Raw genomic sequence first — 72,089 nt, 5'->3', positions numbered from 1 at the left:
AGATTATGGCCCAGCAGTCATTTTTGTAAATAAAGCTTTACTGGAAAACATTCATACTCATTCATTTATGTGTTGCCCCTGGACCCTTTTGCACTAAATCAGCAGAGCTAAAGCTTGTGATTTAATTGGCATGTCACTCTGAGTAAGTTTAAGGGGTACAATGTGTTCATTTGGTACACTTCACATATCTAATGATGAAGGTAGGGTTAGGTAAACTCTGCATACATCACATAATGACTGCACGCGCATGTATGTGTAATGAGAACATTTAATATCTACTCTCTTGGCAATTGTTCAAGTATGTAATATACTGTGGTTGACTCTGACCACCGTGCAACTGTGCATTCCCTCAACTTATCTTTTCACTGGTCGTTTGTACACTTGGACCCATGTTCATAGCACCATTATTCATAAAAGCTAAAAGTTGGGAACAACCCAGATGGCCATCCCTGGGTGAATAAAGACAATGTGGTCCATCCATACAGTGGAGTTCTATTCCGCAGTTGAAAGGAACAAATGTCTGATGCAGTAGAGCACGAGAAAGAGCCTTAAAAACCAGAAGCCAGTCACAAAAGACTACATACTCTATGACTCCTTGACCTGAAGTTTCTGCAGAAGCCACAGTTTTCTTGATAAGTAGATGAGAGATGCCTGGCTGGCTCCATCCGTAGCTCATGCGACACTTGATCTTGGGGTTGGACGTTCAAGCCCCACGTCGGGTGTAGACAATTACTTAAACATAAAAAATAAAAAAAATAAAATATAAATAAATATAAAAAATAAAGAGGAAAGATGAGTACTTACCTGGGCTCGATGTTGTCCTCACTACACATGGGCACAGGCACCTGTTGGAACTAATGCAAATGTTCTGAAATGTGTTTCTAGTGAAGATTGCACAGCTGTATAGATTTGCTAAAAATCACTGAATTGTACCTTGCAACGGGTGAAAATGTGGTATGTAAATCACACCTTAATGAATTGCTAAAAATGTTCTAAAAAATTGGCGGCAGAGACTGCCTGAGCCACCATGCCTAAAATACCTACTATCTGACCCTTTATAGAAATAGTTTGCCGATCTCTGGCATAGAGATTTATGATTGCTTAAATATTTTCATAAGGTCAACAGCCAGTGTCTATGAGGACATGAACTTTCAGCAGCAGACTCTACAATTAAGTGTGAGAGAAATCCTTGGATATATTTGGGGGAAGAGGTTTTCCCACTGAGGAAAAAAAAATACATGGTTTGTTTAAAAATGTAACATCTCTGGGGAGTGTGTATAAACTTTATTTCTTATTCATATAAACTTTAGAATCAGTTTCTTGAAATGCATAAAAGAACTTGCTGGGGTTTTAACTGGGATTGCATTGAATCTCTAGATCAAGTCAGGAAGCATTAGCCATCTTGACAATATTCAGTGTTCCTTATCCATGAACATGGAATGTCTCTCCATGCATTACATTCTTCTAATTGTGTTTTCATCAGAGTGTAGTAGTTTTCCTCATATAGATCTTGTAGTACAAGTTTTGTGCGATGTATGCCTAAGTATTTCATTTTTTGAGCTAATGTAAATAGAGTTTTTTAAAAAAATTTCAATTCTACCTGTTCACTGCTGGTATACAGGAAAGTGCCTTTTATTTATTCATATCCTGGAATATTGCTATAATTGCTTTTCAGTTCCAGGAGACGTTGTTAAACCTCCATGTGGGTATGCCTGGTGAGGGTCGGAAAAAACACTGAGTAAAGTGGTAACTGGTACACAAGTTGCAGGAACCCAATTTCAATGACCTCATAAGGAGAGAACATGTCTTGAATATTGCTTAAGAATAATAGTAGCAAATATCTATTTAAATATAGTCATTCAAGTTCTAAAGCAAGATTCTTCTATTTATCTTTTAAATTATTATTTGGGACCACTTGTTAAGCTTTGTGGGAAAAAAAATGATATGATATAGGAGTAAAACCCAAATTCTTTTCACCAGAAGAAAAGAAAATAGCAAACATTTAATGTGAGGGGTTAAACAATGAGCTGATATTTAATGATGGAAAGTTTGAGAACATTTAACAATTGCATCCCAAATGCACCCATTTACGGCATCTGTATTTTGCGTACAATATAACCTCAAAAACAGGTATTTTTTAAACAAAGGGATATTGTAAATCCGGAAGCATCTGAATACTTCATGTTATGCATCATCTTGTTTTCATTGCAAATATATCATTTACATGGAATATATCCTTTTTCCTCTTTCAAATAACAGCACATAAAAACCTTCACCCACCCTCCCCACGTACACACTTTCCAACTATTCTTGTGTTTCTTCCAGGAAGTTTAAGATCTATGATTTTAGACAACAGTGTGCACAAATGAGCTCTATTTCATTTCCTCTGTAACGTAGCTCCAAGGTATGATGTATTCTTGGAATTCCAAATGCTGAGAATGAGTTTATATGAAGGATACTGTTTGCCCACATAATGAAATGTTTATCACAAGGAAGGATTCTGCTTCCTTTTTAAAAAGCTTTTATTTAAAGTACAGTTAGTTAGCATACAGTGTAATATTAGTTTCAGGTGTACAATTTAGTGATTCAACACTTCCATACCCTGTGCTCATCACAGCAAGTGCACTCCTTAATCTGCATCAACTGTTTTACCCATACCCCACCCACCTCCCCTCTGGTGACCATCAGTGTGTTGTCTGTAGTTAAGAGTCTGTATCTTGGGTTACCTTTCTCTCTTTCTCTCTCTCTCCCTCCCTCCCTCCCTCCCTCCCTCCCTCCCTCTCCCTCTCCCTCTCCCTCCCTCCCTCCCTCCCTCCCTCCTGTATCTTGGGTTACCTTTCTCTCTCTCTCTCTCTCTCCCTCCCTCCCTCCGCTCTCCCTCTCTCTACCCCCTCACTCCCCCTCTCTCACTTTTTCCCCTTTACTCATCTGTTTTGTAACTTAAATTCCAAATATGAGTGAAATCGTATAGTATTTGTCTTTCTTTGACTAACTTCTTTCATTTAGCCTTATACACTCCCTAGCTCCATCCATGTTGCAAATGGCAAGATTTCATTCTTTTTTTATTGTTGAGTAATATTCTAGTGTGTGTGTTTTGTGTAAATACCGAACAGTGTGATTGCTGGATCATAGGGTAGGTCTATTGTTAACTTTTTGAGGAGCCTCCCTACAGTTTTCCACAGGGGCTGCACCAGTTTGCGTTCCCACCAACAATGTGAGAGGGTTCCCTTTCTGCGTAGTCTCGCCAACATCTGTTGTTGCCTGAGTTGTTAATGTTAGCCATTCTGACAGGTGTGAGGTGGTATCTCATTGTGGTTTTGATCTGTATTTCCCTGATGATGAGTGATGTGGAGCATTTTTTTCATGTGTCAGTTGGCCATCTGGATGTCTTCTTTGGAGAAGTGTCTATTCATGTCTTTTGCCCATTTCTTCACTGGATGATTTGTGTTTTGGGTGTTGAGTTTGATAAGTTCTTTATAGATTTTGGATACTAACCCTTTATCTGATATGTCATTTGCAAATATCTTCTCCCATCCCGTCAGTTGCCTTTTAGTTTTGCTGATTGTTTCCTTCGCTGTGCAGAAGCTTTTTATTTTGATGAGGTCCCAGTAATCTATTTTTGCTTTTGTTTCCCTTGTGTCAGGAGACATTTTGAGTAAGAAGTTGCTAGGGCTGATGTCAGAGAAATTACTACCTGTGCTCTCTTCTAGGCTTTTTATGGTTTCATATCTCACATTTAGGTCTCTCATCCATTTTGAATTTATTTTGGTGTATGGTGTAAGAAAGTGGTCTAGGTTCATTCTTTTGCGTGTAGCTCTCCAGTTTTCCCAACACCATTTGTTGAAGAGACTCTCTTTTTCTTGTTTAATATTCTTTCCTACTTTGTTACAGATTAATTGATTGTGTGGTTGTGGGTCTATTTCTGGGTTTTCTGTTGTGTTCCATTGATCTATGTGACTATTTTTGTGCCATTGCCATACTATTATGATCACTATGGTTTCGTAATATAACTTGAGGTCTGGAATTGTGATGCCTTCAGCTTCGTTTTTCTTTTTCAAGGTGGCTTTGTTTATTTGGAGGTCTTTTGTGGTTCCATACAAATTTTAGGATTGTTTGCTCTAGCTCTGAAAAACACTGTTGGTATTTTGATCGGGATTGCATTAAGTGTGTGGATTGCTTTGGGTAGTGTAGACATTTTAAAAACATTATTTTCTTCTGATCTGTGACCATAGAATGTCTTTCCATTTTTTTGTGTCATATGCAATTTCTCTTATCAGTGGTTTGTAGTTTTCAGAGGGCAGGTCCACCTTGGTTAGGTTTATTCCGAGGTGTCTTACTGTTTTTGGTGCAGTCGTAAATGGGATTGATTTTCCGATCTCTTTCTGGTTTTTCATTACAGGTGTATAGAAATGCAACAGATTTCTGTACATTGATTTTGTATTCTGCTACATTACTGAATTTGTCTATCACTGGTAGCAATTTTTTTTGGTGATGTCTTTCGGGTTTTCTACATAGAGTGTCACGTCATCTGCAAATAGTGAAAGTTTTAATTCTTCTTTGCCAATATGGATGCCTTTTATTTCTTTCTGTAGTCTGATTGCTGTGGCTGGGACTTCCAATATACTGTTGAATAAAATTGGGGAGAGTAGACATCCTTGTCTTATTCCTGACCATAGAGAAAAATCTCTCAGTTTTTCTCCATTGAGGATGATATCCATTGTGAGTTTTTTGTATATGGCCTTTATTATGTCATGGTATGTTCCTCAACCCTGCTTTGTTGAGGGTTTATTCTCATGAATGGATGTTGTACTTTGTCAAATGCTTTTTCTGCATCTATTGAAAGGATCATGTGGCTCTTATCCTTTCTTTTATTAAAGTGATGCATCACATTGATTGATTTGTGAATATTGAACCACCCCTGCAGCCCAGGAATAAATTCCACTTGATCAGGGATGTTAAATGTGCGGTTTTCTTTTTTAATGGAGTCTTTTACTGGTTTTGGTATCAGGTTAATGATAGCCTCATAGAATGAACTGGGAAGTTTTTCTACCTTTTCTTTTGGAATAGTCTGAGAAAAATAGGTATTAATTCTTCTTTAAATGTTTGGTGGAATTCGCCTGTGAAGGCATCTGACCCGGGGCTTTTGTTTGTTGGGAGATTTTTGATTGCTGATTCAATTTCATTGCTAGTTATCAGTCTGTTCAAGTTTCTTATTTTTTCCTGTTTCAGTTTTGGTAATTTATATGTCTAGGAATTTATCCATTTCTTCCAGGTTGTCCAATTTATTGGCATATCGTTTTTCATAATATTCTCTTATAATTGTATTTCTGTAGTGTTGGTTGTTATTTCTCCTTTCTCATTTGTGATTTTATTTATTTGAATCCTTTCTCTTTTTTCGTGAGAAGTCTGCTAGAGGTTTATCATTTTTATTGATTTTTTTCAAAGAGCCAGCTCCTGGTTTCATTGATCTGTTCTATTGTTTTTTAGCTTCTTTTTTTAAATGTTTATTTATTTTGAGATAGAGAAAGAGGGGGAGGGAGGGTCAGAGAGAGAGAGAGAGAGAGAGAGAGAGAGAGAGAATCCCAAGCAGGCTCTGCACTGTCAGCGCAGAGCCTGATGCAGGACTCAATCTCTCAAGCTGTGAGATCGTGACCTGAGCCAAAATCAAGAGTCGGATGCTTAACCAACCGAGCCACCCAGGCACCCCTGTTGTTTTTTTTTTTTTTTAGTTTCTGTATTATTTATTTATGTTTGTTATTTCCTTTCTTCAGCTGACTTTATGCTTTGTTGTTCTTTTTCTATCTGGTTTAAGTGTAATGTTAGGTTGTTTGTGATGTGACATAGGTCTGTATTTCTATCTGCTTCCCTCTTAGGACTGTGTTTGCTGCATACCAAAAGTTTGGGACCGTCTTGTTTTTATTTTCATTGGTTTCCATATATTTTTTAAATTTCTTCTTTGATTTCATGGTTGTTACACTCATTCTTTAGTAGCATGTTGTTTAATCTCCATGTATTTGTGGTATTTCCAAATATTTTCCTGTGGTTGACTTCAAGTTTCATAGTATTGTGATTAGAAAAGGTGAGTAGTATGACTTCAGTCCTTTTGTATTTATTGAGGCCTGTTTTATGACCTAAGATGTGATCTGTTCTGGAGAATGTTCCACGTATTTTTGAAAAGAATGCATATTCTGCTGTTTTAGGATGAAATGTTCTGAATATATCTGTTATGTCCATCTGGCCCCATGTGTCATCCAAAGCCATTGTTTCCTTGTTTGCTTTCTCTTTAGATTGTATGTCCGTTGATTGTGTTTTAAGTCCCTTACTATTATTGTTTTAGTATCAATTGCTTCCTTTATGTTTATTATTGTTTTGTGTATTTGGGTGCTTCCATTTTGGGTGCATAAATATTTACAATTGTTATATCTTCTGTTGGAGTGTCCCCTTTATGATTATACAGTGTCCTTCTTTGTCTCTTGTTCTAGTCTTTGTTTTAAAGTCCATTTTGTGCTCGTTAGGTATGGCTACTCCAGCTCTGTTTTGACATCCATTTGCATGGTACATGTTTCTCCATACTTTCACTTTCAATCTGCAGGTGTGTTTGGGTCTCTAAGCAGCCTCTTGTAGAAAACAGATAGATGGGTGTTGGTTTTTATCCACTCCGACACTGTGTATCTTTTCATTGGAGCATTTAGTCCATTTCCATTCAAAGTAATTGCTAATAAATATGTATGTATTCTCATTTTATTACTTTGTGATGTTTCTGGAGAGTTTCTTTTATCTTTTCCTGTCTTTCATGTTTTGGTGACTTTCTTTAGTGATGTATTTGGAATTCTTTTTCTTTAATCTTTGTTTGCATGTTTATTAGTGGTTTTTGATATATGGTTTCCATTAGCTTTGAATATAGTCTCTTCTGCAAACAACAGTCTATATTAAGTTGGTGGTCATCGAAATTTGAACCCATTCTTCTCTCCTCTCCACATTTTACGCATGTTACTGGATTTTATATGCTTTTGCCTGTGTGAGTTCCTTGACTGGTGTTTTTACGGAAATATTCATTTTTACTGTTTCTGTGTTTCCTACCTTCAAATTGTCAATTTTGGGCTGTTTTTCCACTCAAAGCGACCCCTTTAGTATTTCTTGCAGGGATGGTTTTGTGGTCATTAACTCCTTTAGTTTTTGTTTGTCGAGGAAACTCTTGGTCTCTCCTTTCTGAATGCTAGCCCTATTGGATAGCGTATTCTTGGCTGCAGGTTTTTCTTATTCAGCAGTTTGAATATACATGCCACGCACTTCTGGCTTTGCCAAGTTTCTGTTGAAAAACATCCAGCTAGGCTTATGGATATTCTCTTGTATATTGCTGAGTTCTTTTGTCTTGCTTCTTTTAAGAATTTTTCTTCAGCCCTATATTTTGCAAAATTAATTATAATACATCTTGGTGTGCCCTTGCTTTTCTTGATTTTGATGGGAGTTCTCTGTGCCTCCTAGATCTTGATGTCTGTTTCCTTCGCAGACAAGGGAAGTCTTCAGCTGTGATTTCCTCAAATAAATCTGATGTCCTCCTCTCTCTGTCTTCTTCCTCTGAGACTCCTGTGAAACGGATGTCACTACGTTTGATGAAGTCCACGGAGTTCACTCGGTTTATTTTCGTGTTGCGTAATTATTCTTTCGTTCTCTTCTTCAGCTTCGTTGCTTTCTGTTACGTTGTGAGCTAGGTCATTAGTTGTTCCTCTTCTTTTTCCAGCATTCTGTTCATTGCTTCAGTCTGTTAGCAATCTCGTGTATTGCATTCTGCATCTCAAATTCTTAACTGTTTTACCTCTGTGGTAAGGCCCTCCCCGAACTTCTCTCAAGCCCAGTGAGTGTCTCTGTGATCATTGCTTCAAGTTCTCCATCGGGCATGTTACTTATACCTCTTTAAATTATTTTGTTCTTTCATTTGGGATAAATTCTTCTGTCCTCACATTTTTTGAAGTTTCTGCCTTCTTCTGTGTGGTTAGAAACACCCGTTATGCTTCCTGCTCCTGAAAGTCACGTTCTTATGAAGAAGACATCATGTAGCGTCCAGGGCCTGGCACACTCTACTGTTGTGTTTCGACAGCTCTGTCCCTTCTGGCAGTCATCTGCAGAGGCTCTTGTCGCCCACTGTGGGCGTGTTCGGTGGGTCCCTGAGTGTGGTGAGGGTTAACTAGCTATGCTCTGGTCTGCTTGTGAAATGATACTGGACACCACCTCCACCAGAACTGAGGCCCTGCAGAACATTCTGGTTGGGAGATGTGGTGTGGGCAGGGGTTTGTGCAGGTCTTCAGGGGAAAGGAGTTTTCGGGGCTGGGGCTGATCCTGCTGCCCCTTTTTGTGTGTGCATTTTCACACTTCCTTAGTTTACTTTTAACTGACTGATTTTTCAAGTCTTATCTTTAAGTGGCTGATTTTTTTCATTGCATTTCTTTACCACATACCATGTACTTGTTTATGGACACATTTTACATGTATGTGAAATCTGAGAATTGTTCTTTCCACCAATTTTTTTTTAATTTTTTTTAACGTTTATTTATTTTTGAGATAGAGACAGAGCATGAATGAAGGAGGGTCAGAGAGAGAAGGAGACACAGAATCTGAAACAGGCTCCAGACTCTGAGCTCTCAGCACAGAGCCCAACGCGGGGCTTGAACCCACAAACTGCGAGATCATGACCTGAGCCAAAGTCAGGCGCTCAACCGACTGAGCCACCCAGGCGCCCCTCTTTCCACCAATTTGATCATTATGTGTGTGTATATATATATTTCTTTAGAATATTTTTTATAGTTTTTTTCTTATTTTGCTTAAATCAATTTCATAACTCATGCTTTAGCTTCATTGTAATAATCGTCAGTTTTAGTTTTCACTGTACATCTTATAGTTCCCTATACTAAATTTTTTAAAGATTTATTTATTTACTTATTTACTTATTTATTTAGAGAGAGGGAGAGAGAGAATCCTCACTTGAGTGGGAGAGGAACAGAGTGACAGAGGGAGACCCAGAATCCCAAGCAGGGTCCACACTGTCAGCGTAGAGCCTGATGCAGGATTTGAACCCACCAACACTGAGATCATGACCTTAACTGACTTTGGATGCTTAACCTGACTGAGCCACCCAGGCACCCCTCCCAATGCTAAATTTTTAAAGTAGGATATTTGATTAATGAGTCTTAGCTCAGAGATATACTTTACTTTTCTCTTTTTGCCTGGTGGCCAGCAATAGAACCTTAATGAATAAACCACCTTTTTTACAGTTAAACTTTAATCTGAATGTCTCTGGATGTCCCCAGATCCTTTACAAATGAATAAAAGGTGACTGATTTGTAAATAAACATGTATGACTCTCTCTCTGTCTCTGTCTATCTCCCTCTCTGTTTCCAACATGCTCACATAGACACTCACATGCTTGAAGCACTAAGGAATACCATGCATCAAAAGCCTTCTTTGCCACCTTCATGAACTTCCAGAACAATTAGTGGGGTCGTAGACCTTCAGCAAAGTGACCTGCCTGCTCTCGTGGGTTTGTGGGTGATTCTGTTCTGATATCTAAGAGGGCATGCCATTTGCACAGGAGGACATGTTAAGGGATCACAGTCTGCTCTATTGTCTGTCCCACCTAAGGTAGAGAGCCCCTGTCCCGGTTAAAATTTCCATGACTTTTAGCTCCTTCAAAATGGTGCTTTAAACTAGAGCTTGAGGATTGGCCTAATAATGACTGTTTGGCAAAATTTGTTCATTAAGTTTCTTAGATCACAAACATCCAGATGAAATTTGAAATGATCTTAGGATAAAATATGACCAGATATTTCAGTGCTAACATGAATGCTTGTACATATAGTGCACAAGCTAAATATTTGCTAAATTCCTTGGCATTTAGGCTAATGAACTGTTTAACATATAATGCTTGTTTTATCAATAACAGGAAAGTTAAATTTATTATAACAATTAAAGACACTGAACTTTTTAAAATGTTCAATTTTAATTATTAGCGTTTTTCTGTGAAGCAACAACATTTTCTAGGATAAAGGACATTCCTCTTTTATTGATCAGAAGAACACGTAGTTTTCTCCTTTTTCTGCATAGCAATGTTATTAACTAGGGATAAGGATATTATGATTGGCCAGATATGTATAAGATTGCCACAACTGTAGATTTACTTGAAGGTGATTAGTAGGATTCTTTTAATGGTTGATAAATGATATTGCTGACTTCATAGATTAGAACCCTGATGTGCACAAGTTGAAAATTAGAGTTGATTACAAAATTTTCATGATCTGTCATTACGTAGCATAGTGCCCACGTTGGGCAATAGCATTGTGAAGGCAGGGAGATAATTAAGACTTTGTTAAACAGAAAACAGCTTGGGAAGGTGACAAGATAACTGTCACACCCACACCTCTCAACTGGCATGGTTTCAGGATATTTAGTGGCCTTGGGGAGTCCTCAGAATCTCTGGAGTATATCGTATGTTCCAAATCTCTCTTGATTGATTGGGCAGGTCTGCTTGGTCTAATGATTCAGTCGTGTTTGGTATCTTTTTACCAATCCTCGGTTCTGGTCTAGCCCTCCAGAGATTTAATTATCTTGGAAGCAGACACCAAACCTTTCATTAATTTACTGAAACACGAGAGCATACAGGGTTTAAGACCAGAACTGAAGCCCTAGGAATATAAATGGGGAAACACAGCTCTGAGCATTACTGGTTTCTATGTCTGTCACACAGATTTTGAGTTTGGAAGTCATCAGAGATGCATCTTATATGGTGGGATGCATACACACACACACACACACACACACATACACACACACACATATATATATATAAAATACTGTGCCTGGAAATACTATGAAATGTTTGTGTACTCACAATGGGTACTCTACATGCATGCATACAATGTCCTATGGATGTAAAAACAAGATTTAAATGATGTTAACCAGATTTTATAGCCAAATATGATTTATTGCTAAAATCAAGTAGATCAAGCATGAAAATGGGAACTCAGAAATAACATGAAATATCACTAGCGTATTCTGTGGAACCCACAGGGACAGTCTAGGATGAAAATCTTGATCTGTCGTACATCAAAGGAGAATGGACCATGTGAACAGAATCAAACTGAAGATAGAAATGCACAGCTAGTAGTTCAGAGTTGAATTGAAACTGGAACTTTGATTTTAGATGTCTGATCCATTCCATAGAGATCAGATAGCTAGCGAATGGAATAAGGAAGGAAGCATGTACTGAATAACTTTTTTCTGCATAAAATATGCCAGGTGGTGTTATCCAAGTTTAAAATAGGTAAAGGTATGATGACTGAAGTTGAAATAAAGGAGAATGGTGCAGGAGGCTTGCATATAATTCATGGAGGAACTCTACCCTCAAGGAAGTGGGATATAATTCCTCAATCTTTAGGGAAGGGGGTGTGCACGAGGTGACTTCCTTCCAAAAAGTGCATCAAACCTGACATATTCATCAAATTCTAGCCATTTGCCAAGTCTGTTTAGTAAACCTCAGAAGCCAGTAGTCCCGTGGGGCACCTGAGAGGCTCAGCTGGTTGAGCATCCAACATCAGCTTAGGTCATGATCTCACGGTTTGTGGGTTCAAGCCCCGTGTCGGGCTCTGTGCTGAGACCCTGGATCCTGCTTTGGATCCCGTGTCTCCCTCTCTCTCTTTGCCCCATTCCACCTTGTTCTCTCTCTCTCTCTCTCTCTCTCTCTCTCTCTCTCTCTCTCTCTCTCTCTCTCAAAAATAAACATTAAAAAAAGGAAGCCAGTAGTCCCTAACTAAACAACTCTGTGCTGTATACTGGAAAGTCTGAAGAAAATGGCAACAACAACAACAAAAAAATCCACCCACAATGAAGAAGTTCACACATTTGTTCAGATGTTGTGGAGTCCAAGCATGGAGAGAATCCCTCGGATCTTTACCTTCAAGAATACAGTTGCTTTCCCACAGAGACACGTTCCGTTATAAAATGGGCTGGATTCTGGGGCTGAATGTCAGTGCTGGTCGTTGCTCTAGTGTTTAATGGCCCGGGGTGAAACATCATCTATTGCGGGAATTGTTTCCAACACAAAACTGTGCATGGTTCCTTCACTGTTGATTTCAAAATTGAGATTTTCAATCTCACTGCTCTGAAGGAAGGATTTATTTAGACTCCATTTGCAAATGCTAGTGCAGGATACAAGATTTCTCCTTAGGAACTGATTAGAAATCTCACTTCCTCTAAGGAGTGTGTTAAATTTGTCAAATACTGACAACCCTGACATCCGTGAGCCATGGGTGTTTACTCACAGACAAGAGTTCATGCCCTCCAGGGTGGAGAGAGGCTAAATATTTCTCTAAAAATCTGGTGGACCTCTCAGTACTGTTTTCCGTGAGAAGTGACAGGTTTTATCAACAACCCCGTGTAGGCGTTATTTCCACAAAGTTCCTCTTGAGGAAGCAAAACCCCATCATCTCAAGATTCTCGTCTGTACATCTTTGAAGAGTCTGCAATTACCATCAGTATAATTTGCTTTATTCATTTTATTTCATTATCTGCCTCCAAAGTCCCCTGCTGTCCTACATTCTCTTTTGCATAAGGGATTCTTTTAAAGAACCCTAATGTTGGGGCGTCTGGGTGGCTCGGTCGGTTAAGCGTCCGACTTCGGCTCAGGTCATGATCTCACGGTCCGTGAGTTCGAGCCCCGCGTCGGGCTCTGGGCTGACAGCTCAGAGCCTGGAGCCTGTTTCAGATTCTGTGTCTCCCTCTCTCTCTGACCCTCCCCCGTTCATGCTCTGTCTCTCTCTGTCTCAAAAATAAATAAACATTAAAAAAAAATAATAAAATAAAGAACCCTAATGTTGAGGATGCCCTATTAAGAATTAAAACACTGAAACCGATGAAAGCAGAGAAAATAATGTTAAAAAAATGATAAAATAGACAGTCTAGGTGATGCACACAAACCAGCCGACAGTATCCACTCGGTGAGCTGCCACGTGGGATACGAGGCAGGAAACTGTTATGGGATCAAGAATGAAGAACAGCAAGAGACCAAGAGAGAAACTCAGATTGGCTTCAGGCTGTATGGTCACCCTTGGTGTGTGGAGACTGGCCGTGCCAACAGCCTGGCTGGCTGGTCCCACGGAGCATGTACAGGGACACGGAAGCCAGCTCAGTTTTGTGATGTGGAACCCGGTGAGAGTGTTGAGGACAATGTCATCTCAACAACCAGAAGGTGATGATATTTTTACTTTTTTTTCATGTGTACCATCAACATTTTTTCTTTATCCCTCATGATATTTTAAACCTATTAGGATATCTTGACAAGAACACTTGACTAGGTAACATTGGAGGTTTTTTGGGGCACCTGGGTCGCTCAGTCGCTTAGGCATCTGACTTCAGCTCAGGTCATGATCTCGCGGTTCATGAGTTCGAGCCCCGCATCGGGTTCTGTGCTGACAGCTCGGAGCCTGGAACCTGCTTCGGATTCTGTCTCTCCCTCTCTCTCTGCCCCTCCCCTGCTTGCAGTCTGTCTCTGTCTCAAAATTATCAGATAAACATTTAAAAATGTGTAATGAAATATTTCGGGGAGCCTGGGTGGCTCAGTTGGTTAAGCATCCGACTTGGGCTTGGGTCGTGGTTTTGCGGTTTGTGAGTTCGAGCCCCACATCGGGCTCTGTGCTGACAGCTCAGAGCCTGGAGCCTGCTTCGGATTCTGTGTGTCCCCCCACCCCACCCCTCCCCTGCTCGCGCTCTGTGTCTCTCAGTCTCTCAATAATAAATAAATGTTAAAAAATTTTGTTTAAATGTATAATAATATATTTAGAGATGGAAAGCCTCCACTAAGAACCAGTAATTTCAAATTTAATGTCACTTTACCTATTTTTTGCAAAACACTTTTTTCTTATTGCTAAGTTAGTATCCTTGTATAATTTACGAATGATTGTTTGACATTGGACAAAAGGTGTATGTTACTCAATTTAAGACATATTAAAGCACTTCATCCATAGTAATGTCCTTTTTTGAAATATCTGATCAGTTTTATTTTTAAGTAAGTTCAAAGTTACCAGTTCAAACCTTCCCTGGTCTTTGTGTTAAGCCGTTTATGTGAAAGCTAAACTGTTGGAGGAGACCTGTTGACCCTACTGTACTCTCTTATTTTTCTGAGACCAGCACTGTGCAATAGAACTTTCTGGAGTGATGGAGAGATTCTAACCTTGTCCTGTCCTATATTGTAATCCACATGTGGCCACTGAGCCTTGAAACGTGGCAAGTGTGACTCACATATGCAACTGTTAATTGTTTGTTTTAATTAACTGAAGTTTAAACACCCATATAGAGCTAATGGCTGCCATATTGGATAGCCCCGATCTTATCAGAACTTCTTCCATTTCTTCACTGGTTCTTTTTCCCTCTCATCAAGAAAAGAGTTCACGGCTTGCATGTATCTACATAGAGAAGATTCTTACAGATTTACCAGGAAGAATCACCTGTGCTTTGTTTGTATTTTTTCCTTTATGATCCCAAACTTTGTTTCCTCCCACTATTGGACCTTCCTGGATACTCAGTCTACAGTTACTTTTCTTGCTGTCTTTCTTACGGGTCTTTCTTCCGTAAATTGGTTTAGGTCCGAATGATTATTATGTATTCAGTGACTTGGAAAAATTATATAATTATTTATATATAATTAAACCCTATTGATTAGAAGCACAGGATTTTTGGTGAGACTTTCTGCCTTGAGATACTATTGACTGGCTAGATGAAAATATGGCTAGAACCGTCATTGACTAGCTGGCCAAAAATTGGAATTTGTGAACTCCGTTCCCTCGTCTAAGTATTGGGATGGAATTGTAGTAGCATGATAATTGATGGGTACTTACAAGTGAACTGAAGGAACAACTTATGACTGTTAGGTTTATCGGTGTATGAAGAGAGAACAATTTTTGACATCAATTTTAGTATAAATAAAGATTTACTTGAATCTATTAAACTGTATTTAGGAATAAATGAAGCCGTAATAATTCATGCCGTAACATCATGTGCGCCCTGCCTCCCATTACACATTCCAAGTTGTTTTACCTTAGGAACAACATCTTTGCATTTTTTTTTTGTTTGTTTTTTTGCATTTGATTGTAAGTGACAAGCCCCCGATTTTTGCACAATTGACAGAACTTCTAATGTGGTGAATATCAGTTCAGGTATAGCGAGCCAGCAGGTGACCATAGCGCACTTGAGGTTTTCAGCTTTCCAATTTCACCTTGAACTCCTACATTTAGTAATAAACACATGCTAAACGTTATAAAGTGACCCTTTCTTCTCCGAACAGCTAATTTGTTGAGTATCTGAAGCACTCTAAGGAGATCCTATAATTAAACATATTAGACCCAAAATGGGTAATGTCACTGCATTTCAGAGATTGTTTTGGAACACAGTCTCCATTCCCTTGTTAGCTGGAACAGTGGATTTGATTTTAACTGCCAGGATGCTGCCTGCAGAATTGAGCAATCATTGTGGAAGTGTGCATAAGCGTCTCCCAAACTAAAAGCATGGTGCATTGTTACTGGGTTATATTATGCGGGCAAAATAGCTTTTTAGAATCATATTTGTTGGTTATAGCTTTGAGCTACGGTGCGATTATGCAGCTGGATAGCTTCTCTCTGGTTGTATTTCAGTTCCCTTTGCCTTTGGAGTGGAAATATTAAGAAAATATAATAAAGAGGCAACTACGCTATGAGAACTCCAGTATTATATGAAACAATGCACAATTAACAAGCAGAGATGATGCTATTCTTTTTAGGTTGTTTGAAGCCAACGTCTAAGCTTATTGAATTGAGGCGTGTAAGCCTTTATGTCTTAAGACGAGCGCGTTTCGTTTTGGCCAGCAGTGAAGATGTACCACCAGCAAACCACAGATGAACCAGGGAAGAGAATTTGTCTGAATTAGTAAAGGCAATTTGCTGAATGTATGCTCCTCTGTTTATAGAATGACCTAATGTCCTTGCAGTATTTATCAAAGACAGAAGAAGAAGAAGAAGAAGAAGAAGAAGAAGAAGAAGAAGAAGAAAGAAAACTTCCTGAATGAAAACAAGTTAATGAATTGAATCGGTTCATTTCAAACTCAAATATTGTCTATGGAGAATAATTCTAATCTTACCACCTCCCATTTTATAAGATTCTCTATAAGAGAGACAGAGAATCCCAAGCAGGCTCCGCACTGTCGGCACAGAGCCCCATGTGGCTCCAACTCATGAACCGTTGAGATCATGACCAGAGCCGAAATCAAGAGTCAGACGCTTAACCGACCAAGCCACCCAGATGCCCCAGTTCTCTCTTTCTTTTCCTGACCCGCGCGTTAACACTGAGACTCTAAACAAACAAACAAAAACAGTCAGGCATGCACGTGTATAGCAAATGATCCCTTTGAAGACAGCCCACAGGATTGCATTAAAGCAGTCAAATCAACCTGTGTACTAATTCTGGGAATTAGGAATCCAAGTGCCAGAAAGACGCATCGTGTGCCCAATACTGAAAGATGCGAGTTCCTTTTGCCTTTAGCGTCGTCTTTCTGCAATACTGCATCATCTCCTCTTTAATGTCGTTAGTATTTTAAATAATGACTCAAAAGTACTCCCAATGTCAGATGTGCAAGCGGTGGAATGAACAGCTTGTCTCTCGTCTCTTCTGTCTTCCCGGTCTTGTTAGGCTGTGCGTCTTTCCCCCACAGCCCTGCAAGACCACTGAGAGAACCCTCTGGAATTGAGGAGCTTTTTTTTCTTCTTCTTTTAATACATAGTGTTGACTTGAAGAGTAGGCATGGCTTGGGGTAGAGTCACGTTGAGCCTGGTGTTGTGTGCGGTTGTCTCTGTTCTCGCTCTGTGGTTTTTTTTTTAGGAAATATCGGGCATTGTACTGTGTGTGTTTCAGTTGCTAAGCATTTTCTTAATTAAGTTTTATTTGGATGCCATGTTATTTTTATTGACGTATGAAGACAGATGTTGCCCTGAAAATTATCCAGCTGTTGATTTTTATGCAAGTTCCATTGCTGTATTAACCAGTAGCTTCTCTTCTTCAGGGCTGCAGCACCCCTCCCCAAGGATTTGGGTGTGGACATAAAAGCAACTGGGTGATGTGATGATTCATTTTCTCTTTATGTTTATTTTGTACTAAATCTGCCAAACCCGAATGAGGTTTATTGCACGCTTTAAAATTGCGTTTTTATCATCTTCTGATTATTTTTTACTTATATGGTTACCGTCATGTTGATAATACATACAGCTTTATGACACAGGATCAGAAATTCCATGGTTGCTCATTGTCGTGATTCTGGTTACCATGCTTAACCGAAAACTCCACATCCGTGACAGTCAAATGACCTCAGTTACCTTCTTTTATTTGCATTTAGCTGGTACCTTTTTGCCCAGCACTTAATATTCAACCTTATTTTGTATCTATGTTTCAAGTATTTTCCACTGAATAATCTAAAAAATCTGATTAATTTTAAAATTGCAAAGTTGCTCTTTTCAGTTTAACAGGAAATATAATCCATTGTGCCAACCAGTACATTTTATTTCATTTTGTTTTATTTTGCTCTATTCCACTCTATTCATTTTTTTAAGTAGGCTTCACGCTCAGTGTAGAGCCCAACACGGGGCTTGAACTCATGACCCTGATATCATGACCTGAGCCGAAACCAAAAGTCGGAGGCTTAACCAACTGAGCCATCCAGGCACTACCATTTTATTTTGTTTCATTGCTTTCAACTTTCTTTATAGTTATTGTTTCTAAGTTATTTTTAGTTTATTGTAGTAAGAACACTTAACATGGGATCTACTCTTAACAAAGTGCATAATACAATGTTCTCTTTTCTTTCTGTATTCCTGATTGCTTAATTTAGGTAATAGGAATTTCCTTCATCCTATTCATTATGTGGGATGTTCAAACAGTGTATTTCTTCCTTTAATTATTCTTAAATATAACACTGGACTTTTTGAAACATATCTAGTGTTTATGCAATAAGTCAGAAAGCACATATGAAAGTTAACTCTTGTGGTATCCATCTAAATATCTATCTGCCTATTTCTTAAGTTGTATGTTTTCAGTTTTTTTTTCCCATTCAGAACTGTAATCCATTTGGAGTCTATTTTGTGCATGGTGTGAGGTAGGGAATCTATTTTATTCTAATTTACCCCAAAGTCCCCACTGATTAGTGATACCATCACTGTATTGACTTCATTTTCTTGTGTGCTTGCATCGATTTCCGGACTTTATCTTCTACTCAACTTGTCTATGAAATGTGCAACAATATGGTAGTATTTTACTGAGAAAAGATTGTTCATATGTTTTAATGTGGTAGAACTGGTGCCCTCAATTAAGATTGCTTTTTGGTTTTTCCATGGTTCTGCTTACCTGCAGCACTCCAGAGCTCTACGGGCACTGATGAGCACCTCTTCTCCCTTAGCCCCTTCACACCTCTGGACTGGTTAGAGCTTAGTCATTTTGCATGTGCAAATCCAGAGTACAGATTGTTGAGGGCAGTCTTCTCCACACCTTATTAAAAACAAGTCTTTTTTAAATAAGTTTATTTATTTATTTGGAGAAGCAGGGAGGGACAGAGAGAACAGCAGAGAGAGAGAGAGAGAGAGAGAGAGAGAGAGAGAGAGAGAGAATCCCAAACAGGCTCTATGCTGTCGGTGCAGAGCCCAATACGAGGCTCGAACTCATGAACCGTGAGATCATGACCTGAGCCAAAATCGAGCATTGGATGCTTAACCGACTGAGCCACCCAGGCACCCCTGTTAATAGTCTTTTCATTGAGCTTTCTTCTGTACAACCTGTGAGGAGCTCTATTTCCCAATGCTCTACCATTCCCTGGGGACTTGGCCATCACTGTACCCTTCCCTATGTTGGGAAACCATTTCTTAGGGTCCATAAGTATGCCCAGTGCCTCATTTCCTACTTCTCTTGAGCCTTCACTTAGAGCAGCATGTTCTGTCAATGTCACTCATGAGGCTGTTTGCTTTATTTTTCCTTTCTGTGTTAGGTCATTTCTTTACAAAGACTCTAAAGTTCCAGGGTTGATCACTTTAGCTGACTTTGCTGAACTTCATCCAGAATGTGCCTCCCTACTGAGGAAAGCTCTCTTACTTATGTGTGTAAAAGGAGGTACCCAACAACAAGTTTACATCAATCACTGTAGCTTAGTTCTTCCCAAGGTTCTCCCCACCCCCCCCCCCCCCATAATATCAACTTTATTCTTCCCTCTTGGGCTCCATTAAAGGAAATTTAATAGCGCAATGCCAAATTCAGGCTCCATGGAATATAGAAATTCACATCCATCCTTATGCATCTGTTCTCAGGTATCATGCCATGATTGGTAACCAGCAAGCTTGACCTGTAGTTGAAGAAAAATAAAAACCCTACGGGAGCTTCAATGCAAAGCATTTCTTGCTTCACTGGACAGATGGCACAAATGTCATCTGGGTGAAAAACAACACATCAGTTATAGGCTGTGACTTAATAATGGCTTCTTAGAGAATAGCACCCCTTTGTTTTGCTTTGTAGGCAGATCTTTCTAAAGTCTGTGGTCGCATCATTAGCTGTCCGCTTGGCGATGAGAGAGGACACCTGATCTTCTTCTGTGCCACCCTTCGCAGTTGACCTTTGTCACCTGACTGTGCTTAGTAACTGTGCTGACTCTGCCCCCTTTGTTTACTTTTACAAGAATGAAAGAAATCCAGGCAGTTAGAGGGGGAGGAAAGACTCCGTAATAAACTGCCTTCTTATGGAATTTGGAAATGCCCTTTTTCTGAACACCTCCTATACCTGACTGCAAGGATTGTGCCACGGTTTCCTGGTTTCCTAATTTCTCAAGATTTTTGGGTTGGGGGAGGAAAAAGAACTGCCCTATACTATACGTAAGGAAAATTATAAGGCATTTGTTCAGAGCATCACTAATATTTTACAACATTATTGATAATGATTAGGTTCTCATTTTATTCCTATGATGGAAAGCCAGAAATTATGAAAAGTAGAGTAGAAGCCCATTGAATTCACTCTTGACTCTATAGAACCAAATAATCTCACATGATATCCTCTGCCCTGGAAACACTTGTTCAGAGCAAGGATCAGCAAACACATTCCCAAAGACTTTCTAGAAAGGGACAGTGTTAAATATTTTAGGCTTTGCAGACCTTGTCAAAACTACTCAACTGTACTTGGTAGCAAAAGGGAGCCATAGAAAACATGCTGGTAAATGGGTGTGGCTGTGTTTCAGTAATTTCGTTTGGATACTGAAAGTTTAATTGCTTATAAGTTTTGCATGCCATAAAGTAACATTCTTCTTCTGAGTTACTTGTTTCTAATCATTTGAAAACGTAAAAGGAGTCTCCGTGTTTAACTCACACAAAAATAACCAGTGGGCTAGAGTTGTCTTGTTGGCTGGAGAGTCTGTGGACTTTGTTTTAGAGTAACAATATATCCGACCCACAGGGAGAATGGCTGTCTTCTGAGCCCTGCCATTGATCAGTCCACTTCATTCTTTCTTGGATCCATAGGAGACAAAAAGGAAAATGGTAGAAGGAACCAAGAGTGATGTGATTTGCTTTGAGTTTTCCCTTGAGCTGTCTTCACTCATAGAGTCCTGTGAGCATTTCTGAGTCCTGTTCCCCAGTTTGTGTTTCCCACAGACATCCTTCCCCGGGATCAGAGTGGGTGGTTCTCTACAGTCCCTATGAAGTCGTGTTTTGGTTTGGGTAGTCATTTTTATTTTTATTTTTATTTTTTTTAATATGTTATTCTTTTTTTTTTCAATATATGAAGTTTATTGTCAAATTGGTTTCCATACAACACCCAGTGCTCATCCCAAAAGGTGCCCTCCTCAATACCCATCACCCACCCTCCCCTCCCTCCCACCCCCATCAACCCTCAGTTTGTTCTCAGTTTTTAACAGTCTCTTATGCTTTGGCTTTCTCCCACTCTAACCTCCTTTTTTTCCCCTTCCCCTCCCCCATGGGTTTCTGTTAAGTTTCTAGGATCCACATAAGAGTGAAACCATATGGTATCTGTCTTTCTCTGTATGGCTTATTTCACTTTGCATAACACTCTCCAGTTCCATCCACGTTGCTACAAAGGGCCATATTTCATTCTTTCTCATTGGCACGTAGTACTCCATTGTGTATATAAACCACAATTTCTTTATCCATTCGTCAGTTGATGGACATTTAGGCTCTTTCCATAATTTGGCTATTGTTGAGAGTGCCGCTATAAACATTGGGGTACAGGTGCCCCTATGCATCAGCCCTCCTGTATCCCTTGGGTAAATTCCTAGCAGTGCTATTCCTGGGTCATAGGGTAGGTCTATTCTTAATTTTTTGAGGAACTCCACACTGCTTTCCAGAGTGGCTGCACCAATCTGGGTAGTCATTTCTAAAAGGCTTCGTGTTTGATCATTTACCATGCTCTGGGTGCACTGCCACAGGCCTGATGTCCATAATTTCATAAATTGCTCACACCAGCTCGGTGCATTCTGAGTGAGTCTTTCCTTAGCTTACAGTTGAGGAAATTGAAGGTGTGCAGTGAGGCACATCGTCTGAAGTCACAGAGTTTTAATGAGGAGGGACCCGTCCTCCATGAAATGATGCCAAGTCCCACAGGCTAAAAATTATAAGGCAATACTGTCAAATGGCTTTCCTCATTACAGAGTTGTGGCTTTGAATAAGAAAGGAAGGGACGAAAGGAGGAAGGAAGGGAAGAAGATAGAAAGATAGAGTTGCATCTACTATTTCATTAAGGTTTATTTATTTTGAGAGAGAGGGAGACAGAGAGAGAATCCCAAGCAGTGTCTGCACCATCAGCACAGAGCCCTATGCGGGGCTCAAACTCATGAACTGTGAGGTCATGACCTGAGCCAAAACCAAGAGTTGGACATTTCACTGAAGGAGCCACCCAGGTGCCCCTTACATCTACTGTTAATGAAAAGACACGGGGACCGTTCCATTGATTCTTTCCCTTGGCATGCACTAAATTTATTCACACCTGCATTCATACCTGTGGGTCCATCCCCAGAATTTTATATGGAGACCTCCTTTCACAAGAAAAACAAAGACAAATGATATCTCTGCCCCAAATCGTTTGTGTACAAGTGAAGCTACCCATCATGTGCCCATCCTCTTGTGCAGCCGGGCTTCTGCTCCTTGCTTAGATGCTTCTGTTTACCTTTAGAATAAACCTTCCATTCTCCAGGTCAGTTTCCCTTTTTAATCTGATAATATGCCTTTGAAGGAGCTTCTAGCCCTAGAGATAGCATATGTGCGTTAGAACACTTTAGACTCTAAGTGTAATTTACACAAGCCCAGACTCCCACCTTGAGTAAGAGTGCCCAGCCTGGTCTAGGAATGGACTCAGGTTGAAAAACAACACCCCTGGATGGTCTTTAGCCGTATAGGTGGGGTGGCCATGGTCTTGTGGGTCGCATCTGTGTTGGCTGAAAGAACTGTGGGCTGTATAGCTCTCTTTCCTACTGTATTACTTGAGTTGGTTACACATGATCTCCAGTCATGTAAAAAGTTAAGAAATAACAACACGAAATAATACAATAAAGTAGACCTGTCACGTGCATGCAGAGACAGAGGTAAGTGTCCGTAGACATCCAAATGGCTTCATTTCCGCCACTGGCCACTGGGAGGCTGATGCCTGCGTCACGGGGACATTGCCCACCTTCGCATAGATGTAGCTGGTGGTGATTGTTGTCCTACTGGTGGCGATGCCCAGACCAGGACTTGACCCCATGGTGTCCTGGCCTTACAGATCCTCCGATCTGTCCAACAAAGGTCGGCCAGGAACCGCAATCCCATCAGGAGCCTGGGTCTTCAGTTCCTTGGGGACATTTGTGTTTTCTCCCGGTGCCCTGTCCATTTCACACAAGATCTGTGGATCCCCAAGTGTGTGTAAGAACCGACATCTTCCTCACTGACCTGTTTACTCAGAGTCCCGATGTGCACTGAGCGTCTGTGCCTCCCCTGTCACACGTGGCAAATAGCCTCACTTTGGAAATGTCTACAGGGAGCTGATGGGCCCACAAGACCGTTGTCTCTAGCCAAGAGCTGATTTTATCACCATTCCATACGTCCTTGGGTAAAACCCTTGCCCCCTCCCTGCCATTTCTACTCACCCATCCTCATTCCTCCTGCCGAATGCACACATCCCTCTAACAGGTGTCCACCCCTCCAATATTCAGTAGTGAAAAGTATCTTCCCTGCTGCACGCTTTGTCTGACTCCCACGATCTGGAATCCTTCAGCCAAAAAAATGTCACAATCCGAAGGACCATCAGGTAGCAGCTTTCTAGAATTGTGAGCTGGTAAACAAACAGCTCCCTCCTGACTTCATGCCTCTGTTAAATGGATTGACTGGGAGTTTCGAATCCTGCCTTTCTTAGAAAGGGCGATGCAAGCGTTTACCCTTTCTCTGTTAAATTCCATGTCTTTTGGTGTGCCCTTTTTAAAATTTTTTAAAAATATTTATTCATTTTTGAGAGAGAGCCGTCAGCACAGAGCCCGGGGCTCGAACCCACAAACTGGGAGATCACGACCTGAGCTGCGGAGTCTATCGGATTTTCCATGTATAATATCATGTCATCTGCAAAAAGCGAAAGCTTGACTTCATCTTTGCCAATTTGGATGCCTTTGATTTCCTTTTGTTGTCTGATTGCTGATGCTAGAACTTCCAGCACTATATTAAACAACAGCGGTGAGAGTGGGCAAGCTGTCCGTCTGTGGAATGAGCGTACCTTTCGTGCCTTCCTGCAGGCTCTGGAGAATCTTGTGAGAGAGGAAAGACTCAGGGAAAGTGTCCTTTTTGTGTGTGGCCCTGAGGAACTCCCTTCAGAGACACGTACTTCTGGGCCCTTTCTGAGGATCCTAACTCAACCAACTGCAACATAATTTGATTGTTCTGTGATCAAGCTGAAAATCCTCTCTATTCTGTGTAAGAAACCACCAGAAACTTAGCCAGACATTTTCCAATCAAAAGTTGGAATATCCATTATTTTAAAGATTTTTTTTCATGCTCTTTTATCAAGTTCAAATAGCGTTTTTTCCCCCTTCCTCTGCTTTTTTGTTTTAATCAAGTATTTTCTTGTGTTCCGTGTAATTACTGATCACAGTGGGATCAAATTAGAACTTGATGAACACTGCGTATGTAGGAAATCTGCAAATATTTAGGAATTAAAGAACACAAGGAAAAATCAACGCATACGTTTCTGAATCACCATTGGTCAAAAGAAGTTGTCCCTGAGGAGATTTTTTAAATACTTTGTACCGACAGACAATAAAATAAAAATCTATCTAAATCTCTTGCTAGCAGACAAAGCAGAACATGGTGGAAAATTTGTATCTTTCTATGCTTATACACAAGTATAAAAATATATAACCTCAGCTAAGTTTCACCGAGCTCGCAAATAAAGAAAAGAACAAGTCTAATGGAAAACAGCTAGAAGGAATGACAAATTTAATATTACATCATTGAAATTGAAAACCGATTCATTAACAAAATCCAAAGCTGATTCTTTTTTTAAAGTTTATTTATTCTTGAGAGACAGAGAGACAGAGCGTGAGTAGGGGAGGGGCAGAGAGAGAGAGGGAGACACAGAATCCAAAGCAGTCTCCAGGCTCTGAGCCATCAGCACAGAGCCTGATGCGGGGCTTGAACCCACAAACTGCAAGATCATGGCCTGAGCTGAAGTCGGACCCTCAACCAACTGAGCCACCTGGGTGCCCTAGAAGTTGGTTCTTTTACACACACCTACACACACAGACACACACACACACAACACACACACACACGGTGTGCATGTAAAATGTGTTGAAATCTGAATCAGGTCTGTGGTTCACTTAACAGAAGCGTTGCATCAATTTCAAAGTCCTGGCATTGATATCATACTATAGTTATGAGATTTTTGTGTAAGCTGGGTAGGATACAGGTGACTGTCTTTTCCCCAGCTTATTGGGAATCTCACATCATATTTTGAAAAACCTAATTCTTTATAAAGTCAGTTAAGCTTGGTATGTAATGAGACATTATAACAGAGAAAGTTTTAAAAACTATCAATATCACTAATAAATTCCCAACACCATTCCAACTATACCCACATGGAAAAGGAAATACTGAAGCATGAATGAGAACCCTGTGGCAATAAAATAGACCACCTTTTTGAAATGGACAAATTCTTGAAAAACACAAATTATGTGAAGTGACCTACAAGAACAAGAAAACCCGAATGGCTGTAAATACATCTGAAAAATTGAATTTTAATAAACTTTAATAAGTGAAACTCCAGGCCCACGTGACTTTTCTGATACCCTGTATAAGATATTTATGAGAAAACACGTTTTTCTTAGAATCTGATACAGAAGCTTTAAAAATAAAAACAGTAGATAAGCATAATCACTATGCTTTTGATATGCTTTTTGAATGCTGCTTTAACAACTGAGTACACAAAAGGGGAAAAAATGATCAGCCTCAAATTTTCCTCATAGCATGCAGAAACGGGAATACTAATGGTATTTAAAAGTGTGGAAGGTGGGGAGCCTGGCTGGCTCTGTCAGTGGAGCCTGCGAATCTTGATCTTGGGGGTTGTGAGTTCCAGCCCCACGTGGGAAGAGATTACTTAAACATAAACTATTTTAAAAATAATAATAAAAGTATAGAATGTTAAATTTAAGAGAGAGATTTTTGTGTCACTGAAGGAGGAAAAAACATATTGTTTTTAAAGTTTATTTTTAGAGAGAGAGAAAGGGAGTAGGAGGGGGAAGAGAGAGAGAGAGGGAGGGAGGGAATCCCAAGCAGGCTCCACTCTGTCAGCACAGAACTGTGAGATCGTGACCTGAGCCAAAACCAAGAGTCAGATGCTTAACTGTCTGAGCCACCCGAGTGCCCCAAGATCTTTTAATTGTACATGCACAGAGAAAATTAATGTATTGTCTTTATTAAAATGAAAACATTTGATCTTCAAAAGGAAAATAAAATTCACAGAGTGGGAGAGTATATTTGCAACATCTGTAGCTGACAAAGAGATTATATACAGAATTGATTTTTAGAATCTTTTAACTTGATAAGAAGAGAAATCACACTTTAAAAACAATTTAATGGGCTACAGAACAAGCACATCAACAAAAAATTCAATTACAAGTACGTAAATGATAAGTTCACTTCAAAACATATATAAATGATAAATTCAATTCAAAACCTACATAAAGGTCAAGTGCATTCACTGATATTTGACATCACTTCTTAGTGAAATCCAAATGAAATCCCAAATGAAATATTAATGCACACTGAACAAAAGGGATACAATACAGTTGGATACGCCCACATTGGTAGCTCACTCACACAGTCCTGTTGGCGATGTAAATGGTTAAATGACTGTGGAGAAAGTTAGGGCGTAGGCTTGTACAACGAAATAGAAACTTTCCACATGACACGGACATTTCACCCCTAGGTATCTACCCAGGAGAGATCAAAACGTGCTTTTGCCCACGATGTGTGCGTGAATGTGTGTGGTGGCTACAGTAATAATGATCATGAGACACTAGGTACAGTCTGACTTCCCATCAGCAGCTGAATGGAAGGCAGAAGTGTAGCCTTTCATGTGATCGATCCTACAGACCCCTTTCTAGGTGAATATCCATAGGAAATGTCCAGTCTCCAGCCTTACTCATGGTCACCAAGGCTTGGAAAGCATCTCAGGGTCCGTCGGTGACCGGATGGATAAAGAACATGTGATTATCTAAGAGTATTCTTAATTGTGATGAGCACCGAGTCATATATATATATATATATATATATATATAGTGTGTGTGTGTATATATATATATCAGGCACGTTATGGTAATTATAGTTGAATAAAAAATTAGAAAATCATAAAAGAACATGTTGTTATGGGTACACATACATGCACAATAGGATATTATTCAGCCGTTAAAAAGAAAGATTCTGCCATTTACTGCCACAGGGGCGACCCTGGAGGACTTTATGCGATGCGACACAATCCAGACACACAAGGACAAATACTGCATGATCTCACTGATCTATGGACTCTGAGAGAGTCAGCTCATAAAAGCTGAGAGTTGAACGGCTGTTGCCAGGGGCTAGGGAGTGGGTGGTGGGAGACCTTGGGGAAATGTTGGTCAGAGAGTACAGACTTCCACTGATAAGTAAGTGCCGGGATCCAGTGCGTACCATGGTGACTGTAGGATTGTGTGTTTGAAAATTACCAAGAAAGTGGACCTCGTGTGCGATGATAGATATGTTCATTTGCTTGATCATGGTAATCATTCCACAGCATACATGTGTTCTAAATCATGATATTATACACCATAGGGATGTACATTTTTTGTCAATTGTGTGTCAATAAAGCTCAGGATTAAAGAAAAAGAAAGCCTAAGAACCATCTGTTGCCTACATCCCCATGCAGGAATAGGAGAAACGCAGCATTGAGTGACTAAGCTGGGCACAAATGAGCATTTACCATATGTTTCCACTGATAAGAAGATCTAGGCAAAGCAGAACTGGTATGTGCTGATATTGATCAGTCGGGGTCAAGGATGGAGGGGAATGGACTCCCATTGAGAGGAGGCATCTGTCCCAGGTGACGGAAATGTGCTTTATCCTGAGTGTGATGACCTTGGTGGGGGATAATTCGCAGGTGCTAACACTTCGATTTTCTGTGAGAAACCACTTTTTGGTTTTGTGGACTGTCTTTATTGCTATATTTAGTAGATTATCATTCTCTTTATTATTCCCTTATTGTGATTTAGTTTGATCTCCTTTCATTACATGAATATTCCATTTTTTTTTTCTCCTCTCTCTGGGTTTAATTGGCTCGTCATTATGTAGGTTCTTAGATTAGAAAATTAGATCCCTGATACATCATATTTCTTCTCTTCTAACTGTATAGATAACATGATGCAAATTTAAGTGTCATTGCATTAGGTACTTGCCCCAAACTACTAGATACTGTGTTTTATTTATCCTGCACAGATTAGGAGAAGATGTCCATAGTGCATCAGTTGATAAAATGAGCTTTGTCAGGATGACTTTGGGAGCAGATAAATAAATGCTACGTAGAGATACATAAATATTCACTTAAGTTCATGATGTGCTTAAATAAATTATCACACACAGAGCATAGATTATTTATATTAATGTACATTGGTATCATGTATGTATACTTAAATTTATAATTTAAATATTTTAACAAACACAAATTCTTTTTAAAAGGATTTGAGCAGATGTGTCACAACAGATAATATACAAATGGCAAAGAAAAAAAAAGCCATAGAAGAATGGTCAGGAGGAGCAGACAATTTTGTAGTTCTTATCAAACTATCCCCACATATTCCCTGACCACATCATATAACTCCTAGGCATTTACACAAGAAAAATGAAAGTATATGCTCCCCAGTAGACTCATCCATGAATTTGGTAGCATCTTTATTCTTTTATTTGTAAATGTTTATTATATTTTTATTTTTTGAGATAGTGTGCATATGTGTGCATGAGAAAGAGAGAGAGACAGAGACAGAGAGAGGGAGAGAATCCCAAGCAAGCTCCATGCTGTATGTCCAGATCCTATGACTCGAGATCATGACCCGAGCCGAAATCAAGAGTTGGATGCGTAACCAACTGAGCCACCCAGGTGCCCCTGCCCCAATAGCATCTTTGTTCTCAATGGCACCACACTAGAAGAAGCCAGATGTCCTTCTCTAGGAGAATGGACACCCAAGTTGTACTATCTTTCATATAATAGGAAGCTGTTCTGTAGCCAACATGAAAGCAAATGGCGGACCAACACAACAAAATGGGTCAATCGCAAAACACAAGTGAAGTCAAAGAGGGTAGAGGAAAAAAGAATGTGCAGTGTATGGTTCCATTTACATCCAACTTTGAAGACGAGACACAACTAATCCAGGGTATTGAATTACTGAACTGTGGTCACTTCGGAGGAATAGTGAGGGTTGACCAGAATGTGGTTTTTGTTTTAAAAATTTTTTTTAACGTTTATTCATTTTTGAAAGAGCATGACTGGGGAAGGGGCAGAGAGAGGGAGACACAGAACCTGAAACAGGCTCCAGGCTCCGAGCTGTCAGCACAGAGCCCGACGCGGGGCTCAAACTCACAGACTGTGAGACCATGACCTGAGCTGAAGTCGGACGCTCAACCGACTGAGCCACCCAGGCGCCCCCAGAATGTGGTTTTTGTTTTGTTTTGTTTTTTAATATTTTTTTAACGTTTATTCATTTTTGAGAGACAGAGACAGAGCATGAGCGGGGAAGGGGCAGAGAGAGGGAGACACAGAATCTGAAACAGGCTCCAGGCTCTGAGCTGTCTGCACAGAGCCCAATGCCGGGCTTGAAGTCATGGACCGCGAGACCATGACCTGAGCTGAAGTCGGACGCTCAACCGACTGAGCCACCCAGGTGCCCCCAGAATGTGGTTTCTGTGCGGTGGTAAGAATACACTTCTTCTTGCTGTGGATGATGTATACTTGTATGGATGATGTCTGTATGATGTATTCATACATATTTGATAATACTGATTGAACTATAGATTAAAATCTATGACTTTCACTTATGTATATCTATTTAAAAAAGTAAGTTCTGTAGTCCCACAGGGCATAAATCAATGAATACACACATTAGTTCGATAATACAGGAACATGGCAACCCAATCACAGTTTACCCCGAGAGGTAAACTGAGAACCCAGATACACAGAAGGTATTTGAGGTATTGAAAACCCAAATACACAGAACTTAACGAGTTTATTCTGGGGTCAGGATGCAGAGTGTCTCTAGTTTCATGCTTAGGAATCGTAAAGCTTCGCTTAATTTGTATAGGATACCTCTGAGTTCATCCTCTTTTCTCCTCAGCAATACAACTCACAGAAGTGCTCTGACTTAGAAGCTTTTTCTCTCCTTTACTAATAGAGAGTAGTCCTGCTTCAAGTTAGGACTCTAACTAAGTTTACATCTATTTCCTTTTCCAGGAGGAGTCTTTTTTTTCTACCAGGCTTGTCTATGTTTCTGTGCCTACAGCTCTGCTGGGGTATCTTCCATTGGACCCAGATGCTTCTCTCGACCCTTTGCTATGAAAAGAAACAGATTGCTTTTATCAAGCTCGATCAATACCACTCATTTCTTATCCATCTAAATGCTACTGAATTTCTCTCCAAAATGAAGCATGATAACTTTACCGTGTCCTATTTCTGGTACAATTTGATTGAAATATGTATCGAGTTCTTATGTGACCTTCTTTCTGTATTCTGGCTTATGAAAGCAAACATGGCAGTTATTTCTGTTTCTAGGTTATTAAATGACGATGCCTTGTTTTTACTTTGGGCCTCATGGGATTCTTACTGTGATCAGCAGTCAGCTATCCAAAATCATCTTTTTTTTCCCGGAGATAAGTAACAGTTATTTCTGTTGCAATTTACATTTACAGTTTTTCATAATGGTATGCATTTTTAAGTAAGTGTTTCTTTTTCTGGAACCCGGTATTACATTATTTATCTGTTGTATTAAATTTTCAAAAATAGATAAACAGCGAAAGAATCATGTATTCAATACCCATCATTTTGTTTTAAGGAAAGTTAACATTCCACCAGAGTTGCTACATAAATACACAGGTATTTGTGTATGCGGGTAGGTAGGTAGGTAGGAAGGTAGGTAGGTAGGTGGATGGATAGATAGATAAGATAGATAGATATGATGGATGGATAGATGATAGGTAGACAGATAGATAGATAGATACAGGGATGCATGGACATAGTTAGGACTGATGACAGAGAGATAGATAGACAGATACATACATACATACATACATACATACATACATACATATGATGGATGGTTGGATGGATGGATAGATAAGACCAATGATAGATACATAGATAAGACCAATGATAGATGATAGATAGATAGATAGATAGATAGATAGATAGATATGGTGGATGGATAGATGATAGATAGATAGATAGATAGATACATAGATAGATACATAGATAGATATGATGGATGGATAGATGATAGATAGATAGATAGATAGATAGATAGATAGATAGATAGATACAGGGATGCATGGACATAGGACTGATGACAGAGATACATACATATATACATACATACATACATACATACATACATATGATGGATGGTTGGATGGATGGATAGATAAGACCAATGATAGATACATAGATAAGACCAATGATAGATGACAGATAGATAGATAGATAGATAGATAGATATGATGGATGGATAAATAGATATGATGGATGGATGGGTGGGTGGGTAGAGGGGTGATAGATAGATGTGTGTGTGTGTGTGTGTGTGTGTGTGTGTGTAGATGATAGACAGGTAGATGTAAGAACGAAACTCATAATTTGAGGCCCTGTTGATCTCTGTTTGTGTGTGTATAGCCATCCTGTGCTTCACTGGGGATTCAGCATCCTTGCTGGCCTCCATGAACTAGAAGCCTGCCTGCAGGAGCTTCCCCACGCACCCCCCAAAAAACCCAGTTGTCTCCAGACAATGAGACATGCTCACTGTAAGGAAAATCTCCCGTAGTTGGGCATAGAGTATTAATATATAAACATGTAGCTACAGTGTATTATAGGTATATAATCAACCGATTCAAATAAATACAGACACCATAGAATTTTTCCCCCAAATAACTTACTGTGCACCTCCAAAAATAACAGAACATTTTCCAACATGACAGCAATTCAATTCTCATATCTAATGAAAACAAAGCAAATCTTCTGGTATCATAAAATCCCATTATTTATCCGATAATACATGTTCCTTCACCCGGGATGATCATGTCTCTTCAGACTCTCTTACTGTGGCACAGCCTCTCACTTCCCTTTTTCCTGAGACCTCCTATACCTGTTTGTGCTGAGATCATGGCTCTCGCAGCACAGCGTTCCCCCCGCACCCCCCCCAGACCCTGGATGCATCTGATCGTGTCTCTTGAAGCCCGCAGGTACCCTCCCCCTATTTTCTATTGCATTAGAAATTGTATCTGGAGGCATGATTCAGTTAATGGTCCCAGGTGAGAATTCTTCAGTGATGCCCAACCCTTTATGTGGCCTTCGGATAAAGGGGTAACATAGCCCTGGTACCCCTGATTCTGGATGGACGACTGGCCTCAGGTGACATCAGCCGGGTCACATCCTCCGTAGGGACACGGGTTCCCGCTTCTGAAATGCGGTGGTTCTCTCATCACTGAGTGCTCACCGCCCACATCCTCTGCGTTTCCAGACGTACTGGCGGAGAAATTGATATGCACACATTTGGCGTATGGCCACCTCGGGGTCCTCAAAGATGGCTTTTTTGCAAAAGCGGTGTCTGTTGGCTTTCAGCTAAATACAATGAGCTTCAAATGTCAACTGTCACTTTGTGCCAAGGTTTTCCCTTCTGTCTTTTTGAGCCATACAGTCGTAAGAAGCCAGAGTCGGAAATGAGTCACACGATGACGGGTCTAACATCAAGAGGCAGAAACGAGAGGTCACCTCGCCTCTGCCAGCATCTGACGGTTCTCAGGACGACACCCGATGCTCGTTAAGATCTGAAAACCGCGTTCCTTTATGCTAAGAGTTACCTCTTTCCTAGAGAGACTTCTGAGTGTTTGTCTGATCTATAACAGACATTTTGCCATTAAGAGTCTGACACTCGGTTCAAAGTGGCTTATTTGCTAAAAGTTCCAAGAAGGCTTTCGGTATAGTATTTATTTGACTTTTTTGAAACTGAATTTGATCTCGCACACACACGAAACTTGTTAAAATGTGAATGACATACATGGGATACGCACACTTGAAGTGGAGAGTTGGTTTGACAAAACTGTTTAATTTGCCAATAAGTTGTTTAATTGGCAATTTCTGTTCTTACTAACCTCCACACGGTCCAAGTAAGTATTTCGTTTTAATCTTTATTTATTTTTGAGAGTGACAGAGACAGAATGCTAGTGGGTTGGGGCAGAGAGAGAGGGAGGCACAGAATCCGAAGCAGGCTCCAGGCTCCGAGATGTCAGCACAGAGCCCAACGCGGGGCTCGAACTCATGGACCGTGAGACCATGACCTGAGCCAAAGTCGGCCGCTTAAGTGACTGAGCCACCCAGGCGTCCCAGAAATTATACTTTTAAATAGTCAGTATACGGGTGTGGGGGTTGGAGAGAGTGAAGCGAGGCGTGAATTCTCAGAACAGGGGCGTCTTTTTGGTCTTGCCGCAATCGCGAAGACGTGCCCGGCACGCGGACAGGTGAGGGACACACGCAGAGGTGCTGAGGTCCCAAGTGTTGCCTGTATGTGTCAACAGCTGTACATCGGAAGAGGGGCGGGGGGCGTAGCTCAGCTACTTGCAATCATTCAAACTCTGGAGGGAGTCTGTTGTTTTTTCCCTCTTACTGCACAGGTTGAACTAGCAAACCCTAGTCGTTTGCAATTCCGCGACTGTGCTAGTCTGTGGTCCCAGTTCACCCCACCGCCGGTGAATCATCCCGGGGAAATGTGTGCTGGCATTTGCTTCCTCTCCTCCAACGGTTCCGATCGCGGGCGGAAAAACTCTTGACGGATGGGCGGTGAAGGGATAGCAGTTTACCGCTCATTCTGCTGTTTTGGAGGAGATTTCGCTGGCAAACCCTTCGATCCAGGACTCAAGCCATGCGATGGGATCACATAGTACAGCTTTACGGAAATACAAGCGTGGAGCCCTGAGTTACACTGGCTGAATTCCCTCTGAGGCTACTGTTTCCGGAGAAAGTGGATTAGTTGCTTCCTCTCTTAATCTGGAAATCTCTTATTTTTTTTTTTTTTCTCGTGAACATCTCACTTTATCATTGCTCAGGATGAAAGCCTTTGCTGCTTTATAAAAGGAAGCTGCTTTTTCATCATCTTGAACTGTTCATTCAGCTACAAATCCTCTAGGGTAGTAAGTGCTTCATTATTCCCGTATTTCCTGTACGACAGCCACTTAACACCTTCAGATCCATTTTCTTCTTCTTCCTCGTGGTGGGCATTTCTACTCTGCCTGTGACGAATGTTTAAACGCAGCTCTCCAATATAACACCTGGTCCCCGGGGGACCATTTGTTAGTAACGTAATTCCAGGCAGTTCCTTACATTTTATCTGTAATCGTGAAGCCTACACAGGGATTATTCTTCCTCTTCTGTCTACACCTACCCCTTCATCTCAGAGCCAACCATAAGTCAGCCTGGATTCCTGCAGCCAGAGGACAGGTGTTCGTCCATCACAACACTGCCCAGTGCATCCACAGGTTGGTTTTTTTTTTTTTCATGGAGGATTCATAGCTTTGGTTTCTTGACTTGGATGGTACCCGCTTGTGTGTCTGGCACATTTCTTCCTCTAGGAGTCTCATCTCTCCCAGGATGAACCCTTAAAGTTCACATTTCCAGCTTCCCTTGCAGCGGGACCCAAACCAGTCACACAGCCTCCTCCAGTCACAGGCATTTTTTTATGCGTGGCGATGGCAGGAGGGTGTCCAAGATGGCAGGTGCACTGGGGTGAGGTCTCAACGTTGACCTCAGGCGGGGCGTCACGGATGGGGTGGCAGTCCGTTTGCAGCAACCTGCCAAGTGACCATGGCAGTGTCTTCCCCAGACCCATCCATAAGTTTATATTCAGTGTTGGCCATGGAACATTGTCCTGTAACCTCGTTCTCGGCCCCTCCCCAGATCTCAAGATCTGGGCAGTCTCTTTCAATAAACGTGTTTCCGCCTAATCGGCTAGAGTCACACATACTCAGAAGCTAGTGGCCAGGGGTCCTGTCAACCCTGTTGTGAAGTAACAGTCAGCATCGCCTCCAAAGCCCATGAGACTCCGTTGATAGAACTGCCTTCCTTCCTCAGAGTTCTTCGACGGAGTGGGCACAACCAAGCAGCAGACCGAAACATTCAGTGAATTTTTGCAGCATGAGTGAAAGTGTCGGACGAGACGTATAAGTGTCCGACGTATAAGCCCGTTTGATAGGGCTTGTAACTCTGGAGATGCAGCCCTTTAACTGTGCTGATGCTGGGGAAGTTTGCAGGGAGGGGTCTGGACTCTGGGGCAACCGGGACACAAGTGGTAGAATCCCTTTCATGCCTTTCTCTCCAGAAAGGATGTCATGTTTCTCTCGGTCAGGTGCAAACCGAACTGGTCTCTGCACATGCATGCACACGTACAAACAAGCATACACACACATACCACACAGGCACATACACACCCCACGTGTACATGCACACGTATACCACACGTGCCCGTACACACCCCATGTATGTAACACACACATATACCACACATGCACATGCATGCTCCACATGTACATGCACACACATACCACACATGCATATATACACTCCATATGTAATGCATACATATAATGCACATGCACACACCACGTGTACATGCACATGTATACCACACATGCCCGTGCACACCCCACATATGTAATACACACATATACCACACGTGTACATGCAAACACACATGCACACACATGCTCCATGTGTACATGCTCACATACCACACATGCATATATACACTCCATATGTAATGCATACATATAATGCACATGCACACCCCACGTGTAATACACACATATAACACACATGCACACCTCACGTGTACATGCACACACAATCCACACATGCATGTACACACCGCATGTGTACATGCACACATATACCAGACATGCACACACACATCTCATGTATAATACACATATATACCGCACATGCACACCCTACATGTACATGCACACACATAGCACACATGCACGTACATGCCCCACATGTACATGCACACACGTATACCACACATGCCCGTGCACACCCCACGTGTAATACACACATATACCACATATGCACATGCACACCCCATGTGTACATGCACACACAATCCACACATGCACCTACACTCCCCTGTGTAATACACACATGCCACACATGCATGCACACACCTCATGTGTACATGCACACATATACTACACATGCACACACACATCTCACGTATAATACACACATATACCGCACATGCACACCCTACGTGTACATGCACATACATAGCACACATGCATGTACATGCCCCACGTGTACATGCACACACATATACCACACATGCACGTACATGCCCCACGCATAATACAGACATATACCACACATGCACATGCATGCTCCACATGTACATGCACACACATACCACACATGCATATATACACTCCATATGTAATGCACACATGCACAGCCCACGTGTGCATGCACACATAATGCACATGCACACATATACCACACACATGCATATATAAACCGCACATGCACATGCACACCCCATGTGTACAAGTACACATACCACACATGCATACCACACATACATGCACATGTAGTCAGAAACATGCTGCATACACATCCCACACATGCACATACACACCCCACGTGTACATGCACACATAGACCACACATGCCTATGCACACCCCACATGTAATACACACATATGCCACACATGCACATACACATCTCACGTGTACATGCACACACAATCCACACATGCACATGCACGCCCCTGTGTAATACATATACCACGTGCATGTACACACCTCATATATAATACGCACATATACTGCACATGCACACCCTACATGTACATGCACACACATATACCACACATGCCCGTGCACGCCCCACATGTAATACACACATATGCCGCACATGCACATGCACACCCCATGTGTACATGCACACACAATCCACACATGCACATACACGCCCCATGTAACACACACATATAACACACATGCATGTACACACCTCATGTGTACATGCACACACATATACCACACATGCACGTACATGCCCCACGTGTAATACAGACATACACCACACACGCACATGCATGCTCTACATGTACATGCACTCACATACCACACATGCATATATACACTCCATATGTAATGCACACATATAATGCACATCCACATCCCACATGTACATGCACACATAATGCACATGCACACATATACAAAACACATGCACATATAAACAACACATGCACATGCACACCCCACGTGTACATGCACACACATATACCACACATGCACATCTACACCCCACGTGTACATGCACACACAATCCACACATGCACATGGACACCCCACGTGTACATGCACACACAATCCACACATGCACATACATGCCCGTGTGTAATACACACATATAACACACATGCATGTACACACCTCACGTGTACATGCACACATATACCACACATGCAGACATACCTCACTTATAATACACACATATACCACACATGTACACCCTACGTGTACATGTACACACATACCACACATGCACATGCATGCTCCACGTGTACATGCACACACACCACACATGCATATATACACTCCATATGTAATGCACACATATAATGCACATCCACATCCCACATGTACATGCACACATAATGCACATGCACACATATGCCACACATGCACATATAAACCACACATGCACACCCACGTGTACACACACACATATGCCACACATGCACATACACACTTCATGTGTACAAGTACACGTACCACACATGCATGCACACACATCCCACACGTGCACATGCACACTCCATTTGCACATGCACGCATATGCCGCATGCACTCGCATATCCACCACAGACTCCACACATACATGAACACGTACACAAAAAATGCATGCACACATACAGTACACACTCACATGCACATCACAATCAACACGTGTCTGCAGACACATGGACGCACAAACACACACCAGCCAAGTGGAAAGCAGCCCATCCTGTGTCAGCATCCATATAGGGGTTCCTGTGTGGGCATCGACCCTGGAAGGTCTGTGGGGAAGCAGCAAAGACTCATCTCCTGTTCTGAGCCAACTGTGTGCTTACAGATGCTGCTTATGATGTTATCTAAGGCGAGACAGTTCCCTTTGCCTTTTTATCAGTCGGCTAAGGGTGTTGACCGCTTTGCATGCACCCCATGCGCCTAACACGGCAACTCGCACCTCCTGGAATTCTTTCGAGACCTGTTCACGATCCAGACCTGAATGCCCCCCACTATTTGTGTAGCTTAATTTGAAAGATGAGGCTCCTGATTCAGAGCCAATCAAAGGAGGGTGATTTTCTCTCGGGAGCATTTCTTTTCTTTTTTTTTTTTTGAAGCTACTTGCAAGTGGTGATTCAAGTATTTGAAACTCCCTATGAAGTGCGGTGTTCCTTCGATTCTGCTCTCGTGTCGTGTCCTATTCAAAGGCCTTGTTGGAAAGAAAAGTAAGGCCCAGAGTTGGTCAACCATGAAAGAATGGGACTCCAAAGTAGAGGAGGAAGATGCTTGGTGGTGAATTTAAGTCTCAACCCAAGTTGGCATCAGATGCCGATAACCTTGTGTCTGGTAACGTAGCTTCCTTCTCAGAGCACAGATCTCGTCATGAGAGGGTGGGCAGCACAGCATAGATGGCTCAGTAAATGCGTTTCATTTTAAGTCAGGATAGGTGTGGAGTGTGGCACTACGTTGAATTGGAAAGTAGGCGTGACCACCCCCGGAACCTGCAGACTTGCTCCCGCATCTTTGTGGAGGCAGGACCTGTCCTCAGTAAGGTTCACCCGTGACCCTGAATACATTTCATCCGGACTCCTGTCTGGGCCTCTGCAGAGAATACACTTCCCACTCGCTCAGCTGTCCTACCTCAAGACTTTTGTTCATCCGTGTAGCGTGCATTCATTGAATCCATCCCGTGATAATTCTATGAGTACCTCCTGCTTTGCTCCCTGACCACCCAGTCCGTGTTCTCTCTGGAGGGAACCAAAGGTCCCTCTTCTTCCAAGGTGTTCGGAATAATTAGGCTTCTTTCTACACCTTGGCTGTTCCTTGGGGGGCGTTTACATCTGTGCCCACGTTGATAGGTGCTCTTGTGTGCACAATTTGCACAACAGCGGAAAAACTCTTCGATGTCTCTGCCTGTGGAAAATGCGTCATCAATGGTGGAATGACCGGTGTTGTGGACAGAATGTGTGTGCCCCCACCCAAATTCATATGTCGAAGCCCGAACGTCCAGTGTGGCTCCTTTAGAGTTGGGGACTCCAAGGAAATATTACAAGACAAATGAGATTATCGATCTTGTAAGTTTCATGTCCTTATAAAAAGAGACACCAGGAATCTATCTCTTTCTGTCTCCACATGAAGCCCTTGGTACAAGGCCAACATCTAACACCAGGAGGAGACCCTTCCCAGACCCCAGCCACACAGAAATGGTCATCTTACCCATCCAGCGTCTGGGACTGTGACACAACACATGTGTTCTTTAAACTGCCTCGTCTGTGGTATTTGTTGGGGCAAATCGAGCGGTCAGTCAGGGTTGACGTCAAAGCACAGGTGGACGGCCACCCAGCTGTTGTCCGAGTGACCAGCTCATTCATTGGTTTTCCCACTTTATAAAAACAGTGGTAGAGAAACAACAGTGCATATCTTTCATAAGACGTAAGCTGAGCAAGTCAAGAGGGGCAACCCACCCTGTATCCTGCTGTCCTGGGTGTGTGTTCAAGGGCGTACGGGATTTTTCTCTCTTCTTGTTTCCTGTATTTAATGACCTACGTGGCTCTCTTTCCATAGTGGTTTGCTGTTTCTCTTTCTAGTGTCTCTCAGGGCACTTGAGAGAGAGAGACAGAGACCAGTGCAAGGAGGGGACGGACACATAGAGAGGGGGAGGGAGACAATCCCAAGCCGTTTCTGCACCTTTAGCACAGACCCCGATGCAGGGCTGAATGCCACGAAACCACGAGATCATGACCTGAGCTGAAGCCAAGACTTGGACGCTTAACCAACGAAGCCACCCAGGCACCTCTTCTAATGTTGTTTTTAAAAATTAAATGTGCTCCCAATATTTTTTTGATAATTATTGGATTTAGAATAGAATGTATCTATATTGCATTCTAGCTACTTACTGGCAGTATAGGTAAAAACTTAAGATTTTTTTGTTTATGTATTTTGTATTCAGCAAATTCACCAAATTACCTTATACCTTCTCATGTTTGTTTGTTTTTAATCTTTTTTTTAATCTTTGTTTTTGAGAGAGACAGAGAGAGTGAGTGAATGGCAGAGGGTCACAGAGAGGGGGAGACAGAATCGTAAGCAGGCTCCAGGCTCCAAGCTGTCAGCACAGAGCCCTACGCGGGGCTCGAACTCACAGACCGCCAGATCGTGACCCGAGCCGAAGTCGGATGCCCAGCCGACTGGGCCACGCAGGTTCCCCTTCTCGTTGGTTTTTAATAGACTTTCTCAGGTACACAGTCATGCCGTGAACTGAAGAGCTCCTATTTTTATTCTTTTCCAATAGTTGTCACGTGTTTACATTTACCCATTTCATTGCATTTTCGAGAATCTTCAAAAGAATTGTTGCATAATGGTGCAAACAGAAGGCCCTCTCCTCTCTGCCGTTTAGTCTCAGACTGGTATTAGTTTTAGAAGAGTGTTTCAGTTATTTGATTTCGTTTTGCTCATTTTATGTATCCTTTTATTTTTGCCTTTTTATATCGGGCTGCATAGTTATTTTCAAATATGTTTTCCATGCCTCTGGGTGTAATCGTATAGCTTTCTTCCTCCATTGGATTAATGGATTAGATTGATAGGTTTGCAGACGTCAGTAGACCCTCACATTCCTCATAGCAGCCCTGCTCGGGAAACGTCATGTTTTACTGTCCGCATTGATTTCGGTGGAAATGGCACTTGTGTATATGGCCACATGATGATTTGAAAAGTGTGGTTTCGAAATCAATGTAAGAGGGGAGCCTATTTGGCTCAGTATGGGAAGCATCAGACTTCGGCTCAGGTCATGATCTCGCGGTCCTTGAGTTCGAGCCCCGCGTGGGGCTCTGTGCTGACAGCTCGGAGCCTGGAGCCTGTTTCAGATTGTGTGTCTCCCTCTCTCTCTGTCCCTCCCCCGTCTTGTGCTCTGTCTCTCTCTCTCTCTCAAAAATAAACATAAGAAAAATTTTTAAAAAATACATGTAAGAAACCTACCTATTTATTTTAGCAGTATAATTTATTTTTCCCTATTATACCTGCTTCATAAAGAATTGCTTATCATAATGTATTTATAACTAAGCGTTAAATAACTCTTTACTTTCTAGGACATATTTTAATTTGGAGAAGAAAAATGGGCTGGCTTTTGATTAAGTTTTGTTCTGTATACTTGAGACTCTGTGCTGCTCGATTTTTCTTTTTCTGCTCTTAAAAAGCCACAGTGCATTTACCTTTTAACAAAAGTACCACCTTTGAGCTCGCATATTTTAGACAGCAACAATAATCCAGGATTTAGTTTGTCTCCCAATTAAATTCTACCCAGAGTTAATAATAGTGGTCTAAATTGAATTTTATTGTGCTGTCTAGTTGCTAGGACAGTTAATCAGCAATAAAGTTGCTAGATGTTCTATTTTTGTTTTGAAGTTTCTTCACATCATCCACTAATGAAGATGTTTTGGAGAGCTATATATAGCCTTTTCCTCTAGAACATTAAATACAAACTCAATCAGGCACCGTTTCCCACAATGTTTATGCCACTTTTAAATGTTAACAAAGAGAGCTAGGTTTTCAAAATGTTTCTACTCTGAAGAAAAAGCTCGTCTTGTACTGCCTGTTCCTGTTGTGAACCTTAAACATCTACTTTGATTGTGTGTTTTTGAAGTTAACCGGTATTTTTAATTTCCAGACTGCTGAGTCATGCTGAGGTGTTAAATCAGGAAAATCATCACACACACCTCAAAGAGTTGGGGCAAACACAGAGATATACGCTCTGTCTCTATGATTTAGGAAGGGACACAAATAAAATAAAAAATAAAAGCAACCATGCCCAGAAAGAAAACAGCAAGTGAGAAGCTGCTTTATCTGAGAGACCGAGAGAGAGAGAGAGAGAGAGAGAGAAATTAGCAATTGCAGGTGATAATAAACAATACTGTTAATGAGTTAGGGAGTTCTTTTGAGTCTGGATTTTATTTCTGAGAGGAGAATAAACAGTAAAGCAATGTGTCACATATTGCAAACATTTAAAAATACCTAAAAGGGGAGAGTAAGCAAAATATCCATAGCAGAAAGCATCAAAAAAATTATACTGCTAAAATAAATATGTAGGTTTCAGTCTGTTGAGCGTCCGACTTTGGCTCAGGTCATCATCTCCCTGTTTGTGAGTTCGAGCCCCACGTCGGGCTCTGTGCTGACAGCTCAGAGCCTGGAGTCTGCTTCGGATTCTGTGTCTCCCCCTCTCTCTGCCCCTGTCCTGCTCATGCTCTGTGTCTCTCTCCAAAAAATAAAAAAACAAAACACATACCCAAATAAAAGCACCTGGAACAGGTAAGGAGAAAAAGGCAAGATGATACTTCTAGAGTCTGTTAATTCAGCAGCTCAGTCATCCAGGAATGTTGATGAGCTTCTTGGTGATACTCTGGCCTTTGTCGTTGAAATTCTCTCGCCCTCAAAGTGGCTGCAGTGGCTCCAAGCATCACGTATCCTTCCATGCAATGTTCCAAACCAGGACGCAGTAGAGCCTCTAATATCACATCTTCGTTCTACCCTGAGATCCCCAGGTCATACCTCCAAGGCCTCAATGACCAGAATGGGCTCCATCCTCGAAACTGAAAATGAGGTTGTCAGGTGAGTGTGTGGTATTCACACACGCTAAAATGGGGTGCTGAATGGGATAAGGCCCTGCAAATACGGAGGAAAGGACACCTATCCTAGGTCCTTCTCTAGAACCTCCATTCTGCTTACTCCGCTAATAATATTACCACTCAACCTTTTCTTCTTTCTTTTTGTTTAAGTTTGTTTATTTTTGAGAGAGCGAGCCCTCGCAGGGAAGGTGCTGAGACAGAGGGAGAGAGAGAACCCCAAGCAGACTCCTCACTGTCAGCCCAGACCCCGAAGCGGGGCTGGAACTCGAGAACGGTGAGATCCTGACCTGGGCCGAGATCAAGAGTCAGACGCTCAACCAACTGAGCCACCCAGGCGCCCCTCAACCTTTATTTCAATTTGCGTTGGCTTTTAATCTATTTTCGTGTCTTAATTTTACCATTTTCCTTTAAAAAAATCACAGCGTGTCATTTAAAAAACATGCAAATTTGATTTACGTTTATCACCTTACCTGACGGTGTCTTTTGACAGGAAAATTTGTCTTCTGTGTATTTGTCTGGATAGTGGAGACTGAATGCTTGATTTTGTTTTGTTTTTCATCTTTTCTTTACGTGTCTGGTTTTTAGGCTTGGCTATTGTTTCTTCTTTACTAATAATTTTTAGCATGGTCGAATTAATAGTCACACCTTGCTTCCCACCCCCATTTCCCCTTTAATTTGGAAACAGGGCTAATGTGTTTTCTTTTGGTTTTTTTTCCTAACGATGACTACATGAATCAAGTTAAAGCAGAAAATACAATGATGCCCAATTAAAAGTAAGTCCTACTCCTGTGGTTGACCCCCAGGGCTCCCCCTAAGAATGAATCACTTGGAAAACGTCCTTGGTCATCTATTCACATATTATGTCCCATTCTTCACAATATATTTCAATTTTGTCCTTGAAATGCCTATGCCCATATTAAGTCTTTCTATATCATTAACTACAAATCCCCCTCATTTTTTTTTTTTTTTGAAGGCCTGCATCTTATTCTGTAACATTGGTATACAATTTACTTAACTTCCTTGTGGAGAAATTGAACTTATCACAACCTGTGACTCCTTCAACCCATGCTGCGTTGTTTATCTTTACAGTAATGTTTTGGGGCCCGTGTGAACACATGTTCTTTGGGTGAATTCTGACAATTGGGATCACGGGGACAATGATGGTGTGATTTTATTTATTTTTATTTTGTTTTTGTTAATGTTTATTTATTTTTGACAGAGAGAGAGAGAGAGAGACAGAGCATGAGCTGGGGAGGGTCAGAGAGAGAGGGAGACACAGAATGTGAAGCAGGCTCCAGGCTCCGAGCTGTCAGCACAGAGCCCGACGCGGGGCTCGAACTCACAGACCGCGAGATCATGACCTGAGTCAAAGTTGGACACTCAACCGACTGAGCCACCCAGGCGCCCCAATGATGGTGTAATTTTAATCTTGCAAATGTTGTGGGAGTGTCCCCTAAAGGGATTGACTAAATGAACCCTGTCATCCAAAAATGTAGGAAGAGTTTTTTTTTTAATTTCCCTAAGCTTTTCACCAGCATATTCTAACACTTTTCTTTGATGAAAGTTGATAATCTCGTATGTGTGGTTTACTATTTACATCTGTCTTATGTGTAGGGTAGAGTATCTTCCTGATTAAAAGCCATCTTGGGGTACACTTTTAAATGTAGCTAGTGGTTTAATTTTTAAGTCAAACATTTATAAACTGTATGAGTCGATTAGCTTATCAAAAAATATTAACTGTGTACCTTTGTGTGTGTGTGAGGAATTATATGTACATTTTTAATAATTTATTGTTTAATTTACATCCAAATTACTTAGCATATAGTACAACGCTGATTTCACGAGTAGATTCCTTAGTACCCCTTATCCATTTAGCCCATCCCCCCTCCCACAACCCCTCTAGTAACCCTGAGTTTGTTCTCTATATTTATGAGTCTCTTTTGTTTTTCCCCCCTCCCTGTTTTTATATAATTTTGTCCCTTCCCTTATGTTCATCTGTTTTGTCTCTTAAAGTCCTCATATGAGTGAAGTCATATGATTTTTGTCTTTCTCTGACTAATTTCACTTAGCATAATACTCTCTAGTTCCACCCACGTAGTTGCAAATGGCAAGATTTCATTCTTTTTGATTGCCGAGGAATACTCCATTGTATACATATACCACATCTTCTTTATCCATCGTTGGCCATTTGGGCTCTTTCCATACGTTGGCTATTGTGGATAGTGCTGCTGTAAACACTGGGGTGCATGTGCCCCTTTGAAACTGTGTACTTTACACAAGGTTTTTGATTGGAGTGGGCATTTCACATTGCTTTTAAGTACACACATCCATAGTCTATTACAATCCTAGTTTGTACCGTCCTGAAATAGTTTCAAAGGTATTCTTCTAAAGTTCCGTTTCTCCTTAGGAATGTGTATTTGGGGATCAAAGATTCTTTCTTCACATACGTTAGAGGTTCTAGTCACCTGAAATGTGTGCACTGAGTCTGTATCTTACCTCTGTTTCCTTCCTGTGTGTGTGTGTGACGATCTCAGACCTTGTGCGTATTTGGAAAGCTGGCTTTCTGCATTGCTGATCTCGGTACCCACATGGAGAAAAGGAACCTTCTAGAGACACTGCATTCTGGGGATAGTGACTGGGGCATATGGACCTGTCAGGGGACTGTATCACGGACGGGTAGGGACACCTTCCCTTGACCATTGTCAGGCTTGATCCCACTGCCTTCAGGCTTGGGTTTTCAAATAGGAAATTTTCAAATAGGAAAAGTTCTGTCTGAACACAGGTCTCCTTCCTACGAAGCAAACGCACTTCCCTTGTGCCAAATGCTAAAACGTGCTCTTTCTCTCTGGAATTTTCACCTTGCTACGTCTGTTTTTTGGTCATGGTGTAAAATCCTTTTTCTGTGTGGCTGAATTTGACTTGCAAATGAGGATGTCTGTGGACGTGTTCTTAAGGGATATCGCTTCTGGTTTTCTTGTGGTGCCCTGGCCTCGTTAACGTTACCACCAGAGTGTCCTCAGGGAACCTGTCGACAAGAGTTGCCTCTTTTCATTATGGACACGTTCAGACCTTAGTGTATTAATTCTTCTAAAACTTGTATTAATTCTTCTAAAACATGGGGCGCCTGGGTGGCTCAGTCGGTTGAGCGTCCGACATCAGCTCAGGTCACCATCTCGCGGTCCGTGAGTTCGAGCCCCGCGTCGGGCTCTGGGCTGATGGCTCAGAGCCTGGAGCCTGCTTCCGATTCTGAGTCTCCCTCTCTCTCTGCCCCTCCCCCGTTCATGCTCTGTCTCTCTTTGTCTCAAAAATAAATAAACGTTAAAAAAAAATTCTTCTAAAACGTTTGGTGGAATTCACCAATGAAGCCGTCTACACTGGACTTTTTGTGGGAAGTGTGTGTGTTTGAGTGTAATCACTAAATCTCATAATAATAATTATTATATTACAATGTCATAATATTATGAGATTCAGTTAGTAATTATTAGGAATAATATTAGTAGTAGTAATTGTATTATTATTATTTAGTAATTTGAGTCATGTTAACTAAAAACGTGTCAATTTGTTGATCTTTACGAACGATCATGTTAACTAAAAACGTGTCAATTTGTTGATCTTTACCAAAGATCGTGTTAACTAAAAACGTGTCAATTTGTGGATCTTTACCAAAAAAACCCCTTTCATCCCACTGATTTCTCTGTACGGTTTTTCAATACTCTTCATCTATTCACACCTTAATATTTACAATTTCTTACCATCCGCTTGGGTGTAGTTTCCTCCTCTCCATTTAGATTTTAAGGTGAATAGTGACGTTGTACCATTTTGAGATTGTCTTCTCTTTCAGGGTACATTTTTATATTAATAAGTGGCCCACTAAGCACTGGTCTAGATGCTGGTCCAATACATTTTTGGAATGTGTAGGATTTGATGTTGGCATCTGGTGTTGTAATGCGGTTTTCGTGTTCATTGGTCTCGGATTCTTTTCCCATTTCCCTTCTGATTTCTCCCTTGGCCGCTTGTTCATTTATGAGCGCACCGTTTGATTTCCAGATGCCCATAAGGCTCCCACACCAGTTCACTCCCATCTGCTCAATGTCAGTCCGTCCACATTGACCGAGGCGCGTTGTAGGACTTCCTCACGTCTAACCGACAACGTGCCCCATGTGTGTTTGGGAAATATGTGTGTGTGGAACGAGGCTGTGTCACGGGGCATGCTTTCTGTTGAGTCTGACTGTGAGAAGAGAAACACGCTGTAAGTGGTGATATCCAGGCAGCATCTAGGTGGGACGTTCTCACCCTTCCGAGGAGATGTGTTGCCTGCAGACCTGTGGGGTCCGCTGGTTCCTGTGAAGCTGGGGGAAGGGGATGGACCCACCTACCACCCTTCAAGATTCACCTGTTGTTCTAGAACACACCCTCTGCTGATGCTGCAAACTTTTGCTTAATTAAGAGTCTTGAGGCTTTTAAAAAAATTTTAAAGGTCTTTATTTTTAAGAGAGAGAAAGACAGAACACAAACAGGGGAGAGGCAGAGAGAGAGGGAGACACAGACTCCGAAGCAGGCTCCAGGCTCCGAGCCGTCAGCACAGAGCCCGACGCGGGGCTCGGACCCACGAACTGTGAGATCACTACCTGAGCCGAGGTTGGATACTTAACCGATGAGCCACCCAGGCGCCCCCAGTCTTGAGGCTTTTAATTCTGACAAGCAGGTGTCCTCAGTGCTTTTATGGACGAGCAGATTTTTAGTCTTGATTTCACAATTTCAGAAGCAATCCCTGTTTTCATTTTATTACTTTTTGCTCTTACCTCGATGTACGTTGTTCTGGTACCTTTCAATAGTGGTTTGTGTGTTTTTGTCTCACTTCCTCAGACACCTGTTTGTCTTGTGAATTTTTAGCATTAACAAAAAAGATATGTGTTTATTCTTTTAAGTTTATTTATTTATTTTGAGAGAGAGGGTGAGTGAGCAAGCAGGCGGGGACAGAAAAAGAGGGAGAGAGAATCCCAAGCAGTCTCCACACTGTCAGCGTGGAGCCCAACATAGGGCTCGAACCCACAAACCATGAGATCATGACCTGAGCTGAAACCAAGGGTCGGACGCTTAACCTACTGATCCCCCCAGGTGCCCCCAAAAGGATACATGTTGGGATGTACGGCTTGTCTTTCCCTCTGCATCTAAGTCAGCGTGCATCCCACAAAGCTTTCACAAAGTCACATTTTACTTACCGTTAAATCCAAAGTATTTTCTAATTGTCTGTGTTTCTCCGTTTTGTCCCGTGGGTTCGTTAATTGTGTTTGCCTTAATTTACGAGCCCTTGGGAGTTTTCCAGTTGTCCATTGGCTCGGTCATCTCTGCTAGTCCCACCGTGATGAGTGTACATGTCCTTGGCATCTTCGGTCTACGCCGCATGGTGACGTTTGTTTTACGACTCAGCATATGGTCAGTGTTGTGCACTTAAAGACGATATGCAACACGTCACTGCCGGCCATGTCACCCTGTAATGCCACTCAGGTGCCATGGGGTTTCATATGCTCCTTGTCGTTTGCAATTTTTTCCTTCCTATTCTATCAGCTGCTTTGATACACATGATAAAGTGGTTTGCATCACAAACGTGTCTGTTTCTCCTTTATGATATGTGAAGTTTTGATGTAAATATTTGGAAGCTCTGTTTTTTGTTTTTATTTTAAACTTTTTTTAAAGTTTGTGTAATTTTATTATATATTTTCTAGCACAGAAGGGGAGGAGAGAGAGAGGGAAAGAGAGAGAATCCCAAGTAGGTTTACCACTGTCAGCACGGATCCTAATGTAGGGCTCGACTCACAAACCATGAGATTGTGACCTGAGCTGAAGTCAGACGCTTAACCAACTGAGCCACCCAGGCGCCTTCTATTTTTTTTTTTTCTTGAAGATTTTTAAAACTAATCTCTACATACAACATGGGGCTTGAACTCACAAACTTGAGATTAAGAGTTGAATGGTCTACCGACTGAGACAGCCAGGCGCCCCATAAATTCTTAAAATCTCTTTCCTTAGTCACCACTGGATTTATAATTTTATGTCTCTAGTTAAATTATGAAGTAGCCCACACTATCTTTTATCGTGCTTTCCGTCTTGTGTTTCATTTTGTCTGACAGTAGTATTTCTGCACGAACTTTATTTTGGTTAGTTTTCTCATCATAACACTTTTTCCCATGATTAAAATTTTATTTTATTATTTTATTTTTGTGTTTAGAGCTAGTCTCATGGACCCTACATATATTGAGATTTTATTTCCCTTCAAAATGGAATGTTGGCTATTTAGAATGTTAATATTTATTATAATTAAGGTATATTTACCTTCTGTGATAGATTAAATACTTTTATATTAAGGCATTTCTCCCTTTCCTGTTGCTCTTACAGTGGTTTCTTTTTTCAAATGTTTGTTATTTGTTTTTTTTTTAATTTTTTTTTTACTGTTTATTTTTTATTTTTGAGACAGAGGCAGAGCATGAACAGGGGAGGGGCAGAGAGAGAGAGAGGAGACACAGAATCTGAAATGGGCTCCAGGCTCTGAGCTGTCAGAACAGAGCCCGACGTGGGGCTCGAACCCACGAACTGTGAGATCATGACCTGAGTTGAAGTCGGACATTTAACCGACTGAGCCACCCGTGTGCCTCTCAAATGTTTGTTATTTGTTTTTGAGAGAGAGAGACAGAGCATGAGAGGGGGAGGGGCAGGGAGAGAGGTAGACTCGAACCCATGAGCCACAAGATCATGACCTGAGCCGAAGTCAGATGCTTAACCCACTGAGCCACCCAGATGCCCTCGGTGGTTTACTTTTTTAACTCCACTTTGGCGTTTGTTCTGGAAGATATAAAATGAATGGATACCTTCAAGTCTTATGGAAGTGAGCATGTTTACTGTAGTGCCTCACAAAAATGCCATGAAACTATACTTTAATCATCATTTTCCTTCTCTCACCTTCTTTTCTACTGTGTTCATTTGCTTCTTTCTAGTGTGTTCATTTACTGTGTTAACTTCTTTCTCTCACACACACCCAAACACACACTCAGAGATAGATAGATAAGATGGGTGGTAGAATGGATGGATGGATGGATGGATGGATGGATGGATGGATGGATTGAAGGAAGATAGATAGATAGATAGATAGATAGGATGAATGGTAGAATGGATAGATAGATGATAGATAATGATGGATTGACGGATGGATGGATGGATAGATAGATGGATGGATACATAGATACATAGATGATAGATACATATGATGGATGGATGGATGGGAGGATGGTAGGATGGATGTATAGATGATAGATATGTTGGATGGATGGATGGATGGATGGATGGATGGATAGATATGTTGGATGGATGGATGGATGGATATAAGGAAGGAAGATAGATATGTTGGATGGATGGATGGATGGATAGATAGATAGATAGATAGGATGAATGGTAGAATGCATAGATAGATAATGATGGACTGACAAATGGATGGATAGATACATAGATACATAGATGATAGATAGATATGATGGTAGGATGGATGGATAGATAGATGATAGATAGATAGATCTGATACGTGATAGACAATAGATAGATGGTAGCTATATTACCAGAAACAAACAAAACATCCCTACAAGAGAGCAGTAATGAAAGGCCAGAGGAAACAGTGTTCATGTTAGATCTGAGTAGCAGGTACATCACCAGCCCTGCGTGAAGATGCCACAGCTCTATCTGAATCCCCTGTGCCTTGGCTGTGTTTCTCCTGCCAGGACATCCGGGCTGAGGTGGTCCAGCCTGGGGAGCATCTTCCCTGCAGAAGGATGAATTTCTCAAAGGCTGTTTCCTCTTGAGAAACACTGACCCCTCAGGAGCAACCACAGCACACCCAGAGAGAGGACTCAACCATGTTCACGTGTGGGTTCTTGATACATGAATTACGAGTGAACCTTCCCAGTTGGCCTGCCTGGTGTGGAGGCTCCTTCAAGGAGACAGCAGCAGAAAGAGTGGTGAGGGCTCAGGCAGCGTTCTCAGGCAAGGATCCTTACACATCTCTCCTATTTATTTGTGTGTCACCGGGAGTGCCATTGAAAGGATTGCCTTCACATCTTTGCAAGCGCTTTGTGCCTTATGAAAGCAAGTGTTGACTTCAGCTTGCACCCAGGATGCGAAATCTTTGCTGATTTTCTAAAGAAAAACACTTCATCGAGCCTAGGGCCTCTTCAAGAGTCCAGGCAAGCCAGTGAGCACGTTCAGCCACCTGCTGACTGCCTCCCTTTGGAGATATGCACACAGCGAGTGGCTCCCAGTGCTCCAGCCTCCGCAGGACATTGCCCACGTTCACATCATCACATTCCCTGTGGGCAGATCAAGGTTCACCAAAGAGCCTTGAGGTGAAATGAGCAGAGTCGCTGCAGAGACTCAGAGACCAAAGTCAGCAGGCATGACCGTCCAGCCCATCCCTCACTGCTTCCTTTCCTCCTCCACCAGAGAGGTGAATCTCAGATACATCCTGGTTCCTGCAGCACAGCTCCCTTCAAAATCAGTGCTTTGTAAACAAAAATAAGACACAGGATTTGCAGCTCGTATAACAGCACAAGGTGCACATCGCTTAACGTTTACGAGGAAAGTATTGGGAACATAAGGCTGTGTCCACTGAGAAGGCAAATCCCTCTCTGAGCCTTCAGCCACTTCCCATCCCATGGGAGGACTTCGCTTGGGTTCATCTCCTTTGGATTGGCTCTCTCACCGACTGCTAACCTGGGAAACATAACTTTTTACTTGGTTTCTCACTGCCCCAGTGGTTTCTCAAGGACCCGGTGGGTCGAACATCACCAAAAGGTTATGTGTAAGTGCTCACCCCAGAGCCTGTGAATGGGACCTTCTTTGGAAATAGGGTCTTTGAAGATGGAATCAAGATACAATGAGGTCACAGTAGATTACAACAGGCCCAGCATCCAATGACAGGTGTCCTTGCAAGAGACAGAAGAGGAGACACAGACACCGAGGAGAAGACACGTGAAGACGGAGGCAGACATCTGAGGGACGCGGCCACAAGGCAAAGGACACCTGGAGCCCCAGAAGTCGGAAGAGGCAGGAAGGACCCTCCCCTGGAGTCTTGGGATAGAGCACAGCCCTGCCCCACCCGGATCTCAGACCTATGGACTCCAGAGCTGGGAGGGGACACTGCCCGAGCAAGGCACGTCCTTGTGTGCATTGTACTGCAGGTTGTTACTGGGTTGGATTGTGACGCCTCAAGAGAGCGCATAAGTCAAAGTCGATACCACAGAAATGACTACCCTACCAACTCCCTCAGCCCCACCCCACCCACTGATAAAGTCTCCCAGCTGGTGTTGCCTGCCCACTGCTCTTGTCCACCAATTTGGCCTCACACTCAGCCTCTCTCTGCATCCCTCCTTCCCAATTTCTATCCTTCCTCTGTAGCCAAACCACACACGTCTGTTTTGCATAGCGTTATGGCAGCTTTTGATTTGTTTGTTCCCTCTGCACCCTTTGCTAAGGGGTCTTGGCACACTTAAGATAAACTATGAAACAAAAAAAAATCCTTTGGACAAGAGTCTACCATTTCTGGGAGTTAAAGTAGCATCGTTCTCCTCAATGACATTTATAATAACGCATGGCTTAGGAAAAACATTTTTCCTAAATTCTACGGCACCAAATATTTTAGGTTCCCACCCCCTACTCCCCCCTGCAAATCCATCCAGAATTCTAGTCAGCTAAAGACTTTGGGCACATCTGATGATGTGGCTGATGATCATGTTTTCACATATATACAGGAATGTGTTTCTTTTACAACACAAATTCATTGATAAATGACATCTTTGTGTCTCTTCCATTGTATACACCCGTGTTTCTTATGAAACTATTCAGCTAAATCATCCCAACTTCATGGGTTATCTTACTGATTTTCCTATGCTTTCCTTAAATATTTTCAAATGCTTTCCTTTCTATGTCTGTTATGGCGACTCCTTGGAATTTATTTACTACACCAGCATGGAAGTCTTCGTCAATTATTCTACTGAGAAATCCAGCCTCTGCGGGGCCCTAAAGAGCAATTGTTCTTTGTACCAAGATGTCTAGGATGCAATTAGATGTCAGTTAATCTCACGGTTAATAGGCCTGCACTGGTTTTAAGAACAAATCCTCATTAGCGCCGTTAAATACCCGCTCTCGTAGGCTCTACGAAGACACACAGACACAGGAGTGGTGTTGGACGCTGTGATTGTGCAATGTGACAATGGTTTCTACCCGGTTTCTCATGGGAAGCCACATCACTTGGGATAAAGACATTTAATTGCCTATTTCTGAGGAAAACAGACTCACCAGTGTATGGAGGCCGAACTCCCTAGGGTTGGACAGACCATGTTGGCAAAGTAAAGTCAGTGCAAAGCACAAGGAAAAAAGAAGACACAATTATTGTTTAATTCTATAAAAGTATTTAGCAGTAATTAAAGGACATCATCTGGGACTAAATGTTAAAACTTAAATAATTGGCAAGCAAGACATCATGTGCCCATTTCACATTGGGGGAATATGAACATCCTTCTAGGGTCTGGCCCAGAATACAACTTTTTCTTAGTTTCTATGCTAGAAGATGATCCCTGTAGTCCCAATAAGGAGAGATGTGAGCGTCTTGTATAACAGAATGCCTGATGTCCTCACCTGTTTGTGTGTTCTTGGATCCAGTCATCTCAGACAAATACCTCATCGTCATCAAATCCTACGTGGAACGTTCGGAAGTCATTTCCATGTAAATACCTTTCATCCAGCAAGACACCCTCACAACCGTGTTCTCCGTCAAAATTGTTTAGTTGTTTCCTCCAAACTGGAATGATTTCTAAGCATCAATGTGATGACGACCTCCAGTGTTGAGAGTTATTTTAAATTTAGAGTAAATCCAAAGTATAACGTGACTACAACAGTGATCAGTTAAAGACTGTTCCTGTAGACAGGCTATGATGCCCTTGCCCCATCCTTGCCCCATCTGAAACATCATTTTTGTTCCTTCCTGTAGTCATGGGTTTGCACTGAATGGGTAATTCTCATGGCCGCCCTTCCCTGGATTACCCTGCAGTACCACAGAGGCTCTTAAAATATCAGTCTGAGCGGCACAATAAAGCTCAGTGCTGTCATCCCATGGTGTTGGTCTCAGGAAACCAGAGGCATGGAGACCCTGTGGAAAAGATAAACCAATGCCAAAGACCGTAGGAAAATAGGAAATAGACAATAGGAAAACAGAAGCGGAGCAAAGCATTCATATCAGAGCAATACATTTTCCGTTAGTCACGCTGGCTGGAGCAGACACATCCCCCTTGTCCTCATGGGTGATGTATTTCAATAAATTGTAGACACTGAAATGGACCTCATTCCACAATCGGTCCCCACTGATACAAACGTTCTTGTTGTGTGCACAGGGGTCCGTGGAGTTGGCGAGATACACACACATTAAAAAAAATATTTTTAAATAAACAAATGCACGCATTGTATGTGGATGTGTGTGTTCTAGAGCAGAGAGTGAATTTATGTTTATTTTCTTTATTCATTTATTGATTTATGTTTCATTTTTTTAAATTTAAATCCAAGTTAGTTAACATAGAGTATAATATGGGTTTATAGTTCATTTTACTTATTATATAATTATTGCTATATTGGCTTCACACATGAAATTTTGTAGAGAGAAATTGATTTTGGGGAAGCCATATTTTCTCCATCATAATCATCCTGCCCTTTCTACCTGGACGCCTGAAAAATTGTATTTTTATGGGGTTTTTTTCTTGCAAATTTTTATTTAAATTCTGGTTAGTTAACATACAGTGTAATAATGATTTCGGGGGTAAAATTTAGTGATTTGTCACTTCCATATAACATCCAGTGCTCATCCCAACAAGCATCCTCCTTAAGGCCCATCACCCATCTAGCCCGGCCCCCACCCAACTCCCTCCAGCCACCCTCAGTTTGTTCTCTGTCTTTAAGAGTCTCTTATGGTTTGCCTCCCTCTCTCTGTTTTTATCTTATTTTTCCTTCCCTTCCCCTGTGTTCATCTGTTGTGTTTCTTAAATTCCACATACGAATGAAATCATGTGATGTTTGTCTTTCTCTGACTTATTTCACTTAGCATAATGAACTTGTTTATTTTTGGAGTAGGAGTCCAAGCTAAGTAGAAAGATTTCCTCATGTGTACTTAAAAGCAGATTACTGCATGGGTGAATGGCTGAAAGGATTTGGAAATACTGGACCCCAAATTGGAGGCCCCATAGCAGGACCCTGTTCAAGAAGCATGATTGCTTCTCCATTGTTACCATGGGACCCTACACAGTCCTGGGATTACATCACATACAGTGAGGGGGCAGTAACAAGTGATCTCCTATAACATAATGAAAATCAAGAGGGAATTTATATTCTCTTTCTGCAAATACAGTAAAACCTTGGGTTGCTAGTGACTTGTTCTGTGAGGATTCAGCAAGACAAGCAAACATTTCTTTTTTTTTTTCAATATATGAAATTTATTGTCAAATTGGTTTCCATACAACACCCAGTGCTCATCCCAAAAGGTGCCCTCCTCAATACCCATCACCCACCCTCCCCTCCCTCCCACCCCCCATCAACCCTCAGTTTGTTCTCAGTTTTTAACAGTCTCTTATGCTTTGGCTCTCTCCCACTCTAACCTCTTTTTTTTTTTCCCTCCCCTCCCCCATGGGTTTCTGTTACGTTTCTCAGGATCCACATAAGAGTGAAACCATATGGTATCTGTCTTTCTCTGTATGGCTTATTTCACTTAGCATCACACTCTCCAGTTCCATCCACGTTGCTACAAAAGGCCATATTTCATTTTTTCTCATTGCCACGTAGTATTCCATTGTGTATATAAACCACAATTTCTTTATCCATTCGTCAGTTGATGGACATTTAGGCTCTTTCCATAATTTGGCTATTGTTGAGAGTGCTGCTATAAACATTGGGGTACAGGTGCCCCTATGCATCAGTACTCCTGTATCCCTTGGGTCAATTCCTAGCAGTGCTATTGCTGGGTCATAGGGTAGGTCTATTTTTAATTTTCTGAGGAACCTCCACACTCAAGCAAACATTTCTAATGAATTTTAGCTTGATAAACAACAACATCTTGCCATACGAGTTGTACGTGATGCTGAACGTCACATGGTCACAACTGAGGCCAGTGGTTCTTGAAATTTGCTCTGATATACGAGTGCTTTGGATGACAAGCATGTTTCCGGAACGAATAATGCTTGCAAACCAAGGTTTTACCGTAGAGCAAAATAAGACCTTAGTTGTTCTATATGGTATGTCTTCTCACTCAGAATTGGTGATTTACGATTATGAGTAGCAAGGAGAAGCAACCCAGGAACCTATTTTCAATTATTAAGCAAAGATCTCTACTTTCTCATACAAATACTTTTACACTTGTTCGAGGCTAGGAAACAAGTCTTAATGACCACGCGCGTGTAGGAGAGCCCAATCGTCTTACCATTTTATAAATCACTTCATGCCGTTCTTTAGAACATTAGACGTAGAATCACTTAAGCATGTTACCTGATTAAACAAAACCCCCTCTGTAGAATATATTTAAAGCCTTATAAATAAATGTACTAAGCCGTGAGTGTCCTAGCTTGTGTCCGCGGTCTAGGATTTAACATGGAGATACAGATTGGTTTTGCTTTAACATGCTTTGGTCCCCCTTTTCTGAGCAACTGAGAATCCATTCCCTCCTGAATGTGCCCTTTGGCTGTGACGAAACCTTCCAGAATTTGCTGTCTTCTGTAGCATTTCTTTTGCAAAGGAATGTCCTGTCCTAAGCCAGTTTGGAGCAGAGATTCATGATTTCCCAGACAGTCATCTCAATCCCCATGGATTTTCTCATCCTTTCCATCTCCCCATCCCCAAGATAAGAGCCTAAACCTGGGATAGACAGATAATCCACTCTGCTTGCCCTGAAATTCTGTATTCTTACAATCTCAGGGTACCCGATGGTCATCAGCTAACCCATTTACTTTGAAGAGCATTGCCATGTGGCATAGCATGAGTATAGACGGGTAATCCTGAACTAATGTGCCAGATGAGGGAAATTCATGTATATTCTCACATCTCTGTTCAGCAGATATCCTACCTACTCCGTTAGAGAGACGTAAAGCAGACACACGTGGTTATTTGAGGTTCAACCTCTAGACTTGTGTCTAGCTGACATCAGGGGTGGTGTTCACAGGATTTCATTTTCCCAGACCAGATCCCATTCTGTCTACAGCACTTGTCCATGGCTGTCCTCTCAGCCATGTCCCAACTCCACACCTGATCTTAGAAATAGGACTTTGCATAAGGGAGAAGCTGGAATATGACCCGCCTGTGTTGTTAGTTTCAAAGATCATCATGCCACATTTCCCTTGTATTTGGAGCTTCCCGTTGGCCACAGAGCTCAGGCCATGTGTTACCACTGGAAGGAGGTCGCGGGCCATCCACCACAATGTCTCCAATGGCACCGATGGCTTCCTACTCGCACTAAGGAAGGGATGCCTGTCCAGGGGTCCAACTCCAGCTTTCCTGGCTTTAAATAACGTTCTCAGAAAATGCAAACTACTTTCTTGCATTTTTAGTGTTTATTTATTTTGAGAATGAGTGGGGGAGGGGCATGGACAGAGAGAATCCCAAGCAGGCTCCACGGTGCCAGTGCAGAGCCCGACTTGGGGCTGGAACCCAGGAACCATGAAATCATGCCCTCAGCCAAAATCAAGGGTCAGATACTTAATCAACTGAGCCACCCAGGCACCCCTGCAAGCCACTCTTCAAAGGAAATAAATGTAGGCTCTAAATACAATTGCATTTCTTGTGTGTAGCCACCCTTAGTCTTCCTAAAGCCCTCAAATCCTGATTCCGCCCTCGGTTCTCTCAGTCACGTGACATTTACATGTCCCCTTTGCTCACATGTTATTTTCCTCAAGTTGTAACACAGAGTTTCTTAACTTCAACGCTGCTGGTGTTGAGAGGCTGGATAATTCTTTGCTATGGATGTAGGGGGCTGCCCTGTGCAATGTAGGCTGTTCAATAGCATCCGTGGTCTCTACCCACTAGATTCCAGAAGCATCCTCTGTTGTGACAACCAAAAATGTCTCCAGACAGTGCCTAATGTCCCCTAGGGTGCCCCCTCATAAGTATGGCCGCTGTAGACAACTAATGGCTCATCCGCAACGCCTCGGTAAGACAGCAAGTATGACAGTGCCAGAGACTACATCCTATTGCATATGAATATACCCGGGGCTGGAGCACAGCCTGTCTTCGTGAAGTCCTCAATCAATATTTATTACATTCAATTGCCTGAATCCAGTGTTTAAAAATTCCTTGAAATAGTGCAAAAGTTTTCCCTGTCATCACGATCTTCTTTCATGAGATGATGGTTTCTAGAGACAAGGACATTCCATAGATTGAACCACAGCCAGGAAACTTGGAATCCACATAAATCTTAATTATCATAATATGCAAAGGCAAAAAAAAAAAAAAAAGAGACAACCTGCGAGTGTCATAGGGAGATACAGCGTTCATGTTTACTCCATAACTCAAGGTTTAGGAGCAGAACAGACCAATTATTATCACAGAGATTTATTTTCACATGGAAATTAGTCCATTTCCCTCTGTTATAAACAGCCACCAGTGCATCAACCTTCCATATAGTCTCTGGTGTGATATTTCCATCAAGAGAAGGCACAGGTGAGGGCTTCCTGGATCAAATCTCTCTCTTTCTGGGTACTTTGTCACCTGTGAAGGAGGTTGACCGTGGCATGTTCTTCGCACCTGACTCTTTCCCCATACTTGCTTTCCTACTTTAATCAGCACGACGAGGAAAATGTTGTCATGATAGCACATTCCCCACTGGGAGGGAAACATCTTTGCGCTCTCTGTAAAGAGAGATCATCTCATCTCTAGCCTTGTGAGTTCAGTGCGCCTTGTGACAGATTTCTGTGTGGGCTTCAGGCTGTCCGTTTGGAATTGCAGAAATGGTCAAATCTGGGGAGGGGTTGTTTTCCAGGATGAGAAGCAAAAGTCCTGTTTTTAAAAAAAAATTTTTAATGTTTATTTATTTTTGAGAGAGAGTGGGGGACCGACAGAGGGACAGGGAGACAGAGAATCCAAACTATGTGGTAGGATTCGTGCTGTCAGCATAGAGCCCACCATGAGGCTCGAACTCATGAACCGTGAGATCATGAGCTGAGCCAGAATCGGACTCTCAACTGAGTGAGCCACACAGATGCTCCCCAAAAGTCCTCTTTGGAGCATGTTAGATCTGACATGCCGGTAGATGTGAAAAGTGACATGATTGTCAACATCTGGAACTTTTCATAGAAATTGGGGTCCTAAGTGTGTGTGTGTGTGTGTGTGTGTGTGTGTGTGTGTGTGTGTGTGTATGTGTTGTATTTTTTCATTGTGTTTCTAAGTGCTTTTCAAAGAGTTTCCTTCTCATTACCAGCTCCTGTTGGAGTTTCTATAAACGTGGTTGGGCCTCCTCCTTCTATAAAATTGTTTAGAAGAATATTCTGCTCGAGAATAAGTCTTGTATAATAAAAGACATTCGAGCACGGCCAAAGTATCCATCCAGCGATAAATGAGTACAAATGCGCACGGTGTAGCTACACAGCATGGAGGTTATTGTACAATAAAGGGTAAGTTGTGCCCCAGAATATCTTAAGTGCGAAAATGTCATGAACTAGAAGCACGGAATGATTTCTGTACTATTTTTGCAGGGTTTTCCAGAGAAACAGAACAACACAAGGGTTTATTTTATGGAATGGATTTCCTTGATTGTGGACACTGGCAAGTCTGAACGTGTTAGTGCAGGTCAGCAGGTGGGATTTCCATGTTAAGAGGCAAAGTTATTTCTTTGCCAAGAATCATCAGTTGTTGGTCGTAAGGCGTTCAACAGATGAGATGAGGCCCACCATGTTGCTAAGGGTGATCCCCCATATACAGAGTCAGCTGAGTGTAGATGGGCACCACTTCTACAAAACATACAACAACCACATCTCAACTCGGGTTGGATCAAATAAATGGCCACCATGGCCTAGCCAAAGCCAGGTTGACACATACAATTGATGGCCACGTTCTATTTATATTAAAAAGAAAGTAAATGTGTATGTGTGTGTGTGTGGGGGGGGGGGTTAGATACATGTGACACTTAAAATATTTCACTGAAAGTAAGTCATTGCTGCAAAAAGAAAAGGTGTAACGTATATGGTGTCCTCACTTGGAAGTAAAATCTGTAAACCCAAACAAATAACACACAAACCCAAGAAATCCGATCTGATCTTGTATCACAGAGTAAAGTTGGAGACAGCATCCGCAAGCTCAGGACCTTTCACACACTGGCCTGGAAAGGTGGGCTGGGGCCCCAAACTCAAACTACAGAGTTATGGTCAACCTTTAAGCTTAGAACATCAGCTTCCTTTTACCTTTATATACTTGATGATCTTAAAGTACATTTTTAGGTTAACTTACTAATGTTATTTTATGTTAATTCTGGTATTTACCAATCAAAAAGACACTCAAGAACCCATATCACTGCAGAAGGCAGCATGCATAGCTGCACATTTTTTTGAGAGTGATTCCATTACCAAGGGACTGAAGAGGATCATAGACTCACACATGCTGTTCGTAGGACTTCTTCCTGAAAAACGAGTCAGAGGCAAGCTGCTTTTATTACGTGACAGGGTCCTCAGCATTATGAGTTTCAAGTTGCTGAAAGGAATCTTAATGTTCAGTTATAAATCAATCCATTAAAAGAGTGTTTCCTGTTTCATGATTTGGTTTTAAGTGAAAAGGTCTGGGTACAAAACCTCTAATATAATAGAGACCCAATTATGTGTGTGTGTGTGTGTATGTATATATGTAGATAGATACATATATATGTACATCTATCTATATATACATCTATGTATCTATGTATCTATGTATCTATCTATCTATCTATGGAAAGATGTAACAGTAATAGCAAGGTTGAGGAAAGGGGATGGATGGATAGATGGATGGATGGATAGAGGGAGGGAGGGATGGATGGAGGGGAGAGGTGGATGGATGGATGGATGGATGGATGGATGGATGAATGGATAAATGGATGGAGGTGAAGGATGGATATAGGGGAAGGGTGGATGGACGGATGTGTGGATGGGAAGGATGGACAGATGGAGGAGAGGGATGGATGGATGGATGGAGGGGAAGGATGAATATAGGGGAAGGGTGGATGGGAAGCATGGACGGATGGATGGATGAATGGATGGTGGGGAGGAAGGGATAGATGGATGGAGGGGAGGGAGGGAGGAAGGGATGGATGGACAGACGGATGGATGGATGGATAGTGGGATGGATGGATGGATGGATGGATGGATAGGTAAATAGATGGATGGAGGGGAAGGATAGATATAGGGGAAGGGTGGATGAGTGGATGGGAAGGACGGATGGGTGGATGAGAAGGATGGACAGATGGAGGGGAGGGATGAATGGATCGATGGATGGAGGGGAAGGATGGATATAGGGGAAAGGTGGATGGACAGATGGGTGGATGGGAAGGATGGACGGATGGATGGATGGATGGATGGATGGTGGGGAGGAAGGGATAGATGGATGGAGGGGAGGGAGGGAGGGAGGGATAGATGGATGGATGGGTGGACGGATGGATGGATGGATAGTGGGATGGATGGATGGATGGATGGTTGGATGGAGGAGAGGGAAGGGATGGATGGATTATGAAGGATATGTACATTGAAAAAATGGACACAAGAACACCAAAATTCTCATAGAAATTGGATAAATTGGACAAAACTCCCTGTGTCTCCTCTCCATCTCTCTTTTCCTGTGGAACTGATGGGTTAGATTTGCCTCAGTCTCTTAGGCTGATAAAGTCCAGGACCCCAGTGTTGGGCACAGCAGGACGGGTCTGCCAGTTGGGTTGCTATTGTTCTAGATGGCTTGTACCCACTAGCATGGCCTTTATTCTCAGTGTGACACATCCCAGACTTGAGAAGGCATTCTTGCCTCCTCTCTACTTCAATCCCTTCTGATCTTTGAGAAGCTCAGAATCTGGGGTGAGGCCATCTAACTAATGGAAGACAGCTCCCTTATAAATTCCTGTACACAGACTGGTACCCATTTTTATGGATGGAGGGTCTATAGAGGAGGGTTCTGCACTCATTGTGGGCTATGGATGGATGAGATTTTCTTTCCCACAAGAGGCTGGGAAGCATTGCATGGTCCGGAACTTCTCTACTTGGGGAAAGACCCCATCTCTCTCTCTGGCTTTGGCTTACCATGATCTTCTTCCCTTCAACTGCTGAGCTGGAAAGGGGACTGGCATCCATGCCCGAACCCCATCAGCAGCCACAGTGATGTGGAGAAGCAGATACCACTAAGGCTCGTATAAAAAAATCAAATATGCATATTAAAAACCTGTTTTGGGGGGCCTGGGTGGCTCCATTGGTGAAGCATCTCACTCTCGATCTCAGCTCCGGTCATTATCTCGCAGTTCATGGGTTCAAGCCCTGTGTCAGGCTCTCCTGACAGTACAGAACCTGCTTGGGATTCTCTCTCACGCTCTCTCTGCTCCTCCCCTGCTTATACTCTCTCTCCCGCTCTCAAAATGAATACATAAGCTTAAAAAAATCTCTTTTCACTCTCTAAATACAAATTTGATTTTGCAGAGGATTGTCTAGAAAACTTCATTTGAATATTGGGTTGGAATACATAAAAATCAAACATTTGTTGTAGGAGGAAAAGGTCATTGTGAACCGAGTTAGAAAACACATTTGGACACTATATTTCCCAGAAGAATAATGAAGAGTTAAGTCTGTTAGTTACAGATAATTAACCAATCACTCATTCTATGATATACTCTTCCTTATGATTTTCTCACCACCATTTTCTTTTCTGTAGCTTATGTTATTGTAACCATACGGTCTACATTACACAGATACAAAACACGTGTGAATGGACTGTTTATGTGGTCGGTTGTGCTTCTGGTCAAAGGTTGGCTGTTGCTTTTTTTGGGGGGGAGTCAGATGCTCTACATAGGTCTTCAAATGTGTAGGGCTGGGCGTTGTTCAGGGGTACCTTGTAGTCATACACCCTGGTAAGTCTGTTCCGGAAATGCAGGAGCCCCGTTGGGGCTGGAACGATGAACCCAACTCACATTCACAGTGTGAGGGGTGCCACCTTTTTCATGGGGTCGGAGGGACACAGCCTTTCGGTGGGAATGTTGATGTGTCCCTCAGGCTGTGGACCAGCTCTGTGCTGGGGGTGCGACCTGTTTCATGGGGTCGAAGGGACACAGCCTTCCGGTGGGAATGTTGATGTGTCCCTCAGGCCATGGACGAGCTCTGTGCTGGGACAATCCCATCTGGTCATGCTTCAGCCTCTGTGTTGCCCCCACTCTGGCAGGCCCTCAACGTGTCGGAGACAGATCCTCAAGACGATTTAGATCAATTCCCTCGTAATGGTGATACCTGGACAGGAGTGACACCTGAAGTTTTGGGATTGCTTTTCCAGTTTGGTGCCCCTCCTTTACACATTTTTGTGCTTCTTGTCTATTTTTTCTATCTATTTTCATTTCTCATTATTACTGGCAATTACACCCTACGAGTTATTGGTGGATTCTAAATTATAGAATATTAAACGGTCACTAGGGTATTTTTTGTGGCCAAAATAAATTGGGAAAAAACTAGCAGGGAATGAATCTATCAACCCATCAGTACACACACACACACACACACACACACACACACACACACATATCTTGTGGATAAAGAATCTTGACTTTGAACATCGTTTATGAGAAACAGGTAAGAAGGTAGGCTTCAAAGATGGCTCACCTGGGAATGGTTTTTGGAACCGTGGTTGTCTCCTAAAAACGCACAGTTGCTGAGCAAGATAAAAATGCCCCCACTTAGGGCCACCTGGGGGACTCAGTCGGTTAACCGTCTGACTTTGGCTCAGGTCATGATCTCACGGTTCATGAGTTCGAGCCCCGCGTCGGGCTCTGTGCTGACAGCTCAAGCCTGGAGCCTGCTTCGCATTCTGTGTTTCCCACTGTCTCTGCCCCTCCCCGCTCACACTCTTTCTCTTTCAAATATAAATAAACGTTAAAAAAAAATTTTAAGTGCCCCCACTTAGAACACACAGCACTGGAGAACGGACTGAATAATACTCGCGTTGAAGCTTCAGCATTCATAGTAGCCAACTTGAGGGTTCAGTGTGTGCTTTCAAGTATCATGTATTATCAGGTGCTTACTCACACTGGGTTGCAAAGAAATTAGAAAGAGGAGGAGCTCTAGATGACAACTTAGAGCTTTCTTCAGGGCAATTTAATTATGAAACTGAAGATCCCTCAGACACTGTCTCATAATGAGATAGCGGTATGCAACACGGGAATGAAACAGATCCTATCTTTCAAGGAGATGTGACCTCGTGGCTTTTATTCAGGTGTTCACAGTACATCTTCCACCAGAAACGGCATTTCGACATAAATAGATGCAGCTTCTGAGGACTAACTTTATTATCAACCGCAAAGAAGGGAACATAATCCCATTTAAAAAGAAAGAAAGCATGTCCCAATCTTGGTGGGACCTTGATTTATTTTTGCTTACCCTTTAGAGATAATACATTGTGATGAAAGAAGTCTTTGAAGGAACGAGAAACAGAAATGAGCTGAATTATTCATTTTTATGAAACCTATTATAGTAGGTTTATAAGACTCCATAGCACTTGGCCGGAATATATCAGAGTAACTCCATTTAAAAATATTTGGACAGAAAGAGATTACACTATTAAGCAACTTGGTAGATAACTTTCCACTCTATTCTTGGTATGCCGGAGACTGGATGTCATGTTTTTTCAATGGGGTCTTGGCTGGTGTGAAGGAAAATGAGGCAAACAGATGAAATTGCTCTATTGGGAACCATTGTGTAATTTGTGTAATTCATTTTGTAAACCATTTGTTTTGTAAGTGACAACCCCAGTTTTGAGTCCTCTGATCCCCCTGAGTAGGCGTTCTATTCAGAATACTGTTTTAGAGGGAACATGTCACCCCGATGATGCGTCGTGGTCCTCTGTAAATGGACAAAGGCCTTAGGAAGCTGTTACTCCCAACTTCAGACAAGTTGAACTCACAGATTTGCCCACAAACCAACCACCTACCGACAGATTCTCTCTTCCAGATCTTTATAGTATGATCATAATGTTGCGTACAGGAAATTTATTTGTCCACCTGCTATAAATACCAAAAAGGAAGTTAAGACGACCCTCAGGGGCACCTGGGTGGCTCAGTCGGTTAAGCAGCCGACTTCAGCTCAGGTCATGATCTCGCGGTTTGTGGGTTTGAGCCCCGTGTCGGGCTCTGTGCTGACAGCTCGGAGCCTGGAGCCTGGTTCGGATTCTGTGTCTCCCTCTCCCTCTGTTCCTCCCTGCCTGCACTCTGTCTCTCTCTCAAAAATAAATAAAGATTAAAAAAATTTAAAAAAAAGTGTTCTGTATTCAGGTCCTTCGTCCAACACGCTGTTCCTTCTGTGGCACAGACCTGCCCGTGCTGCTCCCAAACCGTTTCTCCTTCCCTAATAATAGGCAGATAGCTGGACGGTGCTGTAAGGTCACACACTGATCTATTAAAAAAGAGACAAGACTCCCAAAACGGGATCACCGGTGCAAACTCAAGCCCCACGGTGCCAAACTGAGGCTGAACACACAACCTAAGTACCGTTTCAACCTCATCCGGGAATGGCGTCTTTTATTTCAATATTTTAAATATTTTTTTAAAGTTTATTTTGAGAGAGAAAGAGAGCAGGAGCTGGGGAGGGGCAGAGAGAGAGAGTGAGAGAGACAGAATCCTAAGTAGGCTGCACGCTGTCAGCTCTGAGCCTGACACGGGGCTTAAACCTGCGAACTGCAAGGTCATGGTCTGAGCTGAAGTTGGACGCTTAACGATGCAGCCACACAGGAGCCCCTTGGGTCAATGTTGGGTTTTTTTGTTTTTTTGGTTTTAATTTTTTTAAATGTTTATTTATTTTTGACAGAGACAAAGCATGAGCGGGGGAGGGGCAGAGAGAGAGAGGGAGACCCAGAATCCGAAGCAGGCTCCAGGCTCTGAGCTGTCAGCACAGAGCCCGACGTGGGGCTTGAACCCATGAACCCCAAGATCAGGACCTGAGCCGAAGTCGGACGCTCAACCGACTGAGCCCCCCAGGAGCCCCTTGGTTCAATGTTTTTGATCAAAAATCAGCCGAGGGACAGCTCAAGGGCCCATATCTGTTTAATTGCTAAGTACATACAATACATTGCACAAATTAAATCTGTACAAATACCATGTTGATCAATGATGTATATATTTACATAAATTGATCATTTTACTGAGTATTAAAAAAATTAACAGTATTCTATATGAAAGGCTATGTGATAATATTCATCACATAGTAGAAATGAAGTTGCTCCTGGGCTGGGGACCACACTCTGCAAACAGCATCCTAACTGGTCTCATCCTCTTTTAATCAACATTTAGATAGGCGAAATCCCCAACGTTGCTGTTATGAAAGTTATAGTCTAAAGGAGGAGGGAAAGGTTACTTATCATGGGCAGAAGGAGCCCAGTGAATACTGCATTGAGCCTACATTGTCATGGTATATTGTACATATGTGTGTGTGTTTGTCATTTTTTTTAGGGCTGAAAAAAGATGACTTATATGTTGCACAAATACACACTGTGGAGCATGATTATTATTTCTGTCCATCAAAGGCCGTTCCTTTTTACATCTAGCAAATATGATAAAAACCACTTCAAACTTATATATATGTGTGTAGTTTAAGCATATACATATATATATCCATATATACGTGTGCGTATATATATATATATACACGTATATATTTGCAGAAACCATTCACAGGTTTTCTTCTTTTGCATTCACAGCATAGCAAATAGAAAAGACAGCTTCATTAGCAACGAGACGGATACCCACCTGGTTTCTGGGTGCAGAATGTTCTGGGCAAGCCTGGGCCAGTAGATTAGTGCCAACCTGAAAAATTGATACGATTAGAAACAGCTGTAAACATGATTGCCAACCGACAGAGCCATCCCCCTAAAAATAGTGCTCCGTTTCCAACCGTAACTACAACCCTTGATGTGCGTATCCTTCAAGCGCGAGATAATTTCCTCTCCTCTCTGATACCTTCATTTCCTAACGTTCAAAATGCACCAGCCACGAAACACACACGGGGCTCGGAACATTAATAAGGGGTTGGAACATGTTTCTTCCTGAAGGTTTTATATATCTTCAGACACACTCTCATGTGAGGCCACATGGGTAGGTGATAAACCCAGTTCACAAGGAATGTAATGGGCGTGAAAGTAAGATGTTGGAGTTTGTATTTACTCTGTAAGTCAGATGCCTGACCTCAAAGTCTCTGACCTCAGAAAGACAAGCCATTCCAGGTAGAAAGCACAGGCTTACTACTCACTTACCCTGAGGAGTCAAAATTATATATATGTTTGCATGAGGGAGACTTAGAGCCCAGAATCCTTTTGCAGAATTGTAGTCTTAAAAAGACAAAAAATAAAAAACTGTACTTATCAAGGGTATAAACTAGAGAGTTACGTGAAGGGCAGTCCTGACCACGAAATCAAAAATGCATAATTTCCCTGAAGAAAGACGACAGCTTTTGGAGACTGAGGTAGAGGGTGCGTTAAATTAAGTAAATGCTGCACCCAGAAAGCATGCCTCTTCTCGGATGCTAAAAACATCCCAGACCGACAGCAAGTTAAGGACTCCGTGTCCCAGGCTCTGAAAACAAGCAAGGTGACTTTTTCCTATGTATTTGAGGGATCCGAACTTGTCGGCTGGGTTACAAACATCATACTGCGTTTAATTATCTTCAGCAATGTCCACACCTGATGTACCATGGAAATTTTCAGAGAGTCCCAAAGCAGGTAATCGATAGATTATAAGCTTAAGAAACGAGATGCTCGTCAACCATCTCCCTGCGAGTCCAAATGAGAAAGGAAGATCTTCTAAAATACGAGTTTTGGGTCTCGTAAGGCTCCACGTTACACAAAGAATGTATGGACAAGTTGAGATGACTTTGATCCATGGATTTCTTGCGTTTGAGGAATTTCTCGAGATTTTTCGAGAAATTCTCGAATTTTTCGAATTCGAAAAATTTCTCGAATTTTTCGACATGAAAAAATGAGAAATTAAAATCTCAACCAGAAAAAGTGTCCCAGGTTAGTTTATAAGGTTTGTTGACAATACTCGTATTTTTCTTTTCTATAAACTAAGCCGATAGTAATTTCAGTAGCAATAGACGCTTCCAGGATAAACAGAGGGCTTACGTGTTCACGTCACAATGAACTTAACGAGCAGGAGTATATAGAATAGCCATTGCGGTAGGAAGACTTCCATGAAATCATCAATGATTTTATTTTCATTTGTATCATTTCATATATTTAATTTAATTAATTTATTTTTGGTGTTTACTTATTTTTGAGAGAGAGACAGACAAAGCATGAACAGGGGAGGAGCAGAGAGAGAGGAGAGGGAGAGGGAGACACGGAATCCGAAGGAGGCTCCAGGCTCTGAGCTGTCAGCACAGAGCCCGACGCGGGGCTCGAACCCACAAACTGTGAAATCATGACCTTTGCTGAAGTTGCACTCTTAACCCACTGAGCTACCCCGGGCGCTCCTCATGTATTTTAAATCTGTGGGTTTTATCCCCAAAATGTAATCATTTCAATCCATCATCTTAAATAATACATCAACCTCGCATAACTTATAAAGCACGACCTCACCTCTTGAATTATTTCTCCGTAAAATAAGCTTAGTTTCTCACATATATATTTAATTTAAGCTTAAGAGGTGCTCCTTAATATTTCACATTGAATTTACACAGTCTCCCTCAACATTAAACTGACGGAGTCTTCCCCCCAGTGAAGAACTTAGTGCAGAAACATCCCACCTCTACAAGGCACATTGAATAAACATTCATCGTGTTGAGCCCTACGGAAAATTCTGTGCCCATAAGTGCAGCCTATGCAATTGACTAACATGCCCAGATACTTTTCTAAGATAGAATTTCCATTTTTGCACCGATGGAAAGGCCCCTAAATTAAATTAATGGAGGCCTCCAAAGTTAATGTTGTCCGACTCAGGTACTTCACAGGCTGACGGTGAGACCACACAATCTTGCTTTCGCTACGTCTTAGAATTTTCACTTGACTTCAGAGTAAATGGAAAGAAGAGATCAAGTTATTGAGTGAAAGCCATTGGTTAAAATGAGCCTCTTCTTTCTTGCCTTGGGCATGGTTTGCGATACCCTGCATTCTTGCTCATTTAACCCTGATTCCATTATTTGATTCTGTCCTCCATTTATCAGTATTCGTGAGGACTCTCTTCCATTTTGCAAACAAGATCAACCGTCTTGGGAATGCAAGAGGATGGCAAGGGCTATGAGAACCTTCTCCAGCCTACCCGAATTTCATGGGGCTTTCCCTGGGCAGGCTTCCCTGGTTTCACTGTGCACACCATCTCCTGAAGGATTACTCTGTGGGAGATCACCCTCTGCCACAAGGTCAGCCCTCACTCCAGTTCCCTCCTGGATTTCATAGTCCTACAAACCACCTGTAATTCATAAACACATTGGACAGCCTACTTTCAGTATGCATTGACCTGACCTGATTCCTTTGTTGTTTAACACTCTTACCTCCGTATTTCCATCTGAAGATGTGGGAATATCTGCTAACCCTTTTTCACCCCATAAATAACACTTGTCTTGCCGCGTTTCCTCACCTTCTTTTCCAACCCCATGCATCTGACGACCCCATATAATCACCCTCTCATTCGGCCATCTTCAACACACAGCTTCTGCAGAATCCCCATAGCTTTCCTAAAAAGTTGGACGTGGTCATGTCTCCCTGGAGATCGGACAGCATCTCAGGCCTGGAAAGTCTGTTGTCATTTTATGGGTTTTCTTGACGGGTCTGAACACACAGCCTTGGCTGTACCGTTTAGAGATCATGACACCAGTCAATCGGGAGAAACTGTTGTCCATAAGTTAGGAATATATAGGTTAGATCAAATACTAAAAGGGAAATTTGTCTTCTGTCATTACATCCAGACTCTGATCTCCTACGGAACTGGAGAATGTCAATGTGTGTTTTCCCCATTTTTACATGGCATTTGGAGAACATTAGTTATGGGGCACCTGGGTGGCTCAGTCACTTAAGTGTCTGACTCTTCATTTCAGCTCAGGTAATGATCTCACGGTTGGTGAGTTCGAGCCCCACGTCGGGCTCTGTGCTGACCATCTGGTGCCTGCTTCAGATTCTGTGTCTCTGTCTCTTTCTCTTTCTGCCCCTCCCCCACTCTCTCTGTCTCTCTCTCTCAAAATAAATAAATAATTTTTTTAAAAAAAAGAACCACTTTGTGTTCACAGTACAAAATACTCCCAGCCTCAAATAAAATTCACATGTCAAAAGTAAACTTTGAAAACCAGTGCAAATGTACTTATAATGAGACTCCTATGTTTAGTAGATTAGCACAAGAAAGTGTTCAAATTGCTTTCCTTTTTAATTTTTAAAAAAAATTTTAAATTTTTTCTTTTTTCAAATTGTTTTAAATTAAAATTCAGCGTTCTCTTTTTATTTAAAGTGGAACTTGAAAATATTTTAAAATGCACTTTAGTCTGTTTTTTTAAGTGTAAGATTTTTTTCTTGTTTATAAAAATAAGGCATGCGATAAAAAGAGCATTGTCATTAAAACTTACAACACCATGGGGCGCCTGGGTGGCTCAGTCGTTGAGCGTCCAATGTTGGCTCAAGTCATGATCTCGTGGTCTGTGACTTTGAGCCCCGCGTCGGGCTCCATGCTGACAGCTCAGAGCCTGGAGCCTGTTTCAGATTCTGTGTCTCCCTCTCTTTCTGCCCCTCCCCAGCTCATGCTCTGTGTCTCTCTGTCAAAAATAAGTAAACATTAAAAAAAATTAAAAACAAAAGCTTACAACATCAAACACTTAAGCATTCCTCTCTGATGAACGGATTCATGATTTATGCCTAATCCCGTTGGGTTTTCTTTCCCTGGGGCTTTAATGTGAATTAAGTAAATATCTTTGTAGAAGGTCCGATCCTGAAGTATCTGAGAATCTACAGCATGTTTTTGATAAAATCCAGTTCAGGGAAAAACATCATACTTTCTGTTATATCACAAAGTCCTTCTTTGCAGACAAAACCGATGAGGCCGTCCCCATTTGGGTACATTTTGCCCATGACTGGCTGAAATGTGGACATTCCCCCTTTTAACATATAATATGGCAATGTGACAGTTGGACCCAAGGAGCTTTGATTTGACCACAGACCAAAGGTCCAGCATTGTTGATGAGCAAAACTCTGCTATTTTGTTTCAAGAGAGCACATGGTCTGGACCATGAACATCGTCCCGGAGTGTAGCTTGACCCCATGAGGGGTGTGTATAGCCGGGCCAAGGGTCACTGTAACTCCCCATGATGTCAGTGCTCTGTGCATGGGGTGCTGGGTTGGGTGGCCATGAGCATGACTAATGTATGTCCAGGAAAATGAAGACAGGGCTTCAGTCTGGCATTGAGAGGACAACTTACCCCTGCTACTCGTAGATTTCAAACCATCCAGGATCTTAGTGGGGGCCGGGAAGTGTAAAGTTTTAAGATTCACTGGGTGGTGGGTAAATAAAATGAAATGGAATAACATTCAATAAAATAAAATAAAATTGAATTAAATTAAATTAAACTAAATTAAGTTAAATTCACTGGGTCCTCTTTATTGAACTATCTTTAACGGGCTGAAGTAGCAGACTATTTTTATGCAACGCCGACTTCTCCCTTTCCCCAAATGATGTGCAGGACCGAGGCTATATTGCAGTTTTACTGAGAGCAATAGAATTTCAAGGATCTCCTTGACGTCTTCTTCAATAAATGTATTTTCCACATCAGCTGTTTTGAGTTGTGTTGCTGGTATGTCTCCCCGCCCCCCCCCCCCCCCGCCAGTCGTCACACAGAACATATTTTTTGGATGCTTTCCAAGAGTTAAGACGACGCCCTGTCATTTGTGACGATTTGATTCAGGCGGCACAGGTCCAGAAGTGTCCGTTGGTGATGGGGAATCACCAGAAAATGCTGTTCCTATTATTTCAAGGGAAGTAGATGATGGAAATCCAATAAAAACCAGACCACTAGCAAAAGGGATATGTAAAATAACTTGTAAGAAATTCCGTGGCGAGGGGAAAAGTTAAGGAAAAGCCAGCCAGTTCTCCTTTTTAAAGACAAAAAGTTGAAACTATTATTTGGAACC

Source organism: Panthera leo, chromosome Y, assembly GCF_018350215.1.
Source record: "Panthera leo isolate Ple1 chromosome Y, P.leo_Ple1_pat1.1, whole genome shotgun sequence".
NCBI lineage: Eukaryota > Metazoa > Chordata > Mammalia > Carnivora > Felidae > Panthera > Panthera leo.
The sequence above is the reverse complement of the archived record's forward strand: the minus strand, read 5'-3'. Positions refer to the sequence as shown.